Here is a 72089-nt window from a genome sequence, read left to right as displayed (position 1 = left end):
CAGCTCGTTACCGCCGCTGGTCCAGGCACAGGGTGAGGCTGCCGGGTGAAGGCTGGCGGGAGATGGCTGGCGAACAGTTAAACGCTGAACACGGGCGGGTGGGCACTTCGGGCAGGCAGGCAAGCCCCTTGGCAAGCCCCTCGACTTCTGTGACTCAGCTGGCCCCTGCCCCCGCCGTCCAGGTCATCACGGCAGAGCAAGCCTCCGGCACACCTTACACCTCGCTCCTGCTGGGCTCGTCAGCGGGTGGGTGGGCTGGCTCTCTGCGACCTGCAAACTGTGAGCTGGAAACTGTGAGCTGCAGCCTGTAAACTAGGACTGCAGTGAATTAGGCAGGGAGTATGAGGTTGGAAACGACCGGCAGGGGGAGGAAGAGACTCTTGCTGCCCCTGCGGCCGCTGCTTGTCCTCCGCTCAAAACTGCTCCTCGGCCCCTCGGCACCCCACCTCCTCCGGATCGCAGCACGCACCTCTGCTCGCAGACTCTCGCAGGCTGCCTGTGTTGTGATGGGGGCAGTAGCACCGGTTCTCTGGGTGCTGGCCGTGTGGAAAGCCGGGTCCGGGTCTCCGACGTGATTTGCCGACTCTCTCCCGGTCCTAGGTCCTAGGTCCTAGAGGTCCGGGGGGAGCCGGGCGTCCTCAGGCGGCAAGGGCAACGGTGGCAGCTGCCTCTCCTCGCTGGCTCTCGCTCGCCTCGCTCGCCTCTCCTCGTAGTCGTAATCCAGCACTGCACTGCCACCTAGAGTGATGCATTATCAGGTTTACTAATATTAGTAAATTCGGGAATGTGCCAAAAAACATGGATGAATGTGTAGAAACACACACGCTTCACACATGTAACACCTTCCCCATACACAGTAACATAAGGCAGCAATTTCGCTACCTTGTGTTACTTCAGATTTACTATGGCACACACAGCCACGGAAGGAGGCTCTACATGGCATAGTAAATGTGACTTAAGGGCTTGTGTTGCTTTGCGTCACCTTGTGTGGCACAAGGGCAAAGCAAGCCCTTGATAAATCAAGGCCTTCGTCTCAAGGTACTGCTGTGCAGCATCACTGAGGCAAAACTTTAAAAAGCTGATTGGGCACTACATTTGATCTCCATTTGTACTATGAGCCATCAAAACAAAAAAAGTTAATTGTGTTATAATGTGCCCTGCTAGAATTGAAATGCATACCTTTTTTTTTATATCGATTACATTACACTGAATAATAACGAGGGTGGCAGCTGCCATTATTGTGTGTCTAGGAAGCAATTTAAGCTAATTGGGTCATAACATATTCAGAACTTCGATGATGTTGATGCTTTAATAAGTATGCACATCAGCCAAGTTCTGTGCAATGGGATTCTGAGGGCCTGATTCACAAAGGGAAACTTTCACTTCTGTCTAATTTCATTTTTTTGGTATTCACAAACTACGAGTTTAATTTTACAAATACCACAGTCGAGGTGGAAATTCCACACATAAGGATATTACAGGCATATCTTTTATATGGGAGTGAAGAGTCAACGCTGTTGTACAATTACTACTAATAAAATTAAACTAGTAGATTGTGAATACCAAATAAAATAGTAAGCTTAAACAAAAGTGGAAGTTTACATTTGTTTTTCAGGCCGTGCATATCTAGAATATTGAACAAAATGAAAAAAAACTATTTTTGAGGAACATCTTGTTCTACTTGATTTTAGCAGCAAAATTCTGGATCATAAAATATGGTTCTCTGATAAACTGCCGATTGTCCTCAGGAGAACTCTATGGGCTAGAAGTAGAGTATGACATATAAAGTGCAATAATTGAATTTCTGGTTCAGGCTGAAGATCAAAGATCAAGATTGTGCATTGAAGCAGTTTTCAATAAACAGTTTAATTGGTTCAAGTAATTTCTCTAAGTAAAACATGACGAGTTCCCGAAATATTTGAGGTCAGAAGATAGCCAGAACCCACAAATTGCAATAGAAAGTGGAATGAAGCTGAGAATCGACCACTGGCTGTACATGTTCAAAGTATACTTTTGGTATTAGAGACTCATAAAAACCAAGAGGTATTACAATTGGCCTTTCCAACTGTAGAACTGAAGCCACATGTGGATGAGTTGCAGGTCTAGGAATAAATCTTGCTTAGTCGTGGGGGCTGGGACACACAAGTTTTCGAAACAAGACAAAAGGAACACTTAAAAAAGATAGCTAGAAAGACATCTTCCCTTACTTTTGCAAGATGTAATGCAATGTGCTAGGTTTGTATAGAATACATACATATTTCTCCTTATATGCACATGGGATGCCCTACTTTAATTTGTGACAGACATTTGTATTTCCAAAGCAACTCATATAGCATGGAAAAGAGATGCCACCCATTTGGCTTGAATTGTTATACACCACATAATCAAATAGTTTGTATAGCCCCTCCCCCCCCATATAAACAAATATCAGTATGTGATCTGTCTCTTTAATGCACATAATGATCACTTGCGTTCTAATGTGTGAAAAGGTGTCATATGGGACACAACTATGTGTGCTTGCACACATACACGTATGTGCTAATAAACACATGACGACCCACTCACACAGTGGAAAAGAAACACAACACAGCCTATGTTGGCAAGGGTGCTACTGGTGATGACACCTGATGATCTAGCACCAAGATACCCACGGGGATTTGCACACTTTACAAATGTTCTTAACATAACATAACATGACAAGACACACTTGACCCCATGCATTCATGGGGGTGATAATGTGTGCGTTATCACAACAGGGACTGAAATTATGCAATTATATCTTTTAAAAATAGAAGATCCTGCATCAACATAGGCTTAACTCATAGGCAGTGGTATCAGGAGAATGACATTGATCAGCAGCTGCTTCTAACATGCATTTGTCATTAAGTAGAATGAATGCCGCAGTATAGGAACCCCTACTGCTGATGGAAGTGGGCACAGAAAATTGCTACTATCAAGACCAACATCCCTCCACCCTCGTCTGCCTTCATCGACCCCTCCCCTCCTCCCGTCCTATGCCTTTTTACCTCCATCCCTCCCCTCACTCAGGATTCTTTTTTGGAGATACTCCCCAAAGTGAAGTCAGGGTCCCCTGCCGACGTCTGCCGGCACGAGTCCTGCAGCAAATTTATTCCAGCTGCCCTGACCCCCCCATCGCCTTCCTCAACAGTTCTCTGGCACAGGGCGTTGTGCCCTCTGTGCTAAAGGCAGCTACAATAGTGCCCATTCTGAAAAAACCTGGCGCGGACCCTTCCATCTCGGCCAACTACCGCCCCATCTCCCTGCTACCCTTCTTGGGCAAGGTGATGGAACGCCACGTCACCGCGGCACTCAGCGCCCATGTTGAGGCAAACGGGGGACTGGCAACCCGCCAAGCCGGGTTCCGCCCCAGGCATTCAACCGAATCAGTCGTGGTTGCGGTCTTAGACAATCTCAGAAAAGGTATGGATGAGAACAAACACCAGGCACTGGTCCTCCTTGATCTCTCCGCCGCCTTTGACACGGTGGACCATACCATCCTACTCACCCGTGTCAAGGCGGCTGGTATCGGGGGATCAGCACTAGTCTGGCTCTCCTCCTTTCTGAGGGACCGCACTCAGGCGGTTCGGCTAGGCGACTTCACGGCCACTCCTCTTCCTGTCACCTGCGGTGTTCCCCAGGGTTCCTCTCTCTCCCCTTTGCTTTTCAATCTCTATATCTTTCCTCTCATTTTCGCCCTCCAGCAGCTGGAGGTCACCGTTTATAACTACGCGGACGACCTCCAGCTCATCTTTGATCTGTCCCCCTCTTCTCTCTCTGTTTCCAACTTCCAGTCTACTATGACATTCATCAGGGACTGGATGAACCACAACCATCTTAAGCTGAACCCGGATAAGACCGAGCTGGTTCTCACGGGTGGTTCATCCAGCCCCTGGAACTCTCTCTTTTGGCCCCCCTCTCTTGGTCCCTCTCCTACCCCTTCCACCTCGGTCAAAACACTCGGTGTTAAAATTAACAGCCAGCTCACTCTTCATTCACAAATTAGCTCCGTGGTATCCTCTTGTTTCCTCACTCTCCGCACTATCCGCACTATTTCCCGCTTCTTCTCCCCCCAGGCACTTAAGATCATCATGGCCGCATTAGTGATATCGCGTTTGGACTACGCAAACGCTCTCTACCATGGCATCCCCGCGTACAGCCTGCGTAGACTCCAGATTATTCAAAACCAGGCAGCCCGGCTGGTGTATGGCCTTCCTCGTTATCACCATTCCACCCCCCTTCTCAGGGAGCTTCACTGGCTCCCTGTAAAAGAACGCTGCCTTTTTAAGATTGGCTGTATGGCCTTCCAGGCCCGCCAGGGCACTGCCCCCGCTTTTATTTCCTCATTAATCCACCCGTATATACCTGCAAGAGATCTTCGGTCTTCTTCCAAGTCCCTTCTTCAGACCCCTCGCTTCACACGTAAAAAGTGGGGCGGGGCCAGCTTTTCCACCCTGGCTCCAACGTTTTGGAACTCACTCCCTGACCACCTCCGCTCTGCCACTCAGTACCTCTCCTTTCGTAGAGATCTGAAGACGTTCCTCTTCAGCCAGGCCTTCCCTTCTTAAACCCCCCTAAACACCTCCCACCTTCCTTTCTTCTGGTCTCTCTCCCTCAGTTGCCAATCCCCCTAGCGCCAAGAAACCGCAAGGTGTACGTTGCGCTCTACAAATATTTTAAATTAGAAATTATGGGAACTATAAGCCAGAGCCCCCTCTCAAGAAAATAACCCATATTAGACAAAGGCTAACAGCGCCTACATATTGGACAGTGGTTGACAGTGGCAATCAATTGTGTGCTAAATTACAACACTACACACAAGCTTCAACTGTCAGTAGGGCCATGTTGAAGATGCTAACAGTGAAGAGGATGTGACATCATCCACACAACCTCGCAGGTATACACTTTTACCATCCATGCACCCTCCATCTCAACATGTAAGCACTGTAGATGCCTTTAGTGTGTCCACTGGTTGATTTGTCATAATGACCGGATATCCTGTTGCATCAAGACACCCTGGCAATGTCACAACATGCTATGGGAGTGAAAAAGCAATGCTACTGAGGCAGGGAGTGTTGGAAAAATCGAAAAGATTACACTCACTCAGTAGGTTTAATAACAGACCACAGGCATTGTCAGTATGCTGTCAACTGAAGCTATGCTATTAACATCTCAAATTGTGAAAGAATTTGACCTTAAAATAAAAAACAGGACATTGATTCGATGTTCCTTGTACAGTAATGGGAATTTGTAACTTTAATGTATCCAAGGCACAGCATAGAAATCAACACAAATAAATCCGTATTATATGATGCAAGATCACCCTAACAGCTTCAAAGGTTTTTCCGAGAAAAGACACCATATCAAAACAGTTGCTGTGCTTAATATTGCTGCTATTTTGTACCAGCAATCGGAAGAAATGAAAACATATCATTCCAAAACAGAGAGGAGACAACAACTACATCAACTTGCACCAGAAGTCAGAGATGCCAGTGAGAAACTAATGTGTTAGACATAATGAAAAAAATTAGATTGAAAAAAATATCATTCCTGGATTTAACCATGGGGCCCTCGTGGCAGCTCCAGAAACATCCCCCATCCGTTTCATACAAGACTGCACAGACTTGAGAATACTTTGTATAATGTAGTGATGCAGCCCAGAGCAGTTCAGTAAGAGAAAAGAGTGGCTCAGGCTAAGAATGCTATTGAGTAGTAAGGCCCATTCTTACTAAGGGCTTGCATCGCCATTGCATCATACTAGGTGACGCAAGGTGTCGGAAGCCCTTATGTCAGATTAACTATGCCAAGCACAGCCATCTTGCGTGACTCTGCACGGCATAGTAAATATGGAGTAACGCAAGGCAGTGCAAGTCACTGCCTTGCCTGTGTTGGGAAGGCATTCCATGGGTGGAGTGTGTGTGTTCTTACGCATGGTGCTAAGCCTTCCCAGGTGAGGCATAACGAGTAGCAATATATTTATTTCTCCTCGTTATTTCATCTTACTATGTCGGCTGCATCTTGCAGCACACGTAGAAAGAGGAACATGACTCAGAGTATTGTTTATGTGCAGGAAGGCCCATGGTATAGAGGCTAGCAATTAATAGGATGCAACATTACCCATACAACCTTCATGCACAAAACAATCCTGCCTGTAATGCATACACCCTGGCATCATGATGCAAGGGTGCCTCAATTGGCGCTAGGTTGCACTCAGAGGGAGAGCAGGAATGTGCCATGTATTAGTAGATATGGTGCATTTCTGCCTTCTCCATTTGACCCAGTGCAGCAAGTTGTCTTTCTGCGACAAATCTTTATAAATCTGCCTCAAGGCGTCTAGACTTGAGAGGAGGAGTTGCTATCTACAATAAATCTTCTGAGGCATAGACTTGCACAATATTTTCAAATGGCCACAACGTCTATGGTAATGCCACCCTATATATAACACACATATTCAGTGCCCCTGCAGGATGAATACAACAATCCCATGGCGATGAGATTCTGCTACACAGCACTTTTACCCAGCCACCCCTTTTATTAAATGAAAAGAGAGGGTATTAATCATTTCTCTCTTTGTCTGTCCTTCTGAGTGTTAGATCTTGATAGAGCTTGTGTTTACTGTTGTGTTGCATGGTATATCTGTGTGAAATATAAATATCTTGTCGTTGACGAGGAGCAGTGGCACAAACTGTTGTCTAGCGAACAACTGGGTTGTGTAGTCCTATTCGGAAAAGCATGATGCAAAAAAGTGACTGATCTTTAGCTTTTTGGGGGTTTAGATGATTTATCAACAATAATTAATTTTTTTAAAGGACTATTTCATGCATTTTTCTACTTAGCTTCCATAGAATGCTGGTAGAAATTATCATATTACTTACACAAATTTCCAAAATGACACCTGCTTTCACACATGCTTGGTAGGTCACTCACTTGCAGCCCAATGAACTCAGTGAAGTGAGTGCTGATTTGGCATCAAGTATCAAAGCATGTTTAGGGCCTTATTACACTATTCATCAGACGGACTGCCAACCGCTATTGCAGCGGTCATGAGCCTGCCCGACAAGCATTCGAGGGTCTGATCGCCGCATTACAATACGATCGCCAGGCTGGCAGTCACAAAGTGCTCCTTTACACAGCAGCTTGTAGAACATGAAAAGAGTTGCAGCCCAAGCTGCCGTGTAAAGGAGCACTTTCTGCACCTATGCACCATATGCCATGCACCACAGTACATGGAGGGACGCGGGGGCACTACATTTGCCCCCTGGGACACCTTACAGTAGCCTACGATGGAAGGAGGTCCTGTTTGAGCCCCAAAATCCATTTCCGGCAGCCTTTTCATGGCAGACTTTTCAACATGAAAATGTGTTGGTAAGGGATATCGTAATCCCAATGGCGGTGCCTCCCTCGACACCTCCTCCATTCAGGATTGCGATTCAAACCACCACCCCAACTGGATCACTGATCCTGTCGGCGTCTACTCCCCGACCGTTTAGGGTCCAACCACTTTTATTTTAATGTAGCAGTCTGGCCGATGGGCTGTTGGTCTGTCAGACCGCCACTGGTGGCCTGTCAGTGGCAGCCCGACCAACATCGGAATCAGGCCCTAAATGTCCAATCTATACATGCGCTGCATGCTGAATCAAGGACTTATGTTCATAACTGCCCTCCAGCTATTGTTGGTCAATGCTTCCCTCCACAATGGAATGTTTCCAGCTCAGTTAAAACAGACAAGGAGGGCAATTTTTCCAAAAGAGGACTTAGGAGACCTGACAGTCTCAGCCAACTACAGGTCACATTCAAACCCACCTCTGGGTTTATCATCTGTCTGGATCTCACAGTCACTTCTAGCAACCGGGTTCAATTGTCTACTTGAGGTATTGCTAACTAGAGTGTTTCTATTACTCTTAAAGCCCTTCATTACGAGATGTGTATTATTTGGTATGATGAATCCTGTGAGGCTGGAAGGGCTTAGAAGGAGTTGCACCTGTGCCTATGCCTGCAGCCCATGTCCTCTCCAGCTGCCCAGTGTTACCAGGTGTGTATTCACAGCCATAAAAAGCATGGTACAGTGTTACCTGAACTAGTAATTATGGTTCATAAAACACTGGACAATGCATATTATGGTGGAGCAACATTCCTCAGCGGTCTTCCAACTTTTTTCCTGCTTACCTTCACTGTTTCTTTTTGATGGCCTTAGGACTCTTAGCACTTTACCACTACTGACCAGTGCTAGAGTGCATGTGTTTCTCCCCTAAAACATGGTGACAAAGGTGTACACCTGATTAGCATATTTAGTTTACCTGTAAGCCCTTTGTAAAGTGGTATGTCATATACCCAGGGCCTGTTCTCTAAATGTTACTAGTGGGCCTGAAGCACTGGTTGTGCTTTCCCACAAGTACACTTTTAAACCAGTCTCAGGCCTGCCATTGCAGGGCCTGTGTGTGAAGTCTACTGCCACTTCGACTTGGCATTTAAAAACACTTACCAAGCCGTAAACTCCCTTTTTATAACATATAGGTCACTCCTAAGGTAGGCCCTAGGAAGTCCTATAGGCAGGGTCCTGTGTAACTAAAACGGAAGACATGTAATTTTAAGTTTTACATGCCCTGGGAGTGACAAACACCTAAATTAGTTTTTCACTGCTGTGAGGCCTGATCCCGTCATAGGTTAGCATTGGCAATTCCTTAAAACACTTTTTAAGCTGTAAATCCTGATCAAAAAGGAGTAGCTGAATCATATTTCATATCTTTGGAATGGTGGTGATAAATCCTCTTTAGTGGATGCAACATTTATAAAGTGGACATTTCTCTGTGCCTAACTTTGTTCTGTGTACCTGCAGCCTGTCTCCAATACATGTCTGGGCTCGGTGACAGCTACACTTTGTGCATTCCCTCTAGACAGCGACAAGCACAGGACGGGCTGGGTGTGACAGGGGACTCATATGCATTCATCTGCATTGTGAAAACCTTCCTGGGTAGGAAGGGGGAGGGGGAAGCTCACACTTACACATGAATAGGCTGTGTCCTGTCCCTACGCAAAGGACTGATTTCTCTTCAGAGACAGAACTAGATTACAGGGGATTCTTGTGCTCTTCAGAGATTTGCTCTGATTTCACTCTCTCCAGGGCCTGGCCATGTGGGTGGGGGTCTAGGGGCCATTTTGAAGCCAGGCAGTGTGCTTTGTGCCATGGGCCTGCACCCAGTCTGCCTTGCTTTCATCCATTATGCCCAGGGGTACTCAGTGGTGCATGGACCATGTCTTTCTGTTGGGTCTCTTGAATTTAACATATTTTAGGGCATGAATGGCATAGGATTGGGGTGATTTTTGTGAGTATTTCTATTTTATGTGTGTTGTTTGTGTCTGGTCCAAGGCCTGGCCATGTGGGTGGGGGCCATTTTGAGGCCTGGTCCGGGGCTTGGCCATGTGGGTGGGGGTCTAGGAGCCATTTTGAAGCCAGGCAGTGTGCTTTGTGCCATAGGCCTGCACCGATTCTGCCTTGCGTTCATCCATTATGCCCAGGGGTACTCAGTGGTGCACGAAACAACTCTCTCTGTGTGATCTATCTTCTATTAATTTAAACATCCATTTTGGATTAGAATTGCAATTTTTATTTTGGGTCTTTCCGTTTTTGGATGTGTTGTGTTAGGTGCACAAAGACTGAGAAGAACCAGGAATCATCCTCATCATCATCACTTGTTGTAGTGCCAGGAAGAAGTCCTGCTGCAGTGTGTGCACAACGTCACGTGTGGCCACAGACAACTCTACAACTCGTGCAACTGCTTCCTGCTGTTCTGATATCTGAAGAAGATGGGCCCAAAGAAAGGTGCCCATAGCTCCTCTACCAAGAAAGTTGCCAGTGCCACTGCCTGTAAGAAGGAGCAGAAAAAGCAAGTGGCGCCATTTTCCAAGGAGACTGGTGTGCCGACAGACTTTTTTTGGGGGGAAAAACTACGCCTGCAGCAGCGGGGACCAAACTGGGAGCAGCACCTCCACTTCATTGGTCTCAGTGACACCACGCCAAGTTAGGCCCAAGCCCATGAGTGCCGCAGAGGCAGCCACTTTAATTGCTCTTTCACCATCGACCAGTGATGTTGGCATTGACTCATCGCAAAGTAGCAGTATGTAACTCATCTGACGAGTGTTCAACCACAGCCGCAACGACAACCACAGGTGCTAAAAGGAGAGGCGCAAGTAGAGGCGCAAGTAGAGGCGCAAGTAGAGGTGCAAGTAGAGGCGCAAGTAGAGGCACAAGTAGAGGCGCAAGTAGAGGCGCATGGAAAGGTGCAAGTAGAGGCGCAAGTAGAGGTGCAGGAAGAGGCGCATGGAGAGGCGCATTGAGAGGCGCATTGAGAGGCGCATGGAGAGGCGCATGGAGAGGCACAACTGCCCGCAATGCTTGTTCCTCCAGAAGTGGCGGCACATGAGGAAATCGAGATTCATGCGGAGGTGTCAGCTGAGCAAGCCACCTTGAGTCCTGATGATCCATTGTCTTCCAGATCCCCAGCAAGGAAAAGGAGGGCTAGTACAAGTTCTCCTTCAAGCCCCCTTCCATCTGATGATCTAGATCTTAATTGGCACCCACCAATTCGGTCTGAGAGGGAGGCATGCCATGAGCCGGCAAAGCTAGGTAAAAAGAAGGTTCCCGCAAGTCTTCCACTTATGGGTGATGACGAAGAAGCAGTAGAAGTGGTGTATTCTGCTGCTGATGAAGAGTCTGACGATGACGACCCAGTCATCACAGTCATCACTCCAGCCCCAGCGGGCATGCAGCAGACAGACATTTTTACCCTATCCCGAAATGCTGCTGTGCGGGATGTGGGCGGCGTGGCACTGGTACCACCACCAACACAGGTAACTACTATACCAACATGACCTACAGCTGCCATATTTTCTCTTCAGAAGGGCCTGGCAGGGACCTCCATCCAGCTCGACTTCCGTTACCTCAAGTAGTGGTGCTGTAACTGTAAGTGCACAACAGAGTCAAATTCGGCCACGCCCATCCTCCACTTCATCTGGCATTGAAAGTAGCACCTCCACCACCACCACCAGAAATCTCAACTCCCCAGTTTGGGACTTCTTTAGTATTAGCAAAAAGGCGGAAAACCTAGTTATTTGTTCGATTTGTAAACAAGTAGTTAGTCAGGATAAGCTTGGTACCAACTTTGGTACCGGAGGCCAGAGAGGTCATCTCAAAAAACACCAAATTATCCAGTGGAAGGTGCACCTAAGGAAGATCCGGGAAGTCAAAAGTACAACAAATGCAAATGTATCCATTGATATTGCATCTGATGATGACGAGGGGCTGATCGTGCAGGGGGAGGTGAAGAAGCGACAGACATTTTTTCTGGTACACACAGTACCCCTGGCAGCAGCACTGCAGTGGTAGCGTCCACACCCTCTACCCCAGCAACATCTATGAGGCACAGTAAGAGTCTGGTAGAGACACCAATGTGAAAAAGTACATCAATGAGCCTAACTGGGTTGAAGAAGTCTGGATCATCATTATCAGATATGAAAACGGTCCAGACCACCATTAAAAGCATGTTTTGGTCGGAGGCGCCATTTGAACGCAACCACCCAACGGCACGTCTGTATAATGCAATGCTGTCTAAAATGCTAGCGCTGGACCTTCTCCCTTTTTCTTTCATGGAAGGGGTGGGTTTTTTAGATTTTTTGGCAACAGTCTGCCCTAAATGGAATGTTCCTAGCCTGTCCTATTTTGCCAGAGTTGCGGTTCCAGCACTACATGAAGATGTGCTGGAAGTGATTGGGGCAGCTTTGCAGAAGATTGCTGTTCACACTATCCACCTGACAACAGGCATGTGGACCAGTTGACAAGCCGTTGATTACATGTGCATCACTGCACACTGGGTCTCTTTTACAGGGGTTAGAGATAAGATAGCTGCAGGTGTTGACAGTGTCACAATTTTTCAAGCTACTCAGAAACATGCAACAGTAGCCATGTTTGCCATGGAGAAATCTCGTACTGCAGTAAAAGTTTTGGAGGAGTTTACCAGTAAGGTCTTTAAATGGCTGCTGCCAAGAAGGCGCATGATTGGTTATGTTTCCACGGATAATGGCAGTAATATAGTTAAGGCCATGAATGATGGTGGCTATTTCAGAGTGCCGTGTTTGGCGCACAGCATTAACATTATTGTTCAAGATTTCTTAAAAAAAGGAAACACAGTCAGCAACTTACTGAACACCTGCCGAATCTGCACACATTTCAGCCATTCTTTTAAGGCCCGGAAGCAGCTGAGGATCATTCAACGTAACCGTAGAATGCCAGTCAGAGGACTCATCCAGGAGGTGGCAACACATTGGAACTCAAGCTTCTACATGCTTGAGCGTCTGTTTGAGCAGTACTTGGTAATCAATGAGTATGTCTTTACCGCACGGGCTGCTGCTATGAAAGACATGAGGCTAGAGGTGGAGAAATGGGACCTAGTTAAAAGCCTGACAGACATGCTTCGTACGTTTGAGGTCTTTTTTTCGATATTATGACTAGTTACCAGTGTGATGTGCAGCAGAAAGTTAGTTTCATTCTCCTCAATACTTTTTTTTTATTTCACGCATGCAGTGCAGCTGACCCTAGTTCTTGGAAATAATGGAGATATCAGAGGCTTGCACAAAGTGTCTCTGGTGTTCCTCAAACCAAACGAACCAAAGAAGTCCAATCCAGAGGTCAACATGGTCCACTGAGGACCACAGCCAACCTCTTTATTGTGATGACTACAATCTCTAAACTGAACATTTTGCAAATCTTTAATTTAAATGCCCTGGGGAAAAAACAATAAGTTAACTGCTATAAAATGATCTGGGGCAAAAGACAACACATGAAGAAACTTTTCATAGGTAGTCCATGATTGCACTGCAATGTGAATCGCTCAAATAAAAATATGTTTAAAAATAATGTTGGATCCATGTGGCAGACACCCCTGCAACATGCACTATTATAGCTCTCAGATCACTGCTTCCAGTTAAAAACATGCTTCATAAAGAGTATAATTCAACTGTACCTGATGCCACACTATCAACTGTGTATTGTAATTTTAATCAATTCTATTTAAAAAGTGCTTCCTTGTACATTCGACAGTGTTGTATAAACAAGCAATCACACATGACACTGGTACAGACATGCAGAAATTCATGTGGGACTCTTCAGTTCTAGTATTTAGTAGTAATAGGCTTGTCCTTTTTGATCTCACACACACTAGTATGTTTTTTAGCCATCATCACTGTGCAATCTGGTATTTGTAGTTTGTGCAGTTTAGTTTTTGTCTTTCTAAACGTGGAATAAATAACTCGTGTTTTCACAGTGCTTTTATACTGAAGGTGTTGCAAGTGTCATGGTAGACCAGAAGACCACACGGCGGCTTGCATGTCAAAATACTGTGGCTTCACATTTTTCCCGAAAAGTACTAAAAGGGAACTTATCATTTTTTACCCAAGAAGCTCATCTATAAAAAGCTTAAAATTATTAAACAACAGTTTTTCGATATGGAAGGAATCATTACCATGACGTTTATGAAATTCAATCAGCCCTGAAGAAGTCCAGTAACGGACGAAACGCGTTGGCTATCTGCATTTTTAACTAAGAAAATTGAATAAAGATTTGAACAGAATTGAGGATGCCTCCGTTTACTGTCTCTTGGGAAAACTGACAATACTGAAAACATGTGTATTTAATAAGATCTTTACTTGTAAGATGCAATATATGTACTAGAATATTGAAGGGTGCAGACCATCTCCTGTGAATAAAGTAATTGTTGACTTTTTTATTTCATTTTAATTGCTGTATTTACTTTATGTACTTCGACAGATGCAATATAATCAGGGCATAATTTGAGCAGTGGTTTCTGATGCTCAGCACTGGCAGTTTATTGTCAACACCGGCACTTACGACAGGCTATCACATGGTGGCGCTCTTTATCTAATTTTTGGAGGAGAGCAACAGCTGTTGTTTAATAACTAAATACACATTAGAATCACTTATAACTGTCTCCGAAAACTATAAGAATAGATTGAGCAGCATGTATTAGTCACTTTAATGTATGTTTAAAGTCTGAATTGTCATACTTGTATGAATGTGATGGCTAGTAGTGATAGTATTATCTCTGGCTCATGGGAGCAATGGGTTGTGCAAGCTGCTGTGGCCTCCTGAAAAGGGCCCCAGCACTTTTTTTTTTTTTTTTACAAATTGAGCACTGAATATAACGTACTGATTCAGCTCTGCAAAGTCGCAGAGCATTACATCCTAGATAGTTTACAGTGGCATTGGACAGTTGTAAGTCGAGGTAAAGGAGATGAACTGCATGTCTACTATCTATGTTATTTTATTTATTTATTCATTTATTTTATTTATTTTTATTTTAAAGGTTTTCTATAGCGCTGGCTAGACCCAGAGTTATCAGATCGCTTTACAGGGATGTGAGGAGATACAGTATACAAGACACATAATAATAATAAACATTGCACAAAAAGTCCATAAAGCCAAGAAAGCATACATGAAACAGTAAGAATGGTATTTACAAGGGAAATCTAGATTAGTTAACTTGCGAAGTTCAAATTAAGTTTAGGGTAGGTGTGAGAGGGTGAGAGAGGAGGGGTGAGAGGGAGACAGGGAGAATAGGGAAAAAAGGGGTTAGAGAATCAGTGGGAGGTTGTGTGTGTGGTAAGTGGTCAAATGTTGATACTGAGAACAGGGAGGGTGGTTGGGTGGGAAAAGAGTAGCGAGTGGGTGGGGGGCATGGAAGGAGCGGGTGGGGTGGATAGATTCGGAGGGGAAGTAGAGGGACCCTGACGGGGCTGTGGAGCATGAGAACAGATTCACAAGTAGGAAAATGATGGATCCAAGTATTTGTGGATGAGGTATGTTTTTAGTTAAATTGGAGTAGAAGGGGTTGCAGCGTAGGTCTTAGGCAGAAAATTCCAGACGTTTCCGTAGAAGGAGCGAACGTGTGTGCGTTTCTTCTTTAACAGCGGGGATAAGAATGAGGGCGTTGGTGCTCCTCATCGGTCGGGCGCAGACTGCTTTGTGCTGTTTGCCAGAGAGGTAGCGTGGAGTATTTTGGTGAAAGGCTTTGTGTGTGATACAAGCAATCTTATAGGAGGATCTGCCTTCGATGAAGAGCCATTTGAGGGTTCTCAAGGCGGGGAGATGTGGTTGAAGCATTTGTAGCCAGGGATGAGTCTAGCAGCTAGGTTGAGCACTGATTTGAGTGGAGTAAGGTGAATTTTTGGAGCCCGGCAAGGATAGCGTTGCCATAGTTAATTCTCGACAAGACCAGTGATTGGACAATTGTTTTAACGTCTTCAGCCGGGATGAAGGGTTTAATTTTCTTGAGATGATGGAGAGTGAAGAGAGCTCCTTTTGCTGATTATTTTATATGTGGGTTGAGGGTAAGGTTATTATCAATGCAGTTGAGAGCATTAAGATCAGAGATCTAGTCTTGTATGGGGAGTGGGCTGTTTTTAGGCGAGAAGAAATTGATTTTGTCTTTTTAGGGTTAAGTTTGAGATGGATGTGGTGGAACCAGGATTGGATCTTGGTTTGAGGGTCATTAAGGTGGAGGATATCAGTGTGTGATTTGATCTTATAGTAAAGTTGAGTGTCGTCGGCATAGAGGTGGTAATTGATTCCTGCATGTTTGAGGATTAGGTTGAGGGTTCCATGAAGAGGTTAAAGAGAGCAGGAGAGAGAATGGAGACTTGGGTGTTACCGAGAGAGATCGGAGTAGGGTTGGAGAGGCAGTTCTCAATTTTGATTTGTTGGGTTCTGAGTTGGAGAAAAGAGGAGAACCAGTTGAGGACAAGGCCTTTGAGTCCAAAGTGGATTTTTAGGGTGTTTAATAAGGCAGTGTGGTTGGCAGTATCAAAGGCAGTGGACAGGTCCAGGAGAATGGAAAGGCATGACTCACCTTTGTCAAGAGAATGATGTATGTCATCAACTATGTTGAGCATGGCAGATTCTGTGCTGCAACCTTTTCTGAATCCAGATTGCATTGAGTAAAAGAGGTCAAAAGTGTTGATGTGAATATCTAATTGTAACAGAATGCATTTTTCAAGGGCTTTGGAGAGAAGTGGGAGGTTGGAGAAGGGGCGGAGGTTGTTTTGCTCGCTGGGATCTGCCTTGGGATTTTGGGGATGGGTGTGATTTGCCCCAGTTGGAGGGAGGCAGGAACAAACCCCGAGGCCAGGGAGGAGTTAATAATGGTGGTCCAAAAAGGGGCAATGATATGTTTGAGTTCTTGGACGAGGTTAGGGGGCATAGGGTCTTTGGTGTGGGAGGATGGTTTCAGGTTAGTGATGATGTTATAGACTTCATGTTCAGTCACAGGGATAATGTTCTGCTAGGCGCCATTGTTTTTAAGTTGCTGGGGGAGAGTAGGGTTGGGTTTCAGAGGGAGGGGAGCGGATGGGGGATGATTTGGATGGGACGGGGAAACTGGGGTAAAGTTGGGAGAAGGAGGAGGGTGAGGAGGGAGAGGGTTTAAGATGAAGGATTGGTCAATTTTGGAAATTTTGCCAGAGAAAAACTTAGCAATGGTTTCATATTTCTCCTTAGTGGCAGTTAGCTTTTGGGGGGCGGTTCCCAAACTTTTATTTAAAGTAGTTAGGAATCTGACATATCTAATGAAACTTATTGAGAGAGGTTACAAATTGAGACTCACTCTAATTAGTGGCCATCACTGGGATGATAGCCTGCTAGGGTAAGCAAACCACCATGTCTGTGATCATCTTTGTATAATGTAAACTATTTTTTAAATGTTTGAGATTTGCTAGCAGTTCCCTGGACCACTGCTTATTCCCCAACAAACCTTTCTTTTTAATTCACAAAGTGCCAGGGGTCCCAAATTGACCCTCGTCCCTCTTTCATGAGTTGGTCATTTGTCAATGTTGTGCAACCATGATTAGTTTGCAAAACATTGATATATCTCCTACTCTGTTGCAATTTGGAAGCCTACAACACTCCCCTTCCAAATACCAATTCGGTATGCAGGTGCAAAGTTATTTTCGGAGTTGGTAAACATTTGCCGACTACTAAAATGAATTTGGTGTATTGAAAAAAATTGTTTACTATCCAAACAGCTGTTTGGACTGCTTGACACCATGAAAAGGTTCAGCACATCTGGTCCTTTGTTTTCTCATTTTGTTCTGCAATGTTAATTATGTGTTTGTGTATGGCTTCTATTATCAATAACATGGCTTTCAAAACCCAGCTATTCACTGTTCTGATATCAAAGCAGTGAAAGCACAAGTTTTGAGGTAAAACTAGTCACCAGTCATTTCTATGGAGGTCGGAGATGTACTCCTTTCCTTGCATCTCTGCAGACCTAAGGTAGGTGGGGTATCAGAACGGCTTCTTGTACCAATAACTGTTATCTCCAGTCTCCGCAAGTGGTTTAAACAGACTGTGGATAGAGGTACAAGCTGTCAGCGATGTTCCAGCGCCCCCTCTCAAATTGAAAGCTAAGAGAGTGTTTTTTGATATAGAGAGGGAGGAAAGAAGCATATTGGTGATGGAAGCAGGATGCCAACTATTTTTAGGGCTCGGGCTTACGTCACACTGCGTAGCAGTGTAGGCTGAGCCCAAGAGTCCTGTAGTTAGCGTCTCCGAAAAGCTACCTAAAAAATTCCTGGCTGCTCGTGATTTTTCGTCCTCTTTTTGCCAGCTGCATGGCAATTGGGCCTCGCATGCGTGTTTTTTTAGAAGAGAGCACGCAATAGGCCACAGGTGGTAGAGTAGCTCCGCCTATTGCATATTGTGGGCGGTCACGCACACCAGAAGGCCATATTTCTTCAATTAACAGCTGTCAGGGGCCGCGGTAATTGAAGACAGATGCTGGGCGCGCGTGCACCACTTTCGAGTAACTTTACCGAAGTGGTGCTCCGACATGAAAACAAGTAAAACCCGGTGAAAGGTTCACGAGGTGACAAAATGAGAGGTCTCCTCAAGTCGTGCTCTTGATGTCTCCACTGCTGCTGTATCCTCTCACCTCGTTTTTAGTCCCACCTGTCTCGTGGTCTGTGTCTCTCTTCCATTGGCCTCTAGCCTTCTGTTCCTTTGAGGTCACTCCGAATCCCTTCGGCTTCTACCTCACTGTTTCTCTCGGTGCATATCTGTGCATCTCTCCACCCCTCGTTTCCCCTTCACCTCCTCTTCTCCCTCGCTGGCTCCCATACTTTTCTCCAACTCTCCCTCTGTATTTGTAGCTTTCTTGTCTTCGCGCGCTCTTCCCGTGAGCTTAGTTCGCTCCGTGTGTCTCGCCATAAATGACCTCACGATCTGTGGCTCTCTCTGGGTACCGCGCATCGTGCTCCACAACTTTCCCCTTTCTCAATCCCTCCCCGTGTTCTCTCCGCGTTTCCCTGGCCCTCTCAAAGCCCAGTATCTTTCGCGTCTTCTTCTCAGTCTTTGATCTCATTCACCCCGTCACACCCACTCTCTCTCTACATAGCCCTCCCCTTCTCTCTCCCTGCTCCCTCGGTATTTCTCCACGGTGTCACCTTTTCTCCTCTTTCTTCCTCTCTCGGTTCCCCTTCTCTTTTCTCACTTATCCTTGCTGCACAGTCTTTATCTGTCTCCCACACTTCTCCGTGCCCTTCCCTCATGCCTGGCTCCTCTCACTTTCCATTACTCCCCCTATCTGTAGATTATTTTCTCTCTCTCCCTCTCTGCCCCCTCTCCTCTTTCATCACTCTCTTTTTTTAAGACATGCCACTATTTCTTCTCGGTATCTAACCATCTCTCTCCCCCTTTCTCTCTCACACAAACCATTTCTACCCCGTGTCCTGTGTTCTTTCCCCTCTACCTCCCCTAACGCCCCTCTGTCCCTATTTCCCTGACTTTACCTCACTGTCTCTCACTGGTTCTCCCACTTGCTTCCCTGTTGACCTCTTCTTCTATCTCACTCTCTTACTAACTCTCCCTGGTTCTTCTGTCGGTGTCTTTCCTCTCTGTCCATCTTCTCTTTTGCGCACCCCCGTCGAGCTGTTACTTAAGTGACAGTCTTCTGCCCTCCCCGTCGCTCCTGTCTCAACCCCACGCACGTGACTCACTCTTTCTACAATATCAGTCTCTTCTCCCCCTGTCACTTGTAGTCAGCCTCTATATCCAGTCAATTCCTCCATCTTTCTCTTTCCCTTTCTCCGCTCCTATCTCTGTTGTTGTTCCTCACACCGTCTCTTCCCCTTCCTTCTATGAGCCTCTCTCCCTACCCTTCACTCTGTCTGCCTCTTTTTCGCACCCTCTCCCTTCTATGATTTCTTCTCTCCTGTGTCTTTCTTGCTCTCTCTCGCGCCACCGTCAGTCTCGTGTCCCTCTGCCCCTGTCGCTGTCCCTTTCGCTTTCCTCCTGTCAGCCTCCTGCCCAGGGCCGTCGCCCCCTCGCTCCGACTGCCTCTTCTTCTTATGAAAAGAACACAAACCGCGGAGGGTCTTAAACGGAGCCGCGTCTGGCGAGCACAGCTTGGCGGGCACCGGCCCTGGGCGCTGGTGTCCGCGCCCCGTCACAGTGCCATGAAGGCCCTCGGTTCAGCGCTTTCAATCTAGTGCTCAAAAACGTTTTTCGGTGTTGATTGGTCTATTTATAGATTAAGTAATCATCGTAAATTTCGATCTATTCACCACCCCCTCCATTTAACCACTGGTACCCAGCGACGTCTTTCAATGGAGCTATCGTTCAAATCTTTTACCAAAACATGTCAGTCTTGCAACGGGTCAACCTACTGAGTGTTGTATGTCAATTAATCTATCCGGTTAGCTAAATCAAAAAGATGTTGTTTGTGTTCATTCACACAAAGTTTCACCAAACTCATCCACCCACCAACCCCAACAATCAATCCATCCATTCACCCACCCATCCACCAGCCCCAGCAATCAATCCATGCATCCATCCACCAGCTCCAACAATCAATACATCAATTCATCCACCAGCTCCAACAATCAATACATCCATCCACCAGCCCCAAAAATTAGTAAAGCCGTTGTTGCCTAAAGGTTATGCACGTAAGTTTTCATGAGTGCAGAGTGCAGAGTGAGCTCCCAACAATCAATCCATCCATCCATCAATCCACCCATCCACCAGCCCCAACAATCAATCCATCCATCCACCAGCCCTAACAATCAATCCATCCATCCATCCATCCATCCATCCATCCACCAGCTCCAACAATCAATCTATCCATCCACCCACCCATCCACCAGCCCCAACAATCAATCCATCCATCCATCCACCAGCCCCAACAATCAATCCATCCATCCATCCACCAGCTCCAACAATCAATCCATCCATCCATCCACCCATCCACCAGCACCAACAATCAATCCATCCATCCAGCCATTGACTAGCAAAACATCTGGCGTTGGCAGGCCAACGTTTCTTTTTTCACATTTTTGGGGGAATAATATATGCAATAGACATAGCATAGACATTAAAAGTGCAAAGGTAATAAGTAAAGCCGTTGTTGCCTAAAGGTTATGCACGTATGTTTTCATGAGTGCAGAGTGCAGAGTGAGTGCAGAGTGAGTGCTGCAGAGTGTGAGTGAGTGCTGCAGAGTGTGAGTGAGTGCTGCAGAGTGTGAGTGAGTGCTGCAGAGTGTGTGCAGAGTGAGAATGAGTACTGCAGAGTGTGAGTGAGTGCTGCAGAGAGTGTGAGTGAGTGCTGCAGAGAGTGTGAGTGAGTGCAGAGTGAGTGCAGAGTGAGTGCAGAGTGAGTGCAGAGTGAGTGTGAGTGTAGAGTGCAGAGAGAGTGCAGAATGAGTGCAAAGTGAGAGTGAGTGCAGAGTGAGTGCAGAGTGAGAGTGAGTGCAGAGTGACTCACCACCACACACTCACCACCACACACACAACCACCACACACACAACCACCACACACACAACCACCACACACACAACCACACACACAACCATACACCTCCAGCAGTCAGTGCACGCTTTCACCAGGCACAAACACCACCAGGCATCAGTGCACGCTTTCAGCACACCAAGCACACACAAAACACGCCGTCAGTGCATGCTTTTACCAGGCGCACACACCACCAGCCGTCAGTGCACGCTTTTACCAGGCGCACTCACCACCAGCCGTCAGTGCACGTTTTCATCAGGCACACACGCCACCAGCCATCTGTGCACGCTTTTACCAAGCACACACACCACCAGCCGTCAGTACACACTTCCACCAGGCACACACACCTCCAGTCGGCAGTGCACGCTTCCACCAAGCGCACACACCACCAGCCATCAGTGAACAATTTCTACAGGCACACACACCAACAGCCATCAGTGCACACATCAATTGTTAACGCATCCACAATACACTATTGCACCAATCGCAGTATGGTGCACTTTACTTTTAAACATATTCATCTAAAGCGCAGCATGCCACCATTGATACTATTCCAATACAACCCAAATATTTCTACTACACACCACATGCATACACTCCATAAGACATGGATAAAACACATTGCCATTTACAATGCCATTACCTCTAACTCAAATTAATCCGAGACCTATTGCATTTCTAATGCTTGTTTTATTCCGTGAGAGAACAAAGATGGTTTCCTTGAGGTAAATTGGTAGGGTGCAAAGATGCCAGGTGCTTTTATTTGGAGGGTGAGAGTTGAGGCCATATTATGAATGGGCCCCCCATAATCTCTCTCTTACTACGCTGCTGATGTAAAAGAAGATGGGGCATAGACAACATAAAATTAAATGTAGGCAGGGTAGTTGTCGAAAAGGTGGGGATTTCCACCCTGAGGGGTTCCAAGTGGCATCATAAACAACTGAAGCTTTGTTCTCTTTGTCTATTTGGTGGGCTTTGGAACCCCTCAGAAGAAACAGTTCAAGTATACATATCAACGTATCTATGACCTATATGTTAGTTTCTCCCACAATTTGTAACTGTTTGTGCCATACCTTGACTGTTGATTATGCGGTTTTGTGTGAACAGCACTGTTTCATATGTGCTAAACCTTTGTACTGCAAATGGTTCAAGCCCAGCGGGTTCTGTCCATGCTTGTTCATTTCAGGGTATCATACTGGGTGAGTGCGATTTCCATTGCCATGCTTAGGAAACAATTATTGTTATGAAATCTACAAAAATGTTATCATGGTACACATTGAAATAAAAAATAATGTTATAGAAATTTCTATCATCCAGAAACTGTGGGCCATATTTATAATTATTTCACACAATGCAACATGACACCCTGCTGCACTATGCTGCTTGAAAGGGAGGGGGCAGGCATCTACCATGTCTATCATTTGGTGAATTCCTGTTCTCTGCTTGTGCTGATGCAAACTGCTGCTTAGCACCAGTGGAGGCGCCTTGCACCATGGCGCAAGGGTGCCTGTGTTACTGGCAGGACTGTGTTTGTGCAACAATCAATCCTCTGAGGCTTTTTCCTTCTTCTATGTGTGCTGCAAAATTCAGCACATGTAGAAAGATATAAACCTTTCTCCTCGTTACGCCTCCTCTGGGAAGGTGTAACATTCTGACCCATTCAAAGTCCATATCGTCTTTATGTTACTGTGAAATTTAAGGATAATTTAGGGAGGAATACACTGCTGATTCTGGAAGAACTGCAGTAGGCAGATTTATCACTACTGTTTACAAATAAACAGACATTAAAATGGTTCTATCATTTAAATCTGCAGATCCTATTAATATAGTGTTATCATTATTGCATCATGTCACCTCATTTGGTTATGAACTCGATCAACAAGGCCATATTCGTATTTTTTCTATTTCCAATTTTCTTTCAAATGAGCTAATAGGAATTTGCAATTACTTTCTCCAAAGGGAGCCTATTATCCAAGGAAAAACAGATACTCTTTTATACTTTATGCTTTTTTGTAGAAAGAGTTTATGCAAAGAAAAAGGATTGACTGCTAAGGGCATTTCAGTTTGCTCTGAATTCTTTAAAAAAAACAGCCTGGTTACTAAAGGTTTTAATTTCCACACAAACAGAGATGTCAAATGAATGTGAGGCACTACGTTTTGATCCTTGCCTCAGCCAATCATGACAGCAGGTTGGAGAGTGACAGCAGTGATTTGGTGTGATCTCATGAGGATGACTTGGCATTGCTATAACCACAGACACAGGATACTATGATCTAATGAATCCATAAAAGGATGTGTTCCATTGCTAAAATTAGTGATATCAGGCGTGATAAAATGACCCTATCGCGGGTTTTTCGGGGGAATAATATGCATATTTTAGTGGAACCAGATATTTTACCCTGATAAAAATCGGCAGGTTTGAAAAACCTCATAATTAACCAGGGCACTGCTAATAAGGACCAGAATCTCGAAACTAAATATATCAAGATAGCAATTCATCCGTATTTTGTCACTTGGCATTGAAAAGTGTCAAGAGGATGTAAACTGTAGTTTATGACAAGCAGGACATTGAAGGACGAAAGATGTAATGCCTCTAGATAAGGGTCTAGGCTCAGATTTACCAACCCTATGCGCTTTCCTTGTGTTGCACAAACTGACACAAGGCAAAGGAAATACTTAAGTAAGATTTACAAAGACAAAGCCATGCAAGGGCTGATTTTTCCCTTTCTTGCTGGACTTTGTAAAGAAATGTAACCAAAAGCAGTGGCTTGCATTGCTTTGTGTGATATTTCAATGTTCTAGGCTATCCATGGATGAAGCATGGGTGTTCTGTGGTGACATCCATGGAATTTGACACAATCCCAGATTTACTGAAATTTGTAAATATGGGATTGGTCCAAAATGGCATGTTTCACCCTCTACCGTCTATGGCATAGTGGGGAGAAATATGGTTATACCTCCTCATTACTTCTTTCTATGCATGATGCATTCTAAAGTGGAAATTACTCTTGGGATTATTCTTGTTCAGGAAGGTATCCCTTCCTGCACAAAAACAATTGTGCTCATAAAGCAGGCACCATTGCACCATGGTGCAAGGGTGCCTGCATTGGCGCTAGGCTGCCTTAAGTGTGCCAGCTCAGGGAGGGGCAGGCCCGGACTGGCCGTAGTGGGCACCGGGCAATCCCTGGTGCGCCGCAAGGGTGGGGGCCGGTTTTGGGCCTCTAGGGGCCGTTTTTGTTTCAGGGCCGTTTTTGCAGCGTTGCTGCAAAAACGGCCCTGTAACAAAATCAGTTGAAAACCGGCCCTGTCAAAGAGCGCGGTCGCACCCCCAACCCCCCCAAGGAGGGTGGGGGGGCCCGCCGAGCACTTTGCCAGGGACGGTTTTGGTTCCCAGTCCGGCCCTGGGGAGGGGGCTAAAAAGTACAATATCTGAGTAGATATGGCTCTAGTCGGCTCTCTCTTTCATATGTCCCCAATCTAGTACTTTGTTTACCAGAGTTGTACACCACCTTGAGTGTTATACCTAGCTTATCAAAAAAATACTGAACTGTATACATTTTATTCTTTCGTTGTAATGTAAAATCAATTATAATATACCATATACAATATTTATAAAGTAAGTTTAATAATGTTGGTCTTCTTAAAATAGAAGCTAAAACTGTCAGTTAAAGCCTTTTCTCAAGCTTTTACACAACTTTATTTACATTTATAAACATTTTTCTCATTTAGCTAACGCCTAGGTAGTTTCACAACAAATATCCCGATTAAGATAACCCACCACTCCATTTTTTCTTTACATTTCTTTTTGCTTTTATAACCAAGTAACTACATTATGCAGCCCATAGTGCCACGTTCGACATGTTATAGCCACTATATGCCGTATGCTTTACTACAAATATATAAAACAATGTGTAATAATTTCATTGATTTGTAATCTCACTTCATTTCTGCATTTGAAAACAATGACTTAATAAAGAGAAAATCCTAGATAGCCAGAATTCTTCTGACGTGAACAACAATGACATAATTTCAGTGAAAGGCAGCTTCAGATAAGGCCCATCCCACCTAAATCTTGGCTACAAAGTTCGAATGTGAAATCATTTATGAGTAATTGAAAATTAAAATAAAGACCATTTTGTTTATAATGTATAGCAGAGCGACCAACAATAGTAATGCAGACAATGTTGTTGATAACAATAGAATACAGTAGCTGAGTTGTGGACATGTTGCCATAAGATTGTGGCAGACATCAATTCTGTGTCAACTGTTAGTTTTCTTTCAATGTCACCATTACCGCCAACTATATATGACATAATTTATACACCATTAGCTTGCGTTTTGAATATCACCTATAAAGGTAGGCAGGAAGATGGTGCTCACACCTGTGAATAAACCATTCATAAATCAATGAAGGAAATTAGATTCCATCATCTGCTAAGTAGAAACACCTGGACTGCATTTGGAGGACAAGTGTTCTTGGCTTCTGTTGCGAAACATATCTGCAATGCAGCACTGTGCAAAACACTCTCCTTCCTACAACTTATCCCCAGCAAGCAAAAGAAGCATTACTGAACATAAACTGTTATTTGAAGCAACCATTTTCTAAAAAGGAAACATATTTTTCATGCTGTACAACATGCAAAAGCACATGAAGACATGTTGAAGTCCTTACAATTCAAGCAGTCTGTAGCCAGTGATGAAACTGAGCAAGAGAAAAGAGACATCCATTTTGCAGAAGAAAATGTGATCAAGAAGGATGTAATGAAAGCAGTTCTGACACCATGAACTTGGGGTAAGTTTAATGTATATAACAGAGATATAAAACCCCACACTGCAGTTCTGCCAGGCACAGCTAGCAACTGTCAATAACAAAAGGGGGAGAGAGAGAAATTAAATCAAAATGGATTTGTTCTCCCTGGACATATTTAAATAAACAAATAGAATCCACTCCTCGTGTTTGTGGGATTGGTCTTCGCAGTGGGAAGCACCCTCTTTGTTTTTAGGTCCTCTCACACACCAACAGGCCCCTTGGTGTCATGCTTCATCATCGGGGTCATTGTACCCCTCTACGGGGTACGGCGTGCTGCAACCTACGGGTACGTGGGAGCACTTGATGGACAATGTGTGGTGCAGGTGAGGGGTTGTTTTTAATGTGAGTGTATAGTGAAGGTTAAAAAGGATCTGGCTCGTGGGGTGACTAAAAAATATTTAATAAGCCCCCGGGCTGGTGCTATTAAAATTAAAAAGAGGGAGGTTGTGCCGCAATCAATGTGCGTTACCTCCTCTCTGTGTGTGTCGACATGTTTCGGTGTAAAAACACCTTCAGGACGGGGTACACAAATCCCCACCTTACTCACGTTTCTCTAACTCGTATTCAGGATTTCTAATAAAAGTGAGAAATATAGTGCAGGGTAAGACAATGTACCTAGCAAAAAACGCTGTTTGTTAGTCAACTGTTTAAAATGGATGAAAAAGGCTTCATGAGTCCAACGAATGGATCTGGTATGCTATTTAGCACGATTTCAGCAAGGAAATTCCTCCCGATCGATCCCTTCGTGGCTGCGGTGATAATCAGCTAGCAACTGAACTGCCAACGTTCAAACCCCAGGACTCCCCACATGTCATATTGGAATGTTGCTCTATCACAATACAGTGTGCAGCTTCAGCCTGGCTGAAGCTGCCTAAGCACATTATAACACATCTCCTTATATTGGGGATAAAATAACAACGGTAGTGGAACACTCACCCTTGGGAGTAAGAACAAGACAAGTGGGTTAAATTACCAACACGCACAAGGACACAAGACAAAACAAGTAACACACACATAAATACACAGATAACAACAAGATGAAGACGTGCTCCAGAAGAAGACAAAAAGTAATGCTTAATTACAAACATATTCCCCCAAATAGCCAGTAGGTCTCCTCATTCATGCCTCCCTCCTGACCTGTGAAGCTACCATTAACACATCTCCTCTTCCCAGCACATTTGGGTCTCCTGACACCTGTCCCCTCACTGAACACTAGTGAAATCACTGTTCTTCATCATCAACTATGGAGAACACAGACCAGATGTAGCCTCCACTTCACCCAGGCTATTGTCAAACTCCCCTTGTCTCTGGTTTAAGGCTACTCTCCTGAGATTCCAAGTTTACCCATTGTCCAATTTGACTCAATTGTCACTCACCATTTTGACTTTATAGGGACTTTGAAAATTGGTTAAACCTCTTCCCCAACCCTGGGCTTAACCTTGACCCAATCTCCCACAGCAATAAAGCGTTTCTCCAGACAGCCATTCGAGCACCCTCTTTTCCTTGTCACTACTAAGATGTGTATAACATATTCATAAACGTAACACTAACATAATCATTATTTATACTGTTATTATTCTTGTTTGTGACTAATTTTTTGGGACATTCTCAACCATTTTTTAAATGTGGCATAAGACGAATGAGTTGATGCCCCACAGACATTCAAGAGGGCATGTGTGAGTAATTATATACCATCTGCATACCTTCTATAGAAAAAACAGTTATGCTGGTTTTGCCATCACAAAACTGTTACATACCCTATCTCTTGTATTGCCCAAAAATATTACAATTGTGTATTGGTACATTGCAATAGCTTCCATTACAGCCTTTGTTAGATTAACAGCGCATTTGTTATTGTTATTGTTAGCTGAAGCTTATAGAGCACCAACTCACCATCAGGTCTCTAGGCGCTTATGACAGAAAGAAATAGCAACAGCAAAGTGAATGAAGAAAAGATGCAAGAGGCTGTGGCACTAAGTAGTACTTAAGGCTTCCCTAAACATGGGCGTTTTTAAAGACTTCCTGAAATGCAACAAATTTGATTCTTTGCCGAGAGACTCTGCAAGTTTGTTCCAGATCTGTGGAACCAACACAGAGAAGGATTTCCCTCCCTTAGTTGCCAGTTTGTAACGGGGACAGGACAGCAGCTGAGTGTTAGAGGACCTTGATGATCGTGTGGGGTTATAAACCCCAAGGCGTTCTTTAATATAGGCAGGTGCTTGGCCATAGATTGCCTTATGGGCAATGCATAGACTTTTGAACTCCACCCTTTGTTTTATGGGGAGCCAGTGTAACCTACACAACAGTGGAGAGGCATGAGTTTGTCTAGGTAGTCTAAATATTAGCCTAGCTGCATCGTTTAAGACCACTTGCAGTTTACTGGTCAATGTTTTAGGCAATCCCAAATAAAGGGCATTCCCATAATCCAGTCTTGAAATTATTGTAATCATCCATACGAAAAATATGCAATCATTAAGACCAGAATGAACATTGTATCCTATTTGATATCCAGGGTATCTGCTCCTGTGGAAGATCTCAGTGGCATATTTACAAGGAAATGATGGAGTGCAGAGCTGCAGCAAATTTTGCTGCGCCATGCTCCGCCATTTCCAAAACGCAGGGATGCACAGTATTTACAACAATACAGTGCACCCCTGTGTTTTCCCTGGCCCTGGCACTAACAATAGCTTCCCAGAACCAATGTAGACACCCTAGCGCCATAGTGCAAGGGTACCTGCCTCGCAGGGAATGATTGTGACTTCCTGCACATAAACAACCAGTCATGGTGATTGGTACTTCTATGTGTGCTGCATTTTATGCAGCACACACATAGAAGTAGCAAATCACCATTATTTAATGACTGTTTATGTGTAGGAAGGGACACCTTCCTCTTCCTGCACATAAACAATCATTAATGGCATTTTGCTCTTTCTATGTGTGCCCCAGAATGCAGCACACATAGAAAAAGCAAAAATGATGAGAAATAAAAGCTTTCTCCTCGTTGTGCCGTTCTAATGCCTGCTAATGCATGGCATTTGTTTTTTGCTCTGTCTCAGATTTTCACCACCTGATGAGGGTTATGAACCCGAAACCAGTCGCAGGATGCTTGTTTCCGGTCCAGGGAAGACATGGCTTGGCAGTTCGGGCTGGACTGCTCAGGGTCAGACTGATTTGCATATGGCAATGTCTGAACTGGGGTGGCGGAGTGAGCTAAAGAATGATGATGGATTAAACCCAGATCAGTTGACTGGGGTTGAGTGCTTGCAATGTTCAACACTCCGTCCATCATCCCTTTTGGTTTTGCGGTGTTCGCCCTAAATTGGTAGGGTATGCCACGACGTGGGTCCCTTGCTCACTTTGGCACTGGAATCAAGATAGCCTGGCTGATGAGGGTTATGAACCCAAAACCGGTCCCAGGATGCTTGTTTCCGGACCAGGGAAGACATGGCTTGGCAGTTCGGGCTGGACTGTTCCCATGAGGCACAGGGTCAGACTGATTTGCATATGGCCATGTCTGAACTGGGGTGGCGAAGTGAGCTAAAGAATTATGATGGTTTAAACCCAGATCAGTTGTCCAGGGGCGACTGCTTGCAATGCTTAACACTCCGTCCATCATCCCTTTTGGTTTTGCTTTATTCACCTTAAATTGGCAGGGGATGCCCCGATGTGGGTCCCTTGCTCACTTTGGCACTGGACTCAAGATTGCCTTGCTGATGAGGGTTATTAACCCAAAACCAGTCCAAGGATGCTTGTTTCCGGTCCAGGGAAGACATGGCTTGGCAATTCGGGCTGGACTATTCCCATGAGGCACAGGGTCAGACTGATTTGCATATGGCCATGTCTGAACTGGGGTGGCGGAGTGAGCTAAAGAATGATGATGGATTAAACCAAGATCAGTTGACTGGGGGTGAGTGCTTGCAATATTTAACATTCCATCTATCATCCCGTTTGGTTTTGCTTTGTTCGCCCTAGATTGGCAGGGTATGCCCAGACGTCCGTCCCTTGCTCACTTTGCCACTAGAATCAAGATATCCTGGCTTATGAACCCGAAACTGGTCCCAGGATCCTTATTTCTGGTCCAGGGAAGACATGGCTTAGCAGTTTGAGCTGGACTTTTCCCATGAGGCACAGGGTCATACTGATTTGCATGTGGCCATGTCTGAACTGGGGTGGCGGAGTGAGCTAAAGAATGATGATGGACTAAACCCAGAACAGTTGACTGAGGGTGAATGCTTGCAATGTTCAACACTCCGTCCATCATCCCCTTTGGTTTTTCTTTGTAAATCTGGGGCAGTATCAAAAAGCAAAGGGTGTTGCAGTGGAATGCACACAGCAACACCCTTTGCACGTCCCTTACTTGCCTATACCTGCATGGAAGGGTACCATATTTAAAAAGCGGCATTAAGCCACAACAAGTTGCTTAACGCCGCTTTATAAAGGTGCCCGACCTTGCACCATCAGAATGTAAAAAAAAGTGATGTTCTGGTGGCGCAATCCCCTTGTAAATATGCCCCTTAGTCTCTGTTATCAACTCAAGATTTCACAGGGTTAGAGCCTTCTCAGAAAGCCCATTTATTTGTGGTACCAACCACTTTACAGTACCAAACAATAGAGTTGTTCAAATATGAAGGAGGGTTAGTAGGAAAGGATCTGTAGGGAGAGAATGTCTACAATAGAGTGGAATTACTAAAGGTCTACCCATTGTGTGCCTAACTTGCCGAGGCACCTTTTCACTGTAAGCACTGAGCTGCTGGCAAAACCATTGTGTGCTTTACTACTGTAATCCACAATACTCTTATTGTAACATATGTAACATATTACTATGTGTGACACATTAGCTTTTACTCAACACTTATCTAAAAGCAGTATGGTTTGCTCTCCTCTGCAGTTGTTTCTTTTGCAAGCGGTTTTCCACACATAATAATACAGGAATTAACTAATTCTCAAAGCTCCTGAAATTTTAATGTTGATAAAACTGTGTTTGTGATATTCATCTTTACAATAATAAAGCTCTGGCCACCAGCATTGAAACATAAATCAGTTTTTGATTTCTCAGGATCAGTTTTAATGTAGGGTCGTATCGTGATAGCAACAACGAGGTACTGCTGACAATCTTTATTTGAAGGGACTCTCTAAATACTGAAAGATTGTATCCCAAAACTCACATAGAGCTGCACAGTGCCAAGTGATGATGGACCAATTTGCTACTTCCATTAATTTGCAGCTAAAACATTTCCCGAGAATCCTCGATCGAATAATGTAGGGGTGCGATAAATCAGCCACTTAGCAATAAACTGCATTCGCTGCCAATTAGCACCTCTAAGCATCCAGAAATTTTATTTAGTACCTTTACCTCAAACTTTTCCAGACAATACAAATCCTTCATCTTTCTCTCATTTACTCCTGGATCAACGCCTTTACCAAAGTAAGTTTTTCCAGCCACATTTGAGGTCAAGTTTTCCACCTACCTGCCACAACCAAATCTGCTCAATTTGAAAAACGATTTGCCCCCCATTTTAAGAAAGTGCCTTGATCAATCCTTTCCCTTTCACCCTGCACCAAATCGCATAAGTATTTTACCACATTTATATATGGGATCATTAGATATTTCAGAGCTGCACCTGCTTTTCAAAACAAATTGTATAATATTTTCTTGGAGGAGTTAGTCAGTCTTAAAACATCAATTATATTCAGACTCTCTTGTTTTCAGTTTCTATTTTTGGTTAATTCTGGTAAGGTTGTTCCGGTGTTTTCCAGTGATTTCAGTATCTTAAAAAACACTGGTTATCAGTAGTTACATATTTTTGAACCATTAAAAACAGCAGAAACAGTGATTTTTGGGAATTTGCAGAAGTTTTGCTTTTAATATTGCTTGTTTTCTGCACTGATAGGGCTTGGCATATACGCAGTGTACGTACAGTGCACATGACATCCAAATACATTTTACTAATCAAACTTATTATAGTACACCATACAATACTCCTTCACTGAGATTTAGGCATGCACGCTCGCGCTTTCCTACCCATGTAGACTTGTATCTGTGGAAAGGCTCTCTAAACACTGGCGCTTGAGATGGGCAAGGCCAAAACAGCCAGTACACAATTTGCTAGTTCTGACCACTGACATAGCTCCCCATGCCAATACTGGTGCACCTGAAGATTGCTATTCTCTGGGACCTGTTCTGCATGGAACTAGGAGCTTTGTTATTGAGTTATTGAAGCAGTACTTTTCAAAGTCTGGAGAAAATTCTCCTTTACGGAAGGCAGCTAGAACTTGTATCACAGTGAGGCCTCATTGACTTTAAATGGCGTTGTTGGTGAAGGGATACTTCTATGCATCATTGCAAGCCATTTCTCTTGAATTGTAGAATACAATTTCCGGAATTGCTCCTCAACATTTCTTTGCTTACGAAGTGGATAGTGTAGACCTGACTACTCTCATGGAGCTGATTCACATTTACACCAATTACACTGAACACTTGATAAATAAGGGGGTTTTCAGACTCTAGTTTTTTGATTAAGTCCACTACAGAAATTATGTTTTCCTCCAAATATCTAAGAATGCAGTAGAGTGTAGTTTTTTCACATCACTATCACTATGCGACTGAGGATCCTGACATTTCTTCCCCTAGACATCATCAATAAGCAGGAATTCTGTAAAAGGTCACCACATGGATGATATAGCATTCATGACCTCTAGGGCTGAGAACCACCAGCTAAATGACACAGTAGGTGTCAACTTGACATGAACAAAAGCAAACACTGACACATGTTTTGCTCTCATTAGAGCTCTTCAGAGAGGTATAGCTTTGTCCAGACTCAAGGAAGCACACAGTATAAGTCAAAACAATACCCTTTCAGGCATAAAGTGATGCTTTAATTATGCAAAAAAAGAAGCAGAGATCTCTGGGTAGTTCTCAAGTTTAGGTAGAAAGCAGCTCCTGTATACAGCACCCTCAACACCAGAGACACTCTAAATGTGCTCACCTTAAATGACTGCTTTTCTATTAAAGTCTTTAAGCATGGGATTAGCACAGTTCCATCCACCCCGAAATAGAAAGGGACAAAGTCATATGACATGTTTACATATATGTATATATATAGTTTAAAAAGTAAATCAAAGTGCAAGGCAATTTGACATGTGAATCGGAGTTTGTTGTTTATGTCCTAACATGTCCCTGCAAAAAATTGTATGTGGGTAGTACCACTTTTGCAGATACATAAGAGGATACTACAACATATCCGGGCAATTACCAACAAGGATTGAAGCTATCATATTGCTCTTCATGTTGAGCAACATTATCAGGATGATACTTTAAAACTAAGATACAGAGGGAGTGGCCAAGATGGCGGCGGAGTACCAGTGAACCTTAGGAGCTACGCTCACCGTGGCTGATTTCAACATCCATACTGCTGGTTTTGGGACCCCAGGGGTCCAGGAGGAGTCGCAGGAGCCCTAGAGATGGCACCGCTCTGACTTTTGTTTCCGGAGGGTCCACATCGCTATGGATCCGGGGTGCAGGAGCGGAAGCCTGCTGGCAGGAGGAGTGCAGGAGAAGGCCGCGAGGAGCAGCTTAGCATTGGATACCCCGCTGGGCCACCGCCCTTCTCAAAGGAGGCACAGTTAGCGTGGAGTGGCCTTTCTAACCGGTGTGGTCGCCAGTGAAGAAAAGAAGTAGGGAGCCTGGCGGGAGAGCTGCTGGAATCCTTGGCCTCCCGATTCGGCCACACGGCCCCACCGCCGAGACTCCGCACAGCTGAACTGATCTGTGGGCCAGCCCGTGCATAGCAGCGGATTTCCGCCAGGGCACCTTGGCCCTCCTGAAGCAGTGAGAAATCCGGGCGCGACCCGGGGGCAGGAAGACATGCAGCAGCATCCATAGCCTGCAAGAGAGCAGATCAGGGGCCCAGCATACGAGGTGAGCACAAGGGACGTGGGCCCCGTCTTCCCCGCAGTGAGCTCACTGTTCTAAGGGAGTCGGACAGAGACTGAGACTGCCTGGGCACCCCGCGTAGAGTGGAGTGGGCCAATAATAATAATCCCTGCCTGGTGGACACTTATTGGGACTAGAGTCCAGACTTGGGGGCAGAAGGTGGAGAGCAGTCCTGCTCTATAACGTGCAAGGCCTTGAGAGAGAGACCTCGCCCAGGCAGCGCAGACACTGCATCAGTGTTGGAGGAGCATGCTTAAGGCACATGAAGGGCTCAACAGATAAAGATAATGCATACTTTGGCAGGCGCTGGCAGAGTGGCCCTCGGGACCCGGCTGGTGGACGAGGCCTGTAGTCCAGCGACGAGAGGAGGGTCAGGGCCTGGGAACAGGTCGACTAGCAGGATTGCTGAGTGCATGGACTCGGCTCACCAAGAGACACGGAGGTGGACCTGGTGGTCCTTTGAAGCATTGGCCTGACACAAGGGACACGAGGTGATGGTCAGCTGGAGGAGCTTGTCGTGAGGTAAACAGACACTGCCCTGAGCTAACAATAAGGTGGGAGCAGTTCCCTGTTCTATTCTCGCACCTATCCTCCTGTCATAATCAGCCACTGGGATGTCCACCCATAGAGCAAGGAAGGACTCCACAATTAAAGACCTCCTGCAAAATTCTAACTCTAAGAAAGCAGAGATGCACTGACTTGACCAGCCGCTTGCAGAGAAGGAGATGGAGTCTGCGAGCGACCAGACCGTAGAGCTAATAACAAGGGGCTTTTTGGAACAACTCTTTGGATCCCTCAGCCTCCCTTAGCCTGACCCTCCTTAAGGCAGAACAGCGGGCTTTGGCAGCAAAGTTCCTGTTCATGTGGGCAACCAATGGCATCCCGCACCTGGGCTTGCAGATGTACCCTCTCTTAACAAAAGTTAGAGGAGAACTCTCGTACTGGAAGATACACACTATGTCCTGGCTGTGAAGACTGTCATAATCAGCCACCGGGATGTCCACACATAGAGCAAGGAAGGACTCAACAATTAAAGACTTGCTACAAAATTCTAACTCTAAGAAAGTAGAGATGCACTGACTTGACCAGCCGCTTGCAGAGAAGGAGACGGAGACTGCGAGCGACCATGCAGCGGAGCCAATAACAAGGGGCTTTTTGGAACAACTCTTTGGCACCTTCAGCCTCCCTTACCCTGACCCTCCCCAAGGCAGAACAGCAGGCTTTAGCAGCACAGGTTCCGTTCACGTGGGCAACCAATGCCATCCCACACCTGGGCTTGCAAATGTACCCTACTCTAGACAAGATCGCTCAAGTGAACTATTCTACTCTCTTAACGGAAGTCAGAGAACTCTCAAACTGGAAGAGACACACTATTTCCTGGCTGGGAAGACTGACAGCCATTAAAATGACCATCCTCCTGCGAATCCCATAAGTGATGCAAACACTGCAGCTAAGACCACCACCTACAATGCTAGCACAACTACAAAGCCTTATAGTTAATTTTGTCTGGGGAGGGAAGAAGGCGAGAATGACCCACCACTTGACATATTTGAAGCAGGTGGATGGCTGGCTGGGTGTCCCGCATTTGGAGCGCTACTTCAAGGTGGCACAACTTAGATGTACGCTTGAGTGGTACAAGCTGGAATCGGAGAGGCATTGGTGCTTCATTAACTGCTCAATAGCAGGCATGCACATCTGGAAGCTCCCATGGCTCCCTCGGAGGCACCAACCCAGTGGGGTATATGTGTCCCCAGTCCTGAGAACCACCCTAGAAGTGTGGGTTAGGATACAGGAGTCATACGGCCTCTCAACCACTATGTCTCCCCTGACCCCTTTTATAGGAAACCCGGATTTCCTCCCAGCAAGCGTGGGTAATGGTTATCTCCATTGGCAAGAGGCTAATTGCGAGCGTGTGAGGGACCTCTTTGATGAGAAGGAAGTGATGGAGTTCGCAAGCCTCTCCTCAGGCTTTTAGATCCCTCTGAAAGCATACTGGCAATATCTTGACCTTCGCCACATGGTGACCCATCCACATGTGTGCCCCCAAGCAGGTCGCCCCCTGGCCAAGTTTAAGAGGTGGTACAGTACAAGGACATCCGATAAATGCTTACTATCGGACATTTATTCTTTCCTAAATACCACTAAGCGGCATAGTAAGTCTCCTGTGCAGCGTAGGTGGGAAGCAGATTTGGAATACAAGTTTTCCCCCAGGAATGGCAGGAGATTATACATAGAGCCAGAGCCTCATCCTGCAGTACGGCTGGTAAAGAAATGTTTTTAAAAATTGCACATTATTGGTATTATACGCTGGCGAGGCTAGCTATATGGAAACTGGGAGGGAATGGGCAATGTTGGCTTCAACGTGGTCAATTGGGTACCCTTACACATATTCTTTGGTCATGTCTGAAGATACAGGTCTATTGGGAAACAATCTTCCAAGAGATAGACAGCATATACCGCACCGACTTACCTAAACTCCCCTCCTGCCTTGATGTACACTCTTAGATCTTGTTGAGGCAGATCAATCACCCTAGCACTGGGAGCAGCCAAACAGGCGCTGTTATCCAGGTGGGGAACGGAGGAGATACCTTCTTGACAGTATTGGTTATATAAATTATGAGAAACAATGGGGATGGAGAAGATTACAGCTGGCCTCACACGTTCTCTCCCTAAGTTTGATAAAATATGGGGTACCACCATAGAATACTTATCGAGATATCTCTGAGTACTCCAGCTTACTATGGCTCCTCCCCCAAGGACAAATGAAGGTAGCAGATCCAGGCTGCCACCTGACGCCCACACAGTGTCCCCTTGACTTACAGCACACACCCAGAAGAAGGTTGGCCTACCACGCTCCCCTCCTTTTTCCTATCTCTTGAAAGAGTAGGTGACAGAGAGAGAGATTTACGTAAATTACAATCATGGTTCATTTTAGAATTACAGCAAACAAATGATTGACGGAATGCTGACAATGCAAACATACTCCCCCAGTCCAAAGATCTGGGTTAAATCCATCATTCTTTTGCCCACTAAACCACCCCAGTTTGGACCCAGCCATATGCAAATCAGTCCTTACCATGTGCCCCTTGGCAATAGTCCAGACCGAACTGCCAGGCGAGGTTCTCCCGCACCGGAAACAAGCATCCTGGGACCTGTTTCAGGGTATGTCACCCTTCTTCAGCCAGGCTAGCTTGAATCCAGTGGCACCGTGAGAAAGGGACCCACGTCTGGGCATACCTATCCCACTTAAAGCAAAAAGTGTTACAGCAAACAAATGAATGATAGACGGAATGCTGACAATGCAAACATTCACCCTCAGTCCAAAGATCTGGGTTAAATCCATTGTTCTTTGGCCCACTACACCACCCCAGTTTGGACCCTGCCATATGCAAATCAGTCTTGACCCTGTACCCCATGGGAACAGTCCAGACTGAACTGCCAGGCCAAATGAAGGACTCACGAGACCGTGATCAAGGCCATTTTTTGGCTGAAACGTTGGTGGTGGTAGTGGTGTAAATATGTGCTTGCAATAAAGCATTAATGTATGAAGATTCGTGGAGTGTGGTATCCTGTTTGTTGGTTGATATATATATACATTTCAACATATTTATGTATATATATATCAAAATATTTCTGCTTAAAAGGAAATTAAAAAAATAATATTAACAAGAAAAATTAATATAAAAACATGTATAACAAAATAAAACAATCCAATTAAACTAATATTGTTAGTATAGAAAAATTAGGTTTAAAAACATTCATAAAAATAATTTAGACCCTAAAAATAGAAATCATAAAAAATACAAACCTACAATATTTAATAGTAATAAAAAAATACTATAAATGCAATACAAACATTACATGAAGAATTTAACAAGTAAAAGACTATTTTACTAGTCCCACTCTCTCCTGTAAAACAATAAGATAAGTGTTGGACTTTGGGGGCGTGGATGGGGTTATATTTATTGTTTCCACTCCTGTCTAAGCAAATGTAGGGAAAGTGTTGGACTCTGGAGGGCGAATTTTTTATATTTCCGCTACAATCTAAGAAAAGTAAGTAAAGTGTAGGGCTCTAGACAGGTTATATTTATGATTCCCACTCCAATCTACTCAAAAGTGTTGGACTCTGAAGGGGATAGATTGACTATTCTCATTCCAGTCTAAGCAACAGTAAGTAGTAACAAGGAGAAATTAAGATAGTTCTCAATTGTATGCCTCTGTGTGGTAGGTGCACCATTTGTAAATCTGAGTTTGAGCCAAAAATATATGGGTAGATTCGTGGGAATGCCCATTCTCCACCCATGAAATGCCTGGCCAACACAAAGTAATGCATGGCTCAGTAAATGCCAGAAAGGACTTCAGGTCAGGGCTGCACCACAAAACTAACGCAACTTCAAAGCTAAATTCTAGTAAATCTGGGTTGGAAATCTTCGAAAGTGTGCAAAGTTATACCGAACTGTGCAATGGAATGGTGAAAAAATAAACAAACAAGTTAAAGAACTGGAACTCTTTACAAGAGACTTTTTAAGGCATTGGTAAAGTGGGCATTTGACCAGGGCCCTCACCTTCCAAAGGGCACTCTGGGAAAGTGAACTTTCTCTCTCTCTCAACTCTGTCTATTTCTGTAGGTCAACATCTCTCCTCTTTGCCTACCTCTGCCTCAGTCTCTCTACGCCCAATAGAATCTGAAGGACTTTAGGGGCCCTGGCAAGGCATTGGTCAATTGTATTTCATTTACTCCTATTTCTGAAACTTTGTTTGGCATCATGCTGGCTTGACTTAGAGAAAATGGGTAAGGAAAAGTCAACTGGTTAAGTTGTTCTGAACAGACATTGCCTGCTCGTTAAATGTTTAACAAAGCAATCACAACGAAGAAGGAAAAAAAAATAAAACCTTCTGCATTTCTGAAGGGTTCTCCTACCAGCGCACACACTGGGCATGTGGTATCGAATTAAAAGAAAAGAGAACCGCAGAAGATTAGGGTGATATATCACACGTTGGTCTTCTCCGGCAAATGAAATAACAAAACTTAATGTTAGCCAACTGCTTCGAGCTGTGCAGAGCTAATATGAAACTTAAGACTTGCAGCTGGTTCGCGCGTATATTTGTAGTTTGTTCATCCCGCAGCTGGTTATGGGGTGTGGAAATTAAGGTAAATCACGGCGAGGCTGGTTTACATGTGCAGGGGCTTACTCGTTCTGCCAGTGCATCGAATGGCTGATTTGTTACGCCGAGACTGGAAAAGTTTGAGAATGACTAACTGAATATGGCCTGGAAGGTACTGTGGAAAACTGAAATGGAAATCAATACCAACGCTTTAAATCTAATGAAATGGCACACTGTTTACAAGAAACTTAGAAAGATTTACTGTAATGAGTACAATATGGTGCGTGCACAGCCGCTCTCAAATAACACAGACTGATATTTTTTTTTTGCTTTTTGCTTTCAGATTTATTGTGGAAGCGTTGCTATGTGTACATATTGTGTTTCTTAGAGAAAAAAGTTATCTGCTGTAAAAGATCCCACAGACACCATGCTGGGATTTTAAGGCCATGTACAAAGTCAGGATGTTTTCAACGAGGGTAGTTCGATAGGTTTTCACTTAAAGGAGTTTTTAGAAAGATCCTCCCTTAATCGCGTATTTCACTTACAGGTAGAGAAGAGGCATAAACCCTGAAATAAACTACCTAAACAAATCATGCTACAGTGCAAACTGCGTTTTCCTGGCAAAAGGACCATCAGCCTTATTCATGAAGCCGAAATCGGCTCGCAAAGGGCCAGATTCTGAGAATCTGGCCCTTTGCGAGTGCGATTTTTGCATTTGGTATTCATCATCCCAAATGCAAAAATCGCTAATTGCCTTTTGGCCCATAGGAATGAATGGCGAGTTATTCCTAATTTGCGATTAGCAATTTGCTAATCGCAAATAAGGATTATGTAGGAATCGCATTTCTTTATGCAATTTCTACATGAATCCCGTTTTGCGAGTCCTTAATAGCGATTCGCTATGAATCGCTATTGGGGCTCGCAAAACGGGAGAATGATGAATCAGGCTGCATGTCTCTCTCACACTATTCGAAGGGAATCTCGATTGATTACGTTGATCACTCACTATTGGTCAGTGGTCCTTTAACTTATGAAGCAACTTCCTCAAATGTTTACTACTGGTACTGAGAACTGAAGTCATTTGCAATATGGGCTCAACTGACAAGTAAGTAAAATATTTTTGGGGAATAACCACTGAATACATACAGAGCAGACCTCGGCTGATAGTATCGGTCAGCACAGCAAGCATCACTCCACAATAAGTAACTCCAGAGAGGTGCTACAGGAACAAACATGTGTGGCCATGGACTCACAAAAATAGGCCCCATGCTTCAAATTTCTATCAGGATCCGTTCCGTACAATGGGCACACTATCATCTCCCTATAAATCAGATGCCATACCTGATGGAATGCGACCTCCTTACTTCAAAAACAGATCTCTGTATCTAGATCTAGTATCTTGCCACCTGAGTTTTCATTTTTCTTCACTGTAAGTTGACAAGCACGAGCTGCACTCTGGTAGAAGGAGGAAGATCAGCGTGAACGTCAGTTCGGGCCTCACTCCGCCGCTTGCGGAAATTCCGCAGTTTTTGTGTCCCTACGCAGAGTTCCACATAGCAGAATTCTGTGAACTTCGCCCAGGCCTAAACAAGACCCTGTCCCTGACATCCCACCAACACTTCCCTTCATAACAGAAGCTGATTCTTGGCAGTCTACTATCCTCTACCTTTAGACCGGACCCCAATATGGCTATCATGCACACCTACTATGCCCCCAAAAACAACTGAGCCAATACCTGACTACCTACCACCACAAATGCACTCCTACTAGTCATCCTCTATCAACCACCCACAAAAAAAAGTCCATTCCTGAAGACATACCTTACCCCAACAGCCGAAATTTAGCCTCAGTGTTCTGCTTTGCCACCCACTTCAAAGCAACATTGTAGACTTTGTCTGCTTCCAGTATTCCCTCTTTATTGCGATCCTCTCTACTGATGCAGCAGCTCTGTCACTAAATGTGTCCAAGCAACGGGCAGCCATACTGAAGGGTGTTTCTGCCTAAACTCCTCCCGCCTCCTCCCAGCATGTCTACTTCAGGCGGAAATAAACATGTAGAAGGCGATGGGCACCAACTCAGGGGGGAGGGGGAGGAGAATACTGTCGGACCGAAGGGGTGCAGATCAGTCACGGCTGGTATGGCTTAGGGGTGGAGGCATGTGCGGGGTCACGGGGGTTGAATAATTGTCGAAAAATGTGGGAGTGTTCGCGAAGGAAGGGGGTGTTGCGCTGGGAGGGGGGTTGAATAATTATATATTTAAAAAAAAAAACCTTTCCCGCGTCTTCACTGCTGGTCTGCTCCTGCTTTCCTGCCTCTGCAGGAACAGTAAGTAGGCAGCCTCCCTTCCCTAAGCCAATCACAATGCTGCAATGGTATTGCTGTGATTGGCTGGGATACACAGGCGTCTATGGAGAGGCCATTTTCTCCATGTAGGGTGCATGCAGCCTACATGAAGAAAATGGAGAGTGCGCATGACTGTTTTGGTCAGCCCCAGAGGACCGACCAAACAGTCAAGGCCTGCAACATTGAGGTAGCCACTCCTACCCTGCCCTCGAGCAGGACCGCCCACCCGCCCTCCCCATTCAAACCATTCTTCTGCTTTCTCGCAGTGCAAGAAGAAGAAACATGAAATGGAAATTATAATACCATTTTATGCTTCTGCTTCTCGCACTACGAGAAAGCAGTGAGTCGATGCTTCTCCGCCCAAATGGAGGAGCCGCCCCTGGTGCAGATGTTAGAGCCATCTCTTGACTAGTGCAACTCCTTCAGTATGTCTGCTACTGGGAGAAACGTCCTCTGCTAGCTGCACTGACTTATGGTTCACGTGGGATTTTGTAAATAGTGCATATAGTATACAAAAAGACAAACTGAGGTTTGTTCAGGAATCGGAAAGCCATGATACGTAACTTAGAGTGACTAGCAATTCTGCCTATATGGAAGATGGAAATTGACTGACTAAGCTCTAAATCACCTTTATGCTCGTCTTTAGCTTAGTGGGGTCCTCTTTATGACAGAAAAGTACAATGAATGTATTTAGCTATAAGACTGTTGGAATAGATACACAAGCTTGAAGCCTCGTTTATTTAAAAAAGAGGAAACAGTGAAAGTAGAGCTTCCCCTTTTACAAGAATGTATATAATCAAATTATGAAAGATTTTTTTTTTAAATGAACATTTCAAACAATGTCCCAATAAATTATATAGGAAAGCTTACCACTTGCAATTTCATTTATTCTGAGACCACGCCATGCCCCCTGAAAAACTCAGTACTATTTATATCACTGTTGTTTGGCCCAATAGGTGAGTCACATCAATAGTGGACCAACAATTCTCGTTCTTTCTAAATCTTGAAAGGATTAAACAGCTCTTAGAAATTCTGTGAGGGACATATTTATAATCTACTAGCAGTCGCCAGTAGGTATTATAGGTAGGATCATATTTCCATGGGAAAAATTGTTTTTTGACTTGCCTATATCTTTGTCTTCGTTTGACGAATCTACACAAACTTTTGTTTAGTTTACCGGTGATTCTAGTTGTGTAGGGAAAGTTTCAGGGTAATCTGTGAAAGAGGCCGTGAGAAAGAGGGAGGGGTCAAAAAAAGTGCATTTTCCATGGTAATTACCATAGGGATTGTGAACATGACCACAGCCAGAACTGCTGGATGGAATTGCACAAAATTTGATAAAAAGGTAAATTTTGTTCAGAAGATCACGCTTTTTGTTATTTGGTGTAAATCCGTTCAGTAGTTTCGGAGATATTAAAAGAAATCCTCACTCAGGGCACAACTGTATTGCCCTCACCTGCTTCATTAAGTTCTATGTAGGCACTGGTTGCCAGTTTTTTGGGATGTGCCTGGATCCCTTGGCCTGGGTGCCATCTTGTAAGGGTTACATTCCCTATTTTGATGGGTGTATGCTTTTAACTTGCTCACTTATCCTTTAACTCCTTCGAGTCTCATGACGAGCTCAGCTCGTCATAAGCCGCGGTGCTCGTGTGCTCATGACGAGCTGACCTCGTCATGACCGTTAGAACGCTTGCATGCTGGGCAAATTCCCCTGCTGTGCAAGCGTTCTAAAGGAACGCGTGTGGTCATGAGCAAACGACCACTGTAGCTCATGACGAGCTAAGCTCCTGATGAGCACGGGGGTGCTGTGCACGCCCCCGCCCCCTAGCACAGAAGGGGAAGTTGCCCAGCTGCGAAGGGGTTAATTTGACGTTGCTTTACCAGTACACTATCCTGCACATGGGAGCATGTGAGGGATTGCGGGGTTGCTGGACCCTGGTACAGACTTTTGGGTTCTCCCCCCGTTTGGATCACATCGTGCTGCACAGCGCTGGCGTATGGCCACAACCCCTCACATGGAGGAATACTTAAGGGCTGCATCTGCGCAGCCCAATTGGAGCACAACTGGATCACCCTCACCTGCTTCAGTAAGTTCTTTGTAGGCACTCCATGCCAGTTTTTAGGGAGGTGCCTGGCTCCCTCAGCCTGGGCGCCATTGTGTAAGGGTTACATTTCCTATTTTGATCATTTAATATTTTGACTTGCTCACTGTTCCTTTAATTTGACTTTGCTTTTCCAGTACACAGTCCAACACAGGGGGGCCTGTGAGTGACTGCGGGATTGCTGGACCCCGGTTTGGACTTTTGGTTCTCCCCCACCCTGTTTTGACCACATTGTGATACACACCACCGGTGTATGGGCGCTCCCCCTCACATGGAGAGATACTTAAGGGCGACATCAGAGCATCCATGCGTGACCCAGTCCCCAAAAATGGTTGCTCACGCATCAACCTTGCAGCGCTTCCCTCCCGATTGAAAATGACTTGTCACAGTGGCGAGTTCATCGAGCCAACAAACTGACCTTCTATTTTTAACAGAGACTTGGGCGGACGCGTCATCAAGCCCGGACTTTATTGTGGTGACTCCTACTGGTTTCAAAATCCATAGGCAGGATAGACCTCCGAAAAGGTGAGGCAGCCTGGCTTTGATATATCGTGAATCCTTCAAAGCTAGATTTGTCTTGGTTCCATCCTTGGGGTGTGAAGCATTCACCTTCAATCTGGAACTTACCAAAAACTAATACTTCAAGGGCATCTTACTTTACCACCTGCCCGTCCCCAGAAAAGACTTCCTGAAATCCATGCCAGCATCTGTGACAAGGATTCCACAATCTTAGGTGATTTCAACAACCATCTTGAAGCTCTCTCAGACAGAGATACTGAGGTCCTCCTTGATTTTTTTTTTTTTTTTTTTTTAATTTTTGGAAAACCTTTCTTAGAAGTGAGATCAGTTACAATCGATACAGAGCAGAACATCATAATCAGCCATCGGAACAGAGTCAAACAGAGCGAAGCAATTATACCATGGCAGTGCAAAGCTCCGTCCCACATATGCTCGGTTGCAACCCAGGAGAGCAATGTTGTGAAGAAACAACAGGATTAATGAAGGTTTAATTTTAAAATAAAGTAAAAGGAGCAGGATCTGTGGCAGTATAAGTAGATCAAAACAAATCAGGGGAAGCTCAAGAGGCAGGATGATCATAGTCCAGGAGAACTGCCAGTGGGAGGTAATGATTGCACACGGTATCAGGATAGTAAAAAAAAAACCCCAGCAGTCCGCCCACCAACAAGTTCTCGTTCGCCGTAGCAAAGCAGTCTAAATCCCCCTTAATAATCGAAGTAAGGCAAGTGTGCGAAGAACTACCACCACAAGGACCCGAAAAAAGAAAGAAATAGAATTAGCCAGGAACCAAAAAGAATAAGAAGGCCATAGAAACAAAGAAAACGAAGAAAACAACAAAACCCCTCCCCCATCCCCCCACCCTGCACCCCTGCATGTGGCCATGGCCTACCCCCCAGCAGCGTGCCTGTCGCCCATTATGAACCCGAAATATAGACAAGAGAATAAGGGAAATAAGGAGATAAGAAAAGAAAAGGAAAGGCAGTAACCAAAAGCCCACGATAGGGAAGGAAACATGGGGGAGACTCCCAGTGCGGGAACCCCAACCCCCCCCCCCTATTCACCCAATTTTAAAATCAATCAGAGAGCAGATAAACAATATTGGGAGCACCTACGTAAACAGGATATATCAATCGCTACGCAGTCCAAGTCCCACGGGGGGCATAGTGCACCCCGTAGCCACAGAAATGGAGCAAAAATTGCTGGGGGGAGAAAGGAGGGTGGGGGGAGAAGCAAGCAGCCCAGGAGGAGTGTGGATTTCACCTGGAAAAGGCGTTGGCGGTATCGGGGGTCTCCTCAGGCTCCCTGGCGGGAGACCGGCGCTTCACGAGTTGATGTGTCCGCTGTTGTTGCACTGGTGGTCGGGTGCAGCGAAACGCGAGGTCCCGGTCGCCGGCATCGGGCAGGCCGCCCTGCGCTGGAGAGCGTATCTCCGTCCCCGGAGCCAGGAATTTTGCCGGAATCGGACGCCTCACCTCAGCGTCCCCTCCGACGCACGGAAGCTCCGCGCTCTCTCGGGCGAGCAAGCAAAACAGGCGGTGAGGAGAGAAGGTCGGCGGAGCCGGGACTCGGTACGGCCATCTTGGCCGCCGGCCCGGCTCCGCCCTCCTTGAATTTACTAGCACCCTGGGCCTGGAGCAACTAATCAACACACCTACACACCAGGCAGGACATACACCATAAACTTGACAACATATTTTCCAACAACCCTCATATGAAGATACAGGATATCGTGCCACTAGTTTGGTCAGGCCATAACGCTAATCTGTTCATGATTAACATTCCCCTGAGTTCACAGCCTAATGTAGTCTCAGCCTAACGATCTCACTATCAGGCTTGGAACAAAATGGATACAAATAACTTCACCCAGCAACTTGCCTACATACAGACCAGCTTTTCCATTGATGCGGAATAAGCTGCATCAGACTATTGCAATTGGCTAAATTCTGCCTTTTCCAAACTAACCCCTTCCAAATCCCTCTGCTTGCAGGAGCAGACCTTTGGCACCTTGGTTCACCGAGGCATGTAGGAAAGAAAAATAAAACTGCAGGAGGCAGGAAAGGCTCTGGCAGGCCTACTAAGACAATCCAAATAAAGTTTCATACAAAACGACTTTATCTAACTACAAACTCCTATTGAAGAAGGAGAAGTGCAGCAATTTCACTGAACAGATGGAGGAAACTGAAAACTCAGCCAGAGAGATCTTCCAAGTTGTCTCCAATCACACTAAAGCTCCATGCATTAAGTCAGGCAATTCCAGCCAATCCTTCTATGCTACACTGACCTCTTGTTTCTGGAATAAAGTTGACAGAATCTACTTGAACTTCGAGGCATCGAAAATTTCCAACCCCACATTTGAAGTCACAGAGATGCACCCGGCCCAGTAACCTTCAACAAATTCTCTCCTACCACACAGGCTATAATATCCAAAATGATGTCAGCTTCCAAATCAGGCTCTTCTGCATATCCCTGCCCCCTCCACCCTGAAGCTGGTCCCCAACCTTACAGCTATTTTTAACTCTATGTTTTGCTCAGGTGTTTACCCTTACCAATGGAAGAAAGCATCCATCCTTCTAATGAAGAAACCCAACTTAAATAAGGCAGATATGGATAAATACCAGCCCATTTCCCACCTCCCTCTCCCTACCAAACTGGTAGAAAAAGATCTGAATGAACAGCTCGCCATATTAATTTAAACCTCCCAGTGACTGGACCAAATGAAATTCTGGTTCAGACCAGGACATAGTACTGAGACCATCCTTATTGAAGCCACAAAAGATATCAGAGCACACTCAATAGGGGAGGAGAAGCTGCTCTTATTTTCCTGGTTCTGTCCGCAGCCTTCAAAACAGTATACCATGAGTGTCTGAGCAACCGGTTGGGAAAATTAGGCATCAAAGAGAAGGCATTAGCCCTGTTGATCTCAATCGGTTGACCTCAACACATTTGTCTCTTCTCCCTTTTCTCGTCCATGCGGGGTTCCCCAGGATTCCTTGCTTAGTTGAACCTTATCTAATATATATGTAACAGGGCTTGCTGCACTGATTACATCACTGCACTGATTAAATCTTATGGCTTCTCCCTCACCTTCTATGCAGATGACTCTCAAATTGTTGTCGCAGCTTTTAACCAAGATACTAACATCTTCAACCAATTCCATGACTGTATGATTGTGATCAGCCAATGGATAAACAAACACTACCTAAAGCTGAACTCAGATAAGACTGAGGTTATACGGTTTGAAAATCTTTCCCCCACCTGCGCTCAGTCCTGGTGGTCGGATGAACTGGGATCTCCCCTTAGTCCGGTAACCAAGGCAAAAAATCTAGGAGTCAACATAGACAGCAAATTACTTTTTAAAGCAAGATTAAGGAAGTTGTCTGACCCTAGGGTATACAAGTGCTCTACAAATCTCTTAACATAACATAACATTGTTTGCGAATTCAAGTGCCAACAGCACAGCTGAAATTGTGTGGCCATAACCTGAGTAGAAAGTTGTGGCTGCCATTTTACACAACAGGGAATGGTTCTCAGAAGTGAAAAAAGTATGCAATTTAGTGGCTAAGGGGCAGGTTAGAGATACCCTAACCAACTGGGAGATATATAGGGGTCTGGGACCTCTGGTGGGAAAAACATGCATAGAAATGTATTTTATATTCCGTGTGCGAATATTCGAGAATCTGTTGCGTCCAGAGCGCATGCACCCACTAACAGACCTACTCAGATATTCATGCACCTACTCACACACCCACACAGATCCTCTGCTACACTCTCACAGACCCACTGAAAGACTCATGTACCCACTCACACACCCAGTCAGACCCTCAGGTACCCACTCACAGACCCACTGAGACACTCATGCACCCACTCACACACCCAATCAGATTCTCATATATCCACTCACAGACCAACTGAGACACTCACGCACACACTCACAGACCCACTGATTCATGCATGCATCCACTCACATAACCACTCTGGCCCTCACATACCAACTCACAGATCAACTGAGACAGTCATGCACCCACTCACATACCCATTCAGACATTCACACACCCACTCAGAGTCTCACATACCCACTCACATATCCACTGAGATACTCACACACCCACTCAGAGACCAACTTAGTCACTCATGCACCCACTCACACACTCACTCAGACAATCATGCACCCACTAGCAGACTCACTCAGACACTGACATACCCACTCACAGATCCAGTCAAAGAATAACACACCACTCACAGGCCCAATCAGACACCAACACACCCAATCAAAGACCCACTCAGACTCTGACGCACCCACTCACAAATGCATTTAGACAGTCATGCACCCACTCATAGACCCACTCAGAGACTTATGCAGTCAGTCACAGACCAACTCACAAACTTATACACCCACAGAAACACTCAGACACTGATGCACCCACTCACAGACCTACTAAGACACAGATCCACCCACTCCTAGACCCAGTCAGACACTGACTCACCCACTCACAGATTCACTCACACATTCATGTACCCGCTTACAGATCCACTCAGACAATCATGTATCCACTCACATGGTCAATGAGAGATGGAGAGAGTCAGTCACATAGTTGTGAATGCTAAATGTGTTGGCCCGTATTAAATGTATATGTTTGCTTTGTGAATTTGAGATGGATTCCTGAACCCAAAAATTTCTATTGGATATTAAATGTCTATTTTTACTTTATGGACTCGGGAAGATTTCGCAAGTTGCAACTGCTATTTTACACACTGGGAAATGATCCTCTGCAGCAGAAACAAATATGTAATATAGAAGAAGGGGGCAGGGTAGAGATAACCTGACCCCATCAGAGGTATATAAGGGTCTGTGAGGGACCTCTGGTGAGAAGAAGATGCCTAGGAACAGGTTTTTTTATTCCACATGTGAAAATTCGCAAATCCATTGAATTGTGTTGCGCGTGCTGCATCGCATTTGGCGATGCAGCACGCGCAACAAATGTCATTTTATTTATTTATATATTTACTTACCTCTAATCAGCTGTAATCCATAGTTTACTACCCCCACCCTGCCCCTCCCCTGGCCCACATCAGTGTCCAGCAGCCCTCCCACCAGAAGCCGCTACTGATACTCATAGACCACTGACACACCCACTAAGATTTTCACACGGGCATCCACACACCCACTCTGACACACTCACACCCAGCTAATTGATAAGCTGATTGAGATGATGCTGACGCATAGGCTGAAGAGATCGGAAAATTAATTAATTGTCACAGGAGACTTCAATATGTGCCTAATGAGTAAACCATCCAGGAGCAAGGTCACAGAGGCTCAAGATGCTCTTTGGAAGACTCCAACTCAAGATCCTCCTGAGCGGCACACGGCTTCTAGACCTCAGAGCATTAAATGGCCGCTATAACCCTTACAAAACACCAGGGACTTCATTTCTAACCAGTTCTGGAGCATACCTCATCGATTATAGATTTGTGGGCTTTCCACTATTGCAGGTTGTCACAGCTTATGAATTTGTCAAGAACCTGGAAAGTGATCATCAGCTTCAAGAAATAATTCTTGACATAGGCGTAGAAGCTCACTCACCTGCAATGGATAAGGGAATTTCATGTTACATGATCAACCTTAAATGTATAAAGTGCACAGTCGCCTCCCTACCAGCAGTGGCACAAGGTGCTAAACAACTGGAGGTAACCTCAAAAGCAGGTGAAAACCCATTGACCACCTGGAAAAGGTTTACCACAAACTTTGCAAATCAGTTCACCAAGCTAGTTAAGCCAGTTACAACTAACAGGGAATGGCACGAGAGCAAGGTCAATCCTTTGGAGGGGATGGGGTGCTACCGTACAATCAGAATGGCCAAGAAGAAAGTAAATCATCTGAAAAGGTCATCCACGGATCCTTGTATAGTGAACAACCTCAGGGCCATGAGGAAACACTTAAAAGGGGAAAATGGCATCTTTAAAAGGGAGTGCCTAGATTCGTTTTGGGCCAAGCTGCTCTACAACATAAAAATAAATACCTCCACCTCCTCTTGACGAACTGTAAACGAAATCCACAGAGCCTCCCCAAGGGGGCCATTTCCAATATTTCTGAGGCACCTTGTGTAATTTCCTGGGCATTCATTACAATTTAGGGGCACAGGTGGAAACACTTAGGAGCCACTCAGAAGACTCGTATCTCATAAGAACCTTGGAAATCCAACACAGGGAGAGGGGCCAAACATCATCTTGGTGCACTATTACCTCAGCTGCTCTTCAGAGGTAAATTGCAAGCGGATGCAAAGAAGGGGGGCTAGGTCAAATGGAATACCACCAGCCATCTATAAGGAGGATCTATCATTCTAGGCAGCTCAATTAACCCCGGTAATCAACACCGTTATCCAGCACCATGGCATCCCATCCTCATGGAGAGGCTCAATTCTCTCCCCGATATATAAGGGAGGGGATAGGGGCTATCCTGGAAATTATTGCCTAGTAGCCCTAATTGACAATGATGCAAAGTATTTTGCATGAGTTCTTCTGGAAGAATTACTGCATTTAGCAGAGGTGCATTCCATTACTCCCCCAAACCAAACTAGCTTCACAAAACAAACAGGGACCATGGCAAACATCATGGCACTTTTGTTGCTAGCTGATTCTGCTAAAATGAACAAGCACCCAGTTTGCTTAGGCTTTATTGACATAAGGTGGACAGGGGAAAGCTCTGGAGGAAACTGGTCAATTTTAACATTCCAAATAGCATGCTAAAGGACTTGGAACTATTGCATACTGAAACTTGCGTCAGAATTGAAGTAGGGGATAGTTCTCATTTATCAAGGGAAATCAAAACAACGCAAGGCCTCAACACAGGGATGTGTGTTGGCCCCAACTTAATTTAATCTTTTCTCTCTGATCTTACTCCTATACTAAATGAAGTAACTCTCACTTGTCCAAATTGGTGGGTTTCCAGCTATTGATTTTATTGTGCGCGGATAACCTAGTTCTCATAAGCAGAACCAAGGTTGGTTTACAGCATCTGTTTCACACAACTCTAGCCTACTCAGCGAGAAATGACATGACTATCAAAAGGAAACAACCAAAAATACTAATAGTGCAAGGAAAAAGGGTCAGAAGGACACCCGGTCTCTTCGGCTTGAAAAATTTTAATCAGTAAAAAGTTTCAATACCTTGAAGTGTACTTCAATGGGAATGGAGGATACAGTGACCAATTGGAGGAAATAAGGAAGAAAGGGAATGCATTAGCTTGTGGCCTGAGATATCTTTACAACAAACTAAATGGCCCTACGCTCACACCAATTTTGCAAGTGGCCCAAGCTAAGATCCTCTCCATTATGACCTTTGGGAGTGAGTCGCTCAGGGATCAGGATTTTGCCACTTTGGATAAAATGATGCTTAAAATTTGCAGGTCAATTCTCCAACTACAACAGAAAACATTGTTTAAACAAATTAGGCGGGAGTTTGGCTCGGAAGGGGGCCTTCCGGTCTGTTGTCATGGACTACTGATGGCTACTGGCGGGTCCCTAGGGCTGCTAGCTTTGACATGAACTGGAATACAGGTCGGCCTATATAGTACTGGGACAAATTTTTAGGCCACCTGGAGTTGAAAAAACGAACTAAATCCAGCACACAGCAACTATCAATGCCTAAGGACTAAGACAGACTGTCCAAGTGCAGTCATGGGTGCTGAACACTTCAAAATTACACCAAACTAAAACCACAGGACTACTTAAGGGAAACTTACTGCAACCAGCCCAAGACACACTTCCTGAAATATAGGCTGGGACTATTACCCTCATTAAGGCATCTTCTCCTATGGAGAAAAAGGCTAGGGTAAGACGCTTGTCGGCTATGCACTCAAGAGCCGGGGAATATTGTTTACAGCTCATGCCTGTGCCGCTCTGGCATTGGGGATTGATGTAAGCTCCTGTGCAGGGAGTGGAGAGATTGGGGCATGAGGTAATGTAGAGAAGCAGTGTTGTCTGGTTTTGATCCAGTGGATATTGGTCTGAATTGTGCAATGGATAATTTCCTACAAAGATTTGATAAGAGGTCTGTGACCAAGGATCCAGCTGAATGCAGGGAGGCAAGAACAGTCCAGAGAATTAGCATTGTCCTTGATTTTGTTATGTGCATCAACACCTCAAATCTTCTCAAACCTCCTCAATTATCCACTACACCCAACTGCTGCATTTATGTCTAAATTCCATAATGCACATCACTCTGATTTGTGAGGATTAAGCACTCAGACTTTAACTCTAAAAATGTACCGCCTTAGAACGCTTAATGAGTGGACATTCTTCTCTATAATGATCGATCCTGGTATGCCTAGCGCTCGCTCTAGATTTTATCATATGCCTCTGTACACTAAGTTTTAAAAAACTGGATATGATAAATTAGCATTTGCATCTTTATGGTTCATAATGTACTACCCTAGAGTGATCAAATAAGCATCTGCACTTTCATCTCAAAAATGGACTCTGCTTTTATGGCTGCACTGCTTTCTTAGATGTTATCCTTTTTTAAACATTCTATAATAAGCACTCACATTTTTAATGAATCAGGGCACTGATCCCCTAAGGCTTACTTAATCTGTCCCTGCACCTGCCCTGGACTATAAAAGTGCTGCAGCAACAAATGATGGACGGACTGCTGAATAAATCAAGCATTGACTTCCAGTCAAGAGATCTGGGTTAAATCCAACGTTCTTTTGCTCACTACACCACACCAGTTTGGGCCCAGCCATGTGCAAATCAGTCTCGACCCTGTTCCTAATGGGAACAGTCCAGCCTGAACTACCAAGCTGTGTCCTCCTTGGACTGGAAACAAGCATACTGGGAGCGGTTTCTGGGTAACACCCCTCCTCAGCCAGGCTAGCTTGAATCCAATGGCACAGTGGGATCGAGCCCCACGTCTGGCCATACTGATCCCACTTAGGGAGAAAAGTGCTGCAGCAAGTAACAAGTAAAGGATGGAATGCTGAATTAATCAAACATTCACCCTCAGTTTAGAGATCTGGGTAGAATCCATCATTCTTTTGCTCAATACACCACCCTAGTTTGGACTCAGCCATATGCAAATCAGTCTTGACTCTGTTTCTCATGGGAACAGTCCAGCCTGAACTGCCAAGCTGGGTCCTCCCTGGAACAGAATAAGTGTCCTGGGACCGATTGTGGGGTAACACCCCTCATCAGCCAGGCTTGCTTGAATCCAGGGAACAGCGAGCAAGGGACCCAGCTCTGGGCATACCCATCCCAATTAGGGTGTAAAGTGTTGTGGCAAGAAATGATGGACGGAATGCTGACTGAATCAAACATTCGTTCTCAGTCAAGAGATCAGGGTTAAATCCATAGTTTTTTTGCTCACTACGCCACCCCAGTTTGGACCCAGCCATATGCAAATCAGTCTTGACCCTGTTCCTCCTAGGAACATTCCAGCCCGATCTGCAAAGCCGCCAGGGCCTCCCTGGACCGGAAACAAATATGCTGGGACCGGTTTCAGGGAAACACCCCTTATCAGCCAGGCTATCTTGAAATGCTGTGGTAACAAATGATGGACGGAACGCTGAATGAATGAAACATTCACCGCAGTCCACAGTCAAAATTACTCTAAAATTAGCATTCACACTTTAACCCTTACTATGCCACTGTACCTTTTGATGAAGCAGTACTTTGATAGGTGAAGGGGCTCCCTTGGCTGGAGGAGCAGGTATTAATTGATTTTATTGCCATGAATTCATGACGATTGTTTAATTGTACGTTGTAGTGTATAGGTATTTATCATGTATTACATTGCAATGCTTTTTATTAATCTAGCAATGAAGAATTGCTTACTAACAGATCTACGCAGTCACTTATACACCAACTCACACACCCACTCTGGCCCTCACATACCACTCACAGACCACTCACAGACCCACTGAGACACTCATGCACCCATTCATAGACAAAGATTGAAAATATAATGTTTTAAGACATAGTCCAATATAAATGTTGCGCTCATACAGGTGAAACTAATTAAATTGGAGAACAAGTCCTACTAGCCCTCTCCTGACGTTTGAATCGGACGTAAAGGCGTTGTAGAAGAATTCAGTGGTGAGTGATGAGAGACTAAAATGGCCGTAGGGCAGGGGTTTAATAATTGTAATCATTATAAAGGACACTGGGTGCTGTGCAAGATGCTAAACGTTTGAGAAAGTATTTTCTGTTGAGGATCTACAGACAAAGCACATTTGTCTGTGTGACTACGTGGGTCTACTGGGTCTCTTTAAAGTAGAATCAGTTATAATGATTCCTAAATAATTGTGAAGTATTTGGCATATATACACTTAGACTGCTCATTTAACACTAACAATTCAAATGGGTTTCAATAGAAAATGATTAAGAAGCAACTGAATATTTTAATGACCACTATTCCTGTGGGTGATAAAGAAAGGTTTTAAGGACCGTTGCCATTAAAAAAGACTGTAACATTTGATGAAGCCTTAAATATCCATTTCTAATGGACTTGGATAAAAATCCAGTATCAAGTTAATGAAACTCTGACACCCCCGTGATGCAAAAAGACTCTAACAAAATATTTCTCTTAAATAACATTCTTTAGGAACTAGGAGGCAGGACATGATGACATTTTGGAAGTATGATATAATTGTTTAATACAGGTAAAGGTTTAATATACAACATATATAGTGAGGAACTTAGAGTAAAGGACAAAAATATTGTCTTCTCATAAGAAAGTATTGAGGTATGTGCATGTCTTTTTAAGATGTGATTCCAACCTTTGCATAGAGTCCATCATTTTCCTCTTGACTTATGCTGATTATCATGTTGGCTAATGAGAAAAATATTGTGAATGAGAAGCATAACGAAATGCAGCAAATCAGGATTGTGCCCGCAATTAAAGTGAGCTTCAGAAATTTGAAACCGCATTTTTATTTTGTTGTAAGTACTCAAATTTTCAACTTGTAATCTTTTCTTAATATTATGATGTTTTAAGATCAATATATTATAAATATATCTGAACAAAAGGCTTTGACATTGACATTCTAAGTGTCTCAAACAAAAAAGCACCTTCCATTAGTGTTGGTTCCGATGGTTTGAAACCCAGGCCCAGTTTTATTAAGGTTTTGTGTCACCCTTGCACCACACAAGAGGACCCTGGGCGATGCAAAACTTAAAATGACATTTACCAGGCTATGCAGGGCCACCTTGTGTGGTTCTGAGTGGCTTGGTAAATCTGGGGTCGCACAAAGCAGGGCAATTTGCTGCATTGTGTTACTCTGCATGGTGGGAACATTTCATAGGTGGAGCATGGATGTTCTCACGCCTCCACCTGTGTCTCCACCTATGTATTCTGAAGCATTCTCAGATTTACCAACACTGGTAGACCTGGAATTATGTCAGAATTGTATGTCTTCCCACCAGAGGAACAAGCAGGAATATCTGTATTTCTCCTTGTTGTTTCCTCTTTTCTAAGTGTGCTGCAGAATGCAGCACACTTAGAAAGTGGAAAATAACTCTTAGGATTGTTTTTGTGCAGTTAGGTTCAGAGTACATATCACTGTGTAGGTAGGTGGCTCTGCTTCTAACGCTCCCCATAGTGAGATGAATGCTGCTATCAGCTTCCCATTTATTAGGAACTGACTCAGGGGGCTGCTGTAGTCTTGGTGGAGTTGATTGAATGTAAGGAATTAGGTGTCTTGAAAAACGTCGTCCATGGTATTAAAGGGGCGTGCATGGCATTCTGTCAGCTGATCAGCCATGAAAGGACCCAAGGGTCCTGGTAGGCTCTGGAGGAGAATGTTAGGGGGTAGGGTATTACCTTTTTCATCAGTTGGAAGATCCTGTGTAGGAACTTTCTGGTGATCCACCTGTGCAGGGACCAAGATTGAGATTGGGGTGTCTTACTAGAGGGATGAAGGAGTTGGCATATGATGTATAGGGGAAGAAGGCCTTCCCCCACACTTGTTTTTCACAGGTTTGTGCCTATCATCTAGCAGAACACCCATTGGAGCTGGGCAGCAAGATAAAAAGATTCAAAGGATGGTACCCTAAGCCCGCCCCCATTTGGAGTTTATTCAGAGCTACCCGTCACCTCCCACCATCCCACAGTAGGTCCTCCAGCATCTGATGCTAAAGAAGCACTAGTGTGGGAACATTGGAATGTTTATGAAGTAATATGGGAGGCAGGAAACCATTATGGAAAGTGCAATCCTACCTGTTAAAGCAAGGGATAGCTGCTGGCAAAATCGCATTTGGGACTTAAGTGTTGTACTTGTACTGCACTCCAGTCTTTCTGGAACGTAGCAGTTTAAAATGTTCCATGCCTTTGTTTAAAGTGGAGCATTCTCTTGTTGGTCAGTTGTTTCTTGACCAGCAGAGAGAAGTCCGCTCTCATCTACTCTGTTGCTTCTATAAGGGAACTAAAGCCTACCTGCAGGATTTGTATCTTCATTTACCACAATTTTTGGCGACAATTCTGATTAATCCATGTGTGCATAGGAGAGGGCCAGCTCAGTCCCAGTTGAGGTGTCCCAGCGTCCGACACCTCTGACAGCCACAGATGCAAGTGGGCAACATGTGCATCCATGTAGGCAAGAGAAATATTGCTTTCCTCGTTCATTTCAGAAATATGAAAAAAATATATACTTTCTGTCTCAACTAATTTATGTCATCTCACCACTATGGTAACTGTTACCATGGAAATGACAGAGAGCGTTTAAGCGTCAAGCTCAATGTTACAACGTCACACGCATACGTCCCATGTACTGCATTGGTGGACATCTTTGAATTTGCCTCGCAAAGCCTGCGCAACCAATCTTGCTTAACGAGAGACATTGGAACCGTCTCTCGGTTTCACACATTGGCCTGTCTCCTTCTGCGCTGCATCACAGAGTGAACCAGAGCAGCTCTTCGGTGATATACACACCAATTTTATATCGCGTTCAGGTACTTTACTTTTAATACTTGATTTGCAAAGTATTGCAATTTATTGCAGTTTACGGACATACTTTAAGTAGTTCATTACATTCTAGTAATCTCAATCTTGTAATACATTGTAAGGCTCACACTAAAGATGGTTTATGCACAAATTCCAGTAGCATTACTTCCTGCCGCAGACAGGTACCCCCACTATACCATGGGAAGATTGGATTCTCATGTTTGAGAATTACTTGGATGCACTTGATGAGCAAGACTTTACTGCAAAAAGGAAGAAAGTACTGTTGCTTAGTACACTTGGAAAAGAAGGTCAACATGTTTTTCGATACTTACCCCAAGCCTTACAAGCCAATGGTCAATCCATGGCCGCTGAACACAAAGAGGAAATTTTCAGTATGGTGCCTCGATACGCCAAGGAAGAATATCTTGTTATGAATAGGTATAAGTTCTATACCCAACATCAAAACAACATGAATCAATAGATGTGTTCATAGCGAGGTTAAGAGCCATCAAGTGTACATTTGGTGTGATGACAACTGAATTTATAAGGGACCAACTAATGGTCCAAAGGAGCAATAAAAAAATACAAGAAAGACTTTGGGCAGAGCAAAATCTCTCCTTGAAGGCAGCTATCGATTTAGCTAAAGTAGTAGAACAATCTGAGGGCTTCATGAGAGAATTGGAAAAAGAAACTTAGGCCAGGATGTTACTGAAGTTTCAGATTGTGATAATTTTGAGGACGCTGACTGCAGTGAAGACGACATGGGAGTAGTAGCTGGTGTCAAAAGCAAGGGGAAGTACTATAAAAAAATGTTTTACACCAAAGTGTAAATGTTAAGTCCTGCAACAGGTGTGGTAGTGTTGCTCATTCTTCTGATTACAATATTGTTTTACTGCAAAAGTGTTTAAAATACGAATGTGTTGGTCACTATGCCAGGGTCTGCAAGAGTAAACCTCGTTCTAGAGTAGCATGTGTACAAGAAGTTGAAGAAATGGGTTCTGCACGGGTGGACAAAATCCTAGTGGTTGGTGATGAGAAGGTGCAGAATGAGAATGACATAAGGAAAAATAGGCCTAAAGCCTTATTTGTGGTGGATGAGTGCGAAATATGTTTGATGGTGGACACCGGATTTATATACAAAATAATTCCCAAGAGTTTATTTGAAGTGTACTGTAACAAAAAAAATTATTGCCCAAGGATAGTTCACCTGGTGGATACCAAGGTGAATCCATCGATTTAGTGGGGTACTTCAAAGCTACCATCATGTTTTCTGGCAGGGAAATTCATGGTAAAGTCTATGTGGCAGAGCAAGGTCCCCTATCCTAGGGTGGGTGCACTAATATGATTCACAGATCATAGTGAATCCCTGAGCACCCACACAGGTTATGGTCATTGAGGATGAAGGGGGGGGAGGTGAGAACATTTTGAGAGAGCAGAGCTTGTTTTTAGGGAAGAACTAGAACAACTTAAGGATTATTTGCATTGCATCGTTTTAAAGAAAGTTGCCATACGCATGCAAGTCAGGAGGGTGCCCATTGTGGTGAGAGAGAATGTTAAGAAACGTATCAAGGAGATGCTAGAGGCTGGGGTGATAGAACCCGTGGAAGCCTCTTCTTGGGTTTCTCCTGTTGTGATAACAAAGAAGGCTGAAGGGAAATTGAGATTTTGCGTGAATTTGAGATCGTTGAATCAATGTGTGGTGGCTGACACATTTCCCATGCCAAATATTAGTGAACTGGTAACCACTCTGAAAGATGCTAAGTTCTTTTCTAAACTCGATCTAAACAGCGCCTACCACCAGAATAAATTGCACAATGACTCTAAGCATCTCACAGCATTCATCACCTCTGGAGAGACATTTCAATTCACACGATTAGCGTTTCAGTTATCATCGGCCGCTAGTGTTTTCCAGCAAGTGGTCACTGAGATTTTTAAAGGAATCTTTAATGATATTTATTTCCAAGAGGATATCTTAATCTTTGGCAAATCTGTGGAGGAGCATAATGTTATCTTGAAATTTGTTTTGGGAAAATTGGCGGAAGTGGGTTTAACTCTCCGCAAGGAGAAGTGTAAATTCATGTCAGAACAAATTGAGTATCTTGGGTACACCATAAGCGCAGCTGGAGTTAAACCTAGGAAAAGTCTGTGCAGTGCCATTGACCTAGCACCTCCTCCCTTAGACAAAGATCCATTAGAGTCATTTGTGGGCTTAATTGAACATTATGCCAAGTTTGTTAAGAATTTTTCTGATAAAACTGTTTGCTTGAGTTTGCTTAAAAAGGGAGTGAGTTTTGTGTGGGGGGTTCAACATCAGGAATATTTTGATAACATAAAAAAATAATTTGCGAGGCTAAGGTTTTAACTCCCTTTGAAGTAAATCATAAGTCAATAATCACAGTGGTTGCTAGCGCTAATGGCTAGGGAACTATGTTGTCACAGCGAAATGCAGGGTCTGAAGGGACCATAGCTTTTGCATCTAGGACGCTAACCCCAGCTGAAAAAATGACTCTGTCATTGAGAGGGAGGTCCTTGCTGCATCTTTAGGAGTGGAGTACTTCTGGACTTATCTGTGGGGTACCAAGTTTTTGCTTTGCACAGACCACAAACCTTTAATTAAAATGTTATCACCTTGTGGTACTGGAAAGGGTTCAGCAAGACTGGCAAAATTGGCTTCCAAACTTCAAAAGTGTCAGTATGTGGTGGAACATATTCATGGTTGGAGAAATGTGCAGGCTGATTGCTTATCTAGAATGTCAGGTGATTGGAAAGTGGTAGATGGTCCCGGGGTAATGGATGAGGATGAAGACATTGCAGTAGCTTCAGTGGAAGATGTAGTTATGGTAGGTGAGGGTGCGTCAGTCGATGGCACTCTGCGTGAAGTTTTGAAGATGTTAAACTTTAGTTTAAAAAGAGAGAGTTGTGTCTCTGTTTCTGTTCGCCCGTATATAAAAGTTTTGGATGAGTTGTCCATGTGTGGAAAAAAGTGTTTTGATGAGGGGAAAGAAGTTTGTTCCTCATTTTGGTCTTAGGGAGAAGTTGGTGGCGCTGTCCCATGAAGGCCATCTGGGTCAAACGTTGACTCAACGTTCTTTGAAAGTAAATTTTTGGTGGCCTGGTTCTGATGGACAAGTAGTCAGTTGGGTGGAAATGTGCCCTCTATGCAAGGAAGGTGAAAAAAGATTGAAGGTGGGCGGTAGGATAGGACATATTAGTAATCTTGGAGAGCCTTGGCATAGTATATGCCTGGATTTCATTGGTCCTATGGCAGATGTAAATGGAAGAGACAGATTTGGCATTGTTGTGGTGGATATTTTTTCAAAATGGTTGAGTGTAAGGCTTGTGAGAGATGTTACCACCAAGAGTACTATCAGGTGTTTAGGGGAATGAGATGTTTGCATCCCATCAGTGCTTATCACTGATAATGGCACGCAATTGGTCTTGCTGGAGATACATTCCTTTTTGGGAGATTGTGGTGTTGTTCACCACCGCACTTCACTGTATAACCCACAAGAGATTGGCCTGTGTGACAGAGCTAACAGAGTCATGAAGGGAATTATTCAAATGGCTACTGCCAGAAAACGAACCCAAACAGTGCCTCTGATTTGAGATAGCTACTTTGACATGTATTGTTGTCATTATCATTTACTTGATGGTCGTTTTCTCCTCCTTGTATAATATTCCCTGAAGAAACCCTGTATATTACACCTTTTGTATACTTATTGTAATTTTTTGGTTCTCACTTTTACACTTTGGGTCACTTCTGCACTTGTGATTGTGAACACTATATGTATGTAAATATTGACCGATTATTGAAATGAAATAGAACATCAATGAAATCTAAGTGTGTAGAGTCTTCTCTCTTTCTGACATCCCTTTAAACCATTGAAGTGTTATTAATTAACATATGCTGTATTAATTATTAGTCGTACATTTGATGCACCACTGGAACCAATGTTTTCGATATATAGTGAACACACTGGTTTCTAAGTGAGTAGGGTCCCCTTGTTCCCCCTGTGACTACTGTACCATGAGGCACGGAGGTGGGGAGAAGTCTTCGTTTGAGTTGAACCGAGGGAGAGTCCCCGGTTCCAAATGGTTCCTGCATGGATGAGGAATGTGGTGGCTCTAGGTGGGGTTTTTCCAGAGCCTCAGGAAAGTTCCTGTACACCCAGCCGCATCAAGGAGGGAGATTTACTGAAGGCCTGGAGTGGGAGGATTGGCAGAGGTCTTTCCAAGTTCAAGGGGCCTTACAGAGTCACAAACATTTTTGGTCACTGTATTGTTTTGGAAAATGGCGAATAATTGAATTTTCGATAGGTATCTTTGTACCAAAGGAGTTGGAATCCCACAGAGGAAACTTCCAACAGCAGTGGTTATGTTCTAGCACAAGAATCAGATGTCGTTGCTAATCCAGTCGGGTTGAGAGCGACTGCTGCGAGTGGTGACTCCTGTGAGGCTTTGTCTGGGGTTTCAGAGGAGCTGGGTGCTTCACTATCCAGTGGTTCCATTCCTTGTTCTGAGGGTTCTAGTGTCTCCAGAACCGCAAGGAGTCGCAGACCACCTGTTTCACCTATTTACCATAATCATTTTGTATGTTAATTTTGTTGTACACAATGCAGTCTGTGCCTTTCGTTTTCTTCTTGGTAGTTGGGAAAGGAGGAAGATGTGTTGTACTAGTTCTGAGCTCCAGGCTTTCCGGAATGAAGCAATTTAAAGTGTTCTCTGCTTTTGTTTGAAGCAGACCATTCGCTTGTTGTTCAGTTGTTTCCTGACCAGCAGAGAGGAGTTTGCTCTCATCTACTCTCTGATTTCAATAAACAAACTAAAGCCTACCTGCAGGATTTGTATCTTCATGTACCACAGAAAACACTCTTCTGGTTGTCCTCAAGCAGGTCCCTTTGAGAGTGATCTAACCTGGCCCCTAGATATCGGACCACTACCTTTGTGTGTGGTCTAACCTGACCCCTAGATATCGGACCACTATTGTCTTCCAGGTTAAAGGGGTATCACCTAGATAATTGACCTTTGGGGGGGCATCACAGTAAAAAGGAAAGGCATACAATTTCCACTAGTTCACTTGGAGGCCTGACACTTCCTCCAAGCCCCAAAAGGTCACAGATAATGAGGCTGTGTCTGAGGAGGTGTCCCAGATGTACAGTAGCAGATCATCAGTGTATAACAACATGGCATGTACACTTCTGTCCAAAAGGATCCTCCCCATTGGTGTCCTTCCAGGTGAAGGCGATAGGCCTACAGGTCCATGGCAATGGAGAATAGAATAGGCAAGAGGGGGCATAACTGACACGTTCCACAACCTATTTATTTATTTATTTATTTATTTATTGCTATTTGTAAAGCGCAGCGTTTACCCGTAGGCGTCTTGGCGCTTGATGTTTGCAGTAATCTAGATGATGATCAGTTCTCTACGATTAATCCTTGTTGAGTTATTGAGTAAACAGCCATGTTTTGAGTCTCCTACGAAAGTGAAGCAGCGTTGGACAGATTCTGATGTCCAGCGGAAGGGTGTTCCACAATTTTGGTGCGGCGACTGTAAAGCGACGGTCGCCCCAGGATACTGTTTTCACGCGAGGAATCACTAAAAGATTGTTGTTAGAGGACCTAAGTTGACGGGAAGGCTGATATGGTCTCAATTGCTCTCTCAATGAGTGTGGGCCCTGTCCATTAAGTGTCTTATAGACAATGCATAATGATTTAAATTTGATCCGGTTCTGGATCGTCAGCCAGTGAAGTCGCGTTATTGCATCTGAAGTGGAAACATATTTGGGAATTCCAAAAACCAGGCGGGCTGCGGCATTTTGCACTGACTGTAGTTTTCTTAGGACTCTGATTTGTGTATTCAGAAATAAACCGTTCCAATAATCCAGTGACGATAAGACCAAAGAACTAACTAAGGTCTTAATAACCGCCACTGGAAGGTAAGGACTGATTTTTTTGATCATGCAGAGTTTATAGTGGGCTGTGGAAGCCACATTATTTGCATGGTCCATGAAATTGAGGCCATCATCAAAGATGACACCCAAATTTCTAACCTTGGAGACAGGTTTGGGAATGGCTCCAAAACTGGCTGGCCACCATTCGGCTGACCAGCTTGGAGAAAGAGGGCCAAATATTACTACTTCAGTCTTTTCTGAATTAAGTTTTAAACAGTTGGTATTCATCCAATCTCCTATCTCCGTCATTCCCCTCTGTAGGCGTTTGGCCAATTCTGGTCCATCTCCCCTTATGGCCATGACCAATTGCGTGTCGTCCGCATATGAGGTGAGGCCCATCCCATGTGCCTTGATGATATTGGCAAGGTCCGACACATAGATGTTAAATAGTGTCGGACTGAGGGATGAGCCTTGAGGTACCCAACATGGCAGTAACAGCTTAGCAGATTGGTAAGGTCCTAGAGTGACTGCTTGAGTTCTCTCAGAAAGGAAAGTGGCCAGAAGTTCCTTGGCTGTTTGGCAAATGCCCATCTTCTCGACACGGTCGACCAGAATCTTATGGTCGACCGTGTCGAACGCTGCTGAGAGATCAAGCAGTATCAAAACTGCAGTTCCGCCAAGATCTCTAATTCAGCGCACATCGTCAGCGGCTTTGATTAGGGCCGTTTCTGTCCCATGATATTTCCGAAACCCGAATTGGGTGTCGTCCAGTAGACTGTGCCTCTCAATGTAATCTGACAATTGAGTATTCATGGCCTTCTCTACCACTTTGGCCAGGAAAGGCAAACTGGCAATTGGCCGATAGTTTTTTAATTCGGTCTTGTCTGCTCCTGGTTTCTTTAAGAGAGGTTTGAGCAGCGTAGTTTTTAAGAACTGAGGATAGTTTCCTGAGCACAGTATGGAGTTACATACCTGTGTCAAGACAGGTATTATTGAATCCATCACTGGGGGGAGGACCGAAAATGGGCAAGGATCAAGTGTGGATCCAGACTTAATAGTTGAGACAATGCTCAATGTTTGGTCATCAGTTATAGGTTTGAAATTGGGAAAGATTGGAGTTTGGTGTTTAGTCAGGATAGAAGGCTCTGTTTGGTGTGAAGTTTCAGTTGATTTGCAGGAAAATGCCTGGTAAATGTCATCTACTTTGGAAAAGAAGAAATTTGCCAGTGCATCACACATGATTTGGGATGGTGGTGGTGTTAAATCTTGGATATGGCCTGAGAGGGATTTAGTTATTTCCTATGGGAAAGGAGAGTGAGCAAGCTGCCAATATGCACCCTGGATGACTGCTTCATGTAAACTAGTAGGCGCCGGCTTCAGCCCGCAACCTTTAGGATGCCAAAATTGTAATCCCAGGACAGGAATTTAAAGACTTTTTTAAGGTCCCGTATGAGACATGCTTACTGCTGGTACTGTGAGAAGGCCCATCACATGAAAGAGGAGCCTAATGTTGTTGGGTATGCTGCGGCTTGCTACAAAACCATTCAGGTTGGGATGGACTAGGGCAGAAAGCACCTGCAGGTACTGTTCCATGAGGATCTTGCTGAGCATCTTGTAATTTGCTCCCAGAATGGCTAGGGGGAGGATGAGTGGAATACCTATCTGGCTTTAGCAGGGATATAAGAAGGGACTCCTGGAGGGAGGTGGGAGAGCGTGTCTATTGTGAGAGCCTTGTTAAATTTCTTGACTAATTTAGGGGCAAGGCTAGTTGAGAACCAATCACAGTTTTCTGTTAGAAGCCCATCGAATCATGGGGTCTTATTACAGTCCAGGTAATGTATTGCCTTCTTTACCTCGGTCACAGTTATTAATTCATCCAGTTCCTCATGTTCCATGGCACTTATGAATGGCTTGGGGAGAGGGGTTAAGAAGCATCTAATTACGCCAGGGGATATAGCGGGAGGCGTTCTGTAGAGGTCGGTATAATATGAGCTGAATGCTTTAGTATGGCTGATTGGGACCTCAAGTTGGGGCCTGTGTCTGGTGCGATCTCAGTGATTGGGTGTGTGTGTGTGCATAGTCTTTCAATTCATGTAAACTTGAGGGATTAAACCAATCAACCCATGTCCATAAAATGGTATTAAGAGAAAATGATATTTAGTCAAAAGTAAGTCTAGTTTTTCTTGAACACTGATTAACGAGTAAGACCATAGAGCAAAGGGATTCTAAAAGCCAAATTGATGGAGAGATCTTTCAAGATCCTGCTGTCTATTAAAAAACAGTAATCTATACACATTTTTTGATGGCAGACATATAAACACCTTGGGGTGTCACACCTCTCCAATGCATATTTAGGTTATCTTTACAGTGGCGCATATTGTCACATTGGCCATGAAAACAACAGACTTTATCCAATAATTGATTTACTTATTGCCTTTTTACATTCAAGCAACTGTTAGTAGAAATCTTTTTGTGGTAAATATTAGTTGACATTAATTTTTCATAATTCTTTTAAACGTAGAAAACGAAAAAATGCTGCAGCACTACATTTTAAAAAAAATTCTATCATTAATTCAAATACATAAGATTCTTTTTTGAAACTTAAAAGAAAAAACAAATTCCCACATACAGTAGAAAATAGTTTTATTATACATTTATAATTATTTAATATGATGTATAGAATAAAAAAGAAATTCATATTGTTTATAAATGACATTCATTTTTAAATTAAATTGTGTTAACATAATGTAGAATTAAATATTAAATATTTATTAGTATATCATTTTTAAGAAAAAAAGGAATTTTCTTAATTATTTCAAATATCTCATTTATTTTAACATTATTTTCTATGGGGTTTTATTTTATGTCCCTCCTCCATTATGTTCTTTTGGAGGGTGTTGCAGTAGCAGAGGTTGGCCATGTGTGCTGGTGAACTTACTAAAGTATTTTTTTTCTGACAATTGTAACTTACACTTGTACGTTTGGCTCCACCCCCCCTTTTTAAGGTACATGTGTGTCAGTTTACTCTTTTGAGTAACTTTACATTCAGATTGTGTGACCAGCCAAAACTAATAAAGGTACCCACAAGTGTAGGAGTCAATTAAAAGTGTAAATTGCCCATAGGTATAATTTACTTTTGTGAATAACCTAGTAAATGACTAAAGATGTTACAAAACATATAAACAAAGGATGAAGAAGACAGCTTATCCACCACTCTAGTAAGGCTTATAGGTCCATTGTTGACAACTGCTAAATTAGCATGAGATTCGCTGTCCTGAAGGTGCTTTTGCGCACAACACTGCAAACATCAATTTCGCAAACTTTATTTGTACTTCTTTACACATTAGAACTGTCTGCCTTGCTGGTTCTTTGCTGTTCTGTGAGGTTTACTCTGCAAACGATGTTCAAGGTTAAACAACAATGCCCCTTGGTATTCTGTTCTGATCTGTCCCTCGCACCTAGACATAACATGCTACACACATTTGCACTTCTGGAAATCTTGTACTTTAATATTGCAAACACAACCTCTTTTGCACAGAGACACCTTTCCAGAGAGAAGACTTGTGTTTGTCCTGCGATGTGAACATTGCATCTAGGCCCTGAGGTGGAGGGGGGAGGGGGGGGTCTGCTGACAAAGCCCAGATGTCTTCTGTTTTATAATAAACTATCTCTTGTCACAGGGAGGGTGGTTAGGTCGTTTTCGGACTTTTCCATTGTTTTCTCTAACATGACATCCCTGTTTGTATTCTATGGAATTGTAAAAATGCTAACTATATTGTGTTTATGCATTCTGCTGCTAGTGTTGTCTCGTGTTCTGCACCATAGGGCGCGTTAGTTGAAATAAACATTTTAAACTATACAGCATCTCTTATTATTCGCATTGTGGACAAGTATGAGTGGCTAAGCGAAAGAGCGTCTGGCTCCCATGATTCCCAAGATAGAGTTATGTGTTCTGGGTTGTCTAATCATTGGTAGCTTTGCTGTAGATGGAGAACAAATGAGACACTATAGCTAGTCGGTAATGGATTTTTGCCTTACGGATGTGGTAGGTTGGTATACCACCTATTCACTGAGGTCCTGTTTTCCTGTGCATAGTTCTGTGTATGTGCAGAATCCCCGCAAAACCATTTCACTGAATCCTACAAGTAAGGAGCCAGTATGCTTTACTAATGAGTCTGTTTCTGCCATGGAAGTATCACAGGTGCTAGCAAATAAAAGCACTGATCACATAAACTCTGAAATCATGAGGCATCATTACAATGTTCCTGCACAATCTTCAGTTCCTGAACCCTCTGCTCAGAAGGAATTCTTCTTTGCCATTGCTAAAGGGAATTTACCTTATGTAATGCTGTGTACCAAATATACGCCATCCCTGTTGACAGCCTGGTAAGCCAGAAGATACATACCCTGACATCAGTGTCCTTTAAGGAGAACAACCTGGGCACCAAGAATATACTTGCTCTGATGACTGCAATATTTTTAGAGCAAGGCTTTGGCACTACCATAACCACAGCAACATATTCATAGAACAACCTGGTTGCCAATCACCTAGTTCCTCAAACGTTATCTTATCATCCCACTGAAAGACGTTCCAAAGGAAAGATTCTTTGGAAGTGAAAACCTTACAATTTCTGGAATCCTAAAACACTATCCTCCATATTTATGCTCCAAAGTACATTTTCAGCTTTACAGTGAGTTATTCAGACTTGTAAAATGTTTTGAAATAAATTTTATGTTTGACCCCTGCCTTACATTTGGCAACCTTTTGTGCCTCTCTCTGAGGGAAGGGGGAGCAGGTCAGAGAAATGTCAGGATTCTGCCACCCTGCCATCAGGTGGTACCCATGAAGTCCCTGTAAGGGCCTAACTGTCCCCCAGTTTATGTCAAAACACTCTACAGCTTTTTGCAGAGATTGCTTCATACCTCTCTCCAGGCCTGGTTTTTACACCACTGTCCTGATGCATTATGGTCCATGTAGTTTCTTCTTGTTTCCAAACCTTGCCTCTTTTGTATCATGGTTCCTGATTCCTACTGACATACAGTCAGTCAGTCAGTCAAATTAGCTTTATTCGAGCAAACATTCCATTATTAATATAAATGCATTAACATTAACAATGTCTAAAACACTTTCTGTTACAATTACAAAATGATTCATCATAATATAAAAGTTTTTTTTTTTTTTTTTTAAAAAGAGCAGAAAGAGAATAAAAAAGCATTTTGACAGCACTATACCAAAAATTCAGTAAAATAGGCAGTGAACGGTAATGGGGCACAATTAAAAAAAGACAGACACCAAATTCATATTATCGCAGTTAATACTGGCAAAGGCCCATCAGTGGAATCTCTAGCATTATCAACACCTAGATACATTTGTAGTTCATAGTTTCATATGAGCATCGAGGATAAACCAGTTAATCACAGCATAATTTTTTCCTAATAGCCAAGCCCACCCCAGATATTTGGCAACCACTACTGAGATAACCGGTAAAGTGCTAGTGCAAATTAATCGTAATGCCACCGCACTATCTCTAGTACCTAGCGATATGCACATAGCTTTTAGCCAGACTCGTCTAGGGATTATATAGGTAGGACAGACAAAAAGAAAATGGCCAATGGTCTCCTTTGCAGCTAACCAAGCCGGACAAATATTGCTATTACCTCTGGCCCACCTGCCGGTCAGCAATCTTAAAGGTAAAGATCCTACTCTAAGCTGAAAATAGAGCTTCCTGTCCCCAGGTTTCGTAATAACATCCCAATATAACTCTAAACTGGGTGTAGGTTTAACCTCCAGGAAGCGACCTTCCATGGTCGAGGGATCAGCACTGTTCCAGACGCGTTACGCAACCAATTCCCAGTACTTTTCTTTTAAAATGTCTTTGGTTGAAAATGGAGCTGCCTCTGTATTTTCCCACAGCCCCTGCATACCCATTACCACAAGAGTCTTGGAGAGTTTCTTTAGCCACATTATCTTGTGGAATACATCAGTTTTAAGAACATCCATAAACCCTTGGGCATAATGAGCAAGCTCAGGGGTTACCCAATGCCGGCGCCAATATGAAATAGGACGCAATCTAGCCATATCTGCTATAGCCTTTCTGCCCAGGTCATATCTCAATGGCTTCATCTGGGTACTCTCTGGGAGACCAGTAAGATTACGCAAAAACTTGTTGTCAACAAGCGTTAATGCTGTTAGTTTTTCATAGGCCCATATCTCGGCACCGAAGAGTGCAGAGCTTAGGGCTTTTGCCTCATACACTTGGAGAACAGGCTTTATCGGCTTTGTCTGTGATTTCTTATGCTCTAGATTTATTGCTCCTGCGTTTTGACGGTGTTTTAGAGCCACCATTTCTATGTGTTTTCCCCACTTTTTGCCTTGTGCCACAAGGATGTCAAAATCAATAAAATCCGTCACCAAATGCACACATTGCCTATTCATAAAAAACTTTCCTTTAAAACTAGAATGCGGATTAAATGACATGAGCTTCATTTTCGCTACATTAACTTCCAGCCCATGAGCAACACAAAACTCCTCAAAAATCTTCAAAGCTCGCTGTAGACCACTAGGAATTTTAGATAAAATGAGCGTGTCGTCCGCAAACATTAAAATTGGGGTTTTTACACCAGCCAAAATAGGGGCATCTACTCTTTTCAGGGCCATACGCTCTACTGCACCATTAATGTATAATGAAAAGAGCGTGGGGGCCATAGCACAGCCTTGGCGCATTCCACGCTCTACCGGGAATTCTGAGGTTACTTTTCTATGCCCGCCCCATTGGATTCTTGCATAATTCGACTCGTGCAGCCTCATCACCAGAGTTAGAATTTCTGGTGGCATACCCAACTTATTTAACACATCCCATAACTGGAGTCGTGGTACTAAATCAAAAGCGGCGCGTAAGTCGATGAAAGCAGCATAAATGCTGCCTTTACCAAGTAAAACAGTCTTCCAGTGGAGTAGGGTAAAACGAAAGATCTGGTCAATGGTGCTAGTTAGTTTACGAAAACCAGCCTGGAAAGAAGACAAAATATTTTCACCTTCTACCCAATCTAATATTTTGTCCAGCGTCATTTTTCCAATCACCTTTTGTACAGTGTCAGTCAAACTGATTGGTCTTTAATTCCCAGGCTTGGTTCTGTCACCCTTTTTATAGACGGGGATTATTACCGCCCCTTTCCATGACGTCAGTACCGAAGCACCCTGAGCCACAGCATTGAAAAGTTTCATGATATGCTGTCCCCAGCGCGTTTTGTCATGAAGAAAATCGTCAGTTGGCACCCCATCCGGCCCCGGTGCTCTTCCCTCCGACACAGAGTTAAGGGCCACTGTTACATCGTTGATGTTAAAGGGTATATCTATACACAAGGTATTATTTGGAGATTCTCTGATGTTGTCGTCAGGGCGGGATGCATATTGGGGTCCAAAATGGTCTATCCAACCTCTCTGGTTCACATAATTTGTCGGGGTTCTGGGTGACCTCCCCTCCCCACTTGACAATACTCCAAAAAAGTCTTGAATCCTTGGCAATACTAGCTGCTTTAAGGTCCTGCCAGTGTTGTTTGTCCCACAATTTCTTTGCCACATATATACTTTTCTTATAATCCTGTCTAGCCATTCTAACAGCATTAGGATCTCTTCTTTTGAGGGCAATACCTAGGGATGTTCTTGCGGCCCTACAGGCATCATTGTACCACCCCACTCTACTCATGTTATGTTATGTTATGCTGTTTTTATAAAGCGCGCTGACACCGAAGGTTTCCTGGTGCTGTCGTTAAGATTGATAATGGGAACCATAGCTTAAATGAGGTTCGAGAAGAGCCAGGTTTTTAGGCTCTTTCGGAAGCTTAGCAGGGTGTCAGCAGTTTTAATCAGGAGCGGGAGGGAGTTCCAGAACTTGGGTGCTAGGTAGCTGAATCTGCAGCCGCCCATTTTTTTTAGTTTGACCACTGGAGTAGTGAGGAGGTGGAGGTGGGCAGAGCGGAGGTTGCGGGCCAGGCAGTGGGAGTTGATTAGGGATTTCAAAAAGGCCGGGCCCTTAATCTGCCGGGCTTTATATACCAGGCAGCCTATTTTGAAAGCGGCTCTTTGTTCAATGGGCAGCCAGTGCAGCTTGGCCAAGAGGGGTCTAGCAGATTGCCATTTGGGAGCTTTGCAGATGAGCCTAGCTGCCTGGTTTTGCACCAATTGGAGACGATGAAGGAGGGACTTGGGTAGTCCCCAATAGAGCGAATTTGAGAAGTCCAGGCGTGAAAGGACTAAAGAGATGACGATTTGTACCAGAGATTCATGGGAAAGTAGATGGGAAATTTTGTGGATTTTTCGTATCTGAAACATGCTGGCCGAGATGATGGTGCCAACATGGGTTTTAAGGGAGAGGTCGGAGTCGATGGTGACGCCCAGGCTTTTTACCGAATTCGAGGGGGCAGGGGGAGTGCCCAGCTCGTTTGGCCAGAAATGAGGGCCCCATTAGGAAGAGCTGGTACCAGGCAGGATAAGTTCCGTCTTTTCTGGGTTTAATTTGAGCTGGTTGGAAATCATCCATTGTTGGATGTGAAGCATCACTGCCCGGAGGTTGGATGCCGCGTTAGGGGTGTCTAGAGGAAAAATAATCTGCATGTCATCAGCATAGTTGAGGACAGTGCAGTTCCAGTTGCGCAGTGAGTGAATCAGTGGGCGAAGATATAAGTTAAACAATAAGGGGGAGAGGGAGGAACCCTGAGGAACTCCGCAGGTAGTGGGGGCCTGGGTTCAAGAGAAGGGGCCAAGATGAACTGTTTGTACTCTGCCCGAAAGGAAGGACTTAATCCATTCCCATGCCGGTCCCTGGATACCCGCCTGTCCGACACGGTGGAGAAGGATGTCATGGTCCACCGTGTCGAACGCGGCCGATAAGTCCAGAAGGACCAGTGCCTGTGGAGACTCTCTGTCGGCATTCTCCTGAAGGGTATCGAGGACTTTTAAGATGACTGCTTCAGTGGAATGCGCCGGTCTGAAGCCAGCTTGGTTTGGTTCTAGGAATCCAGAGCTCTCGATAAAAGCCGACAGGCAGGTGGTTACGTAGGCCTCCAGGAGTTTAGAACCAGAATGGCTTCCTTAAACGCGCAGGGGACCTTGCCAGAGCTGAGGGAAGTGTTCAGAAGGGGGAGAATGCTGTCAGGCAGAGCAGAGAGGGTCGCCCTGAGAATTTGAGGGGGACAGCAGTCCCTAGGAGACCCGGATTTGACACGGGTGATGAGTTCGGAGTCATGGGTTGTTTCTCCCCTTGGCTTCGAAATTGTTTTAAAAAATAGCCGCTTATATTGTCAAAAAAGTTCACATGGAGTTTGGTGATTTCCCCCAAGTCTTTCTCCGCACCAACTATAGTGTCCATATCAGAAATAGCTTTATCCAGCTCCTTATTGATATTATCCAATACCCTTTTGTTCGTCATGACTTGTGGCCACCTAATCCGCCTCATGTTATTTGAGGGAACACTCTCGGAAAAAGCCTGCTCAGCGCTGTGTACCTCCACTGTCTTTCCCCCCCACCAGTGATGAACTATACACAGGGGGTTGTGGTCGATCTCCTGCCTAACAACTACCTTCATATCC

Source organism: Lissotriton vulgaris, chromosome 3_1 (genome assembly GCF_964263255.1).
Source record: "Lissotriton vulgaris chromosome 3_1, aLisVul1.2, whole genome shotgun sequence".
In the NCBI taxonomy this organism is placed as follows: domain Eukaryota; kingdom Metazoa; phylum Chordata; class Amphibia; order Caudata; family Salamandridae; genus Lissotriton; species Lissotriton vulgaris.
This window is presented reverse-complemented; position numbering follows the sequence as displayed.